The sequence below is a fragment of the Coptis chinensis genome, chromosome 4, assembly GCF_015680905.1.
Source record: "Coptis chinensis isolate HL-2020 chromosome 4, ASM1568090v1, whole genome shotgun sequence".
In the NCBI taxonomy this organism is placed as follows: Eukaryota; Viridiplantae; Streptophyta; class Magnoliopsida; order Ranunculales; family Ranunculaceae; genus Coptis; species Coptis chinensis.
In genome coordinates, this window is record NC_141459.1 from 18241628 (window position 1) to 18313716 (window position 72089).

General features: G+C 39.1%; 5 protein-coding genes, 1 long non-coding RNA gene and 1 other non-coding gene across 9 annotated transcripts; 2 read left to right on the forward strand and 5 right to left on the reverse strand.

Moving 5' to 3' along the window:
* Positions 1-16006: 16006 nt before the first annotated feature.
* On the forward strand, positions 16007-22066 carry PNSL4 (FK506-binding protein 16-2). Of its 3 annotated transcripts, none has more exons than XM_086607175.1 (6): positions 16007-16419; positions 16549-16641; positions 17166-17226; positions 17339-17407; positions 17930-18067; positions 21885-22066. In XM_086607175.1, the coding sequence occupies exons 1-5, from the start codon at positions 16057-16059 to the stop codon at positions 17995-17997; spliced, it is 654 nt and encodes a 217-aa protein (XP_086463301.1). In that variant the 5' UTR covers positions 16007-16056; the 3' UTR covers positions 17998-18067; positions 21885-22066. The 3 variants fall into 3 exon arrangements, with proteins under 3 accessions (XP_086463301.1, XP_086463300.1, XP_086463302.1); XM_086607174.1 differs by lacking the exon at positions 21885-22066 and adding an exon at positions 19684-20275; XM_086607176.1 differs by lacking the exon at positions 21885-22066 and adding an exon at positions 19906-20275.
* LOC147502331 (heavy metal-associated isoprenylated plant protein 23-like) lies at positions 18497-19583 on the reverse strand. The gene is made up of 2 exons (XM_086607178.1): positions 19043-19583; positions 18497-18945 (listed from the first exon to the last, which is right to left on the reverse strand). The coding sequence occupies exons 1-2, from the start codon at positions 19203-19205 to the stop codon at positions 18650-18652; spliced, it is 459 nt and encodes a 152-aa protein (XP_086463304.1). The 5' UTR covers positions 19206-19583; the 3' UTR covers positions 18497-18649.
* Positions 22067-22069: 3 nt separating the features above from the next.
* LOC147502332 (heavy metal-associated isoprenylated plant protein 23-like) lies at positions 22070-23220 on the reverse strand. Its single transcript, XM_086607177.1, has 2 exons — positions 22851-23220; positions 22070-22732 (listed from the first exon to the last, which is right to left on the reverse strand). Exons 1-2 carry the CDS (start codon positions 23008-23010, stop codon positions 22437-22439), a joined length of 456 nt encoding a protein of 151 aa, XP_086463303.1. The 5' UTR covers positions 23011-23220; the 3' UTR covers positions 22070-22436.
* Positions 23221-31725: 8505 nt separating this feature from the next.
* Positions 31726-32238, forward strand: LOC147502333 (uncharacterized). The gene has a single exon (XM_086604509.1). The coding sequence runs from the start codon at positions 31726-31728 to the stop codon at positions 32236-32238; it is 513 nt and encodes a 170-aa protein (XP_086460635.1).
* Positions 32239-46792: 14554 nt separating this feature from the next.
* On the reverse strand, positions 46793-47692 carry LOC147502334 (uncharacterized). Its single transcript, XM_086604510.1, has one exon. It carries the CDS (start codon positions 47690-47692, stop codon positions 46793-46795), a length of 900 nt encoding a protein of 299 aa, XP_086460636.1.
* Positions 47693-57086: 9394 nt separating this feature from the next.
* On the reverse strand, positions 57087-57563 carry LOC147502335 (uncharacterized). The gene is made up of 3 exons (XR_015219975.1): positions 57511-57563; positions 57339-57428; positions 57087-57266 (listed from the first exon to the last, which is right to left on the reverse strand). It is a non-coding gene; the product is annotated as an uncharacterized LOC147502335 (long non-coding RNA).
* A 6423-nt stretch (positions 57564-63986) lies between these two features.
* LOC147502336 (small nucleolar RNA Z103) lies at positions 63987-64088 on the reverse strand. Its single transcript, XR_015194119.1, has one exon. It is a non-coding gene; the product is annotated as a small nucleolar RNA Z103 (small nucleolar RNA).
* Between the last annotated feature and the right edge of the window lie 8001 nt (positions 64089-72089).

The following is a 72089-nucleotide window of genomic DNA, read 5'->3' on the forward strand; positions in this document are numbered from 1 at the left end:
GTATTTCAATGCCTCGACTGACATCCCACCGTCAGATGGCCCTACAATATTAATGGGTATGATTACTGTGTGTTGTAAATATGCAGATCAAATTTGAGGAAGATCTATATGTGGTCATCATTCATCTATGCCTAAATGTATGACTGCGCAGTGCAGTTTTCTGGCGTAGTATACTCTACGACTAGTCATGCTTATGCGTGCCTCGACAGAAACGCCACCGTTGGATCTGTCTAATATTTATATATGTCAGATTTCAATGTATCAGGTAACTAAGGATTAAATTTGAAAAACATCGAGTAAAGGAAGATCGCCATCTAAACAGAATTAAAAGACTGCGCAGACAAGTTTTCTAAAATGATGTTTACTATTAACTGTTCATCTTCTTCACAAAACTCTATATAGTTCATTAATGGCTTTATACTCCCAATATACAATCCATATGATCACACATAACAAACAAAATATCCTATTTCTATGGAAACAAATATATATATATATATATATTAAATCTATAAGATGTAAATAACTATGAATATCAATAGTGCGGTGGCCCAATACTTTGCATTCCTCTTTTCTCTTTTTTTTCTTCTCTTTTATTTTCTTCTTCTTCTTCAGTAGGGGTTTTCTTTTGTTTTGAAAACGTGGGAGAGAAAGAAAAAGTTAGCTACGTGAGTTATCCTTCATAACTATCCCACATTTCTCTCCTAGTTTTGCTAAACCAAGATTTTTATTTTCTATATTTTCAAAATTTCCAAAAAATTATATCAATAAATAATAATACCACAATTAATTAGATAAATAAAAACGGGGTTTTACATCTTACCTCAATACAAATAGCAAACACGTCCGTAAACGCTATAAAATAATAAAGACCAACATTGCACAAACAAATTATACTCTAAGATTACCCATACCTATAACTTGTCAAGCATATAACAACCTATAGCATCTCTGGGAAGATCTTGTGCATTAGAAAAAATCTCATGACATCATGACAATCCGTACTAGTTGCAAACCTAGCTAAAGCATCTGCGACGCAGTTGCCCTCTCTGAAGACATGAATAAATGAAGCATTCAAAAAACTCACCAATTGAAGAACCGCTAACCATGATTTTCTTAGAAAACAAGGGGGGCCTTTCCCTCCATAGAACCAACCCAAAATTATTTGAGAATCTACCTCACTCCACTATTAGTAGTCTAAAGTTTCGTTGTAGACAAATCTTCAAACCCTCCAACACAGCAAAAATCTTAGCCTTTGTATTAGAACCATGTCCAAAAGAAAAACCAAAAGCTTCACAAAATAAACCAATATGATCCCTTATTATTCCCCCTCCACATCTACCAAGATTATTGTCATGAGATGACCTATCAGAATTGAGTTAAAAAAACTAATCGGTGGTTTTTCCCAAGTAATAAGAGTAGGACATTTACCCTCACCAATCTATCTTCCACCCCCCAAAGCTTGCAAAGTAATTTTTTCAGTAAAAGAAGAAGGTGTTTCATGATCAGAAAAATAAGAGAGTTTTCTCAACCAGTTGCAAGTTTTCTTAATCACCATCGGACAAGAAATAGGAACATTCTCATACTTCTTATTGTTGCGAGCCAACCATATTTCCCAAACAATTAGAGGAGGTGTTCTCTTCTTTAAGAAACAACTCAAAGAAGTTTTTTTGCAGTGCCCATATATACCATTGAGACATAGCTTCTTTCACAGCAACAACTCCGCTAAGATTAACTCCAAACACAAATGCAAAATAATTCCAAACCCTAGATCACTAGTTAAAAATAAATAATCAAACCCTTCTTAGCATGCATTTAAGCAACAATAAGACTTTGAAACCAATGGAATATGTATAGATTGTATTACTTCATCTACTTGCACCACTTCTTTCCAAAGTTTCCAAGCAAACACACTAATTTTTGTCAACCATATAAACTTGAAAATGCTTGATTATTGTATGCTTGACTTCTGAATGCTATTCCATGCTGATTTCGTAGTGAAAATTCCATCAAGTGATAGAGACCAAGTTCTAACATCTTGTTCGTTAGAAAGAACATAATACAACAATTCTATTTGTTTTTTCAAACCCTCCGAAATAGGAATATACAATAAACCCCAGTACCATCTTCCTCCAATGCAAACATCTCTAATAAGAATATTTTGGTTTGTATTAATATATATCCTCCATCTCCTTAATGGTACTCGAACCAACCCATTTTGTTGACAAAAAATCTGCCACTTCACCTCTACCAACAAACCAAGAAGAGTGTTGCTCCACAATATCTATCATAAACAATACTTGTTTCCAAAATTTAGAAGCAAAATATGGATTTGATCAAGGAAAGTTATCTATAAAATACTTCTCTCTGAAGTACTTGATTGGCCCATATAGAGTCCTTGGTGAGAACATTCCATGTTTTCTTCATGAAGAACACCTTTTTAACATCATCTAATGATCTCAAACCCAAACCCCCTTTAGTAGTAGGAACAACTAAAGATCCCACGCCACCCACTTGCGTTTATTTTTTCCTTCGCTTTCTCCCCAAAGAAACTCAACAAATTTTTTTTCAGCCTTTGCAAAACAACTTTCGGAACCACCAAAGACGAGATAAGGGTGAATTAGCATTGATTGTATACATGTCTAATTAAAATTAGACGTCTACCTTGAGACAACTGTTTATGCTTCCAGCCTGCTAATTTCTTCTGAACTCGCTCAATGAGCTTGTCAAAGTAACAAATCTTAAGCTTACCATATGAAATCGGCACTCCAAGATACGTAAAAGGCAGGTTACATATCGGGATTCCATAAGCAGAATTTATAATAGCTAAACAACCACTTTTGTTTTTACTAAGCAACTGGCTAGAGCACTTCTCATACTCCCCCATGAATTGCATCAAACTATCAACCGAAGACTTTGAGCCATTTACAAATACAACAAGATCATATGCATATAGTAAGTGAGTGATTCCAGTGCATCCTCTTCTAGTTTGGAACCACCCAATTTTTCCAGACCCGAAAAAATCATTGATGAAGTTAGGATAATACAATAGATATTTAAGGATGAAGTTAGCCACTATTTCTATATTGAACAAGTAAGGTTTTATATGGCTTGGTTGAAATTCCATCATAGTTTGAGCTCATTGGCTAAAATATTTTATACTGTTTAATATATTTCAAGGTCTAAATCTGTAGTGTTTTACTGTTACGCTCTTTTTGTCACCTTGTACTACTCTAAATGGATCAATGCCTAGACCATTATAAATATCTTTCCGAGCTAGTTGTTTTGATATAAAATGGGCCTCAATCAAAGCTCTGAGTCCAAAGATATGCCCGTTTGAAGTTCTGTTGACTTTTCAGCAGTTTTCCATCCGAGTTGACTTTCACTTGACTCCTTTGACTTAGGGTTTTTTAGGGCATTTTCTTTATAAATCTTAGCCTTTATCCATGATTTTCACCTAACAATCAATTTAGCTTCTTTTTACGCATAATTAACATCATTTCCTTATTTATTCAACTCCAAAACCTGAAATACTAAAAAACAAATAAATAGTGATAAACTCACATTATTAATAACATAATTGGCCTAAATAAAATGTTATTAAAAGATTTAAACTACAAGTTTTTGTACTTATCAATAAGAAACACTAGTAGTTGTTCCAACTTCCAAGTTTAATGAAAGTTTGGAAATGAGGAATACCCTATAGAAAGATTAGCAGGAAATTGGAAATCTAAATAACTATCAATTTCCAGAATTCCAAATGAACAAAAAAGCTCAAAAAACATGTGAATCTAGCAATCACTCAAAAGCACTTAAATGTAAAATCCAAAACTAAACGTCTGCTGGTGAATATTGAATGGTTTGAAATCTATGTTACTGAAACTTCCACCAAATGACAAAATCTAGCGTTAGCAATAATATTGAACTTTAGCTCATGGTAAATTTCAAACTCATCGAGCGTGCCCAAAAGGCTAGTATGTATAGTTATGGTTGTTGAGCAAGTTTTCAAAAGAGCCAGTGCGTATGCACGGACCTACTTTCTAATATATATATATTAAAGCTCCCACAAGGGGTATTTTTCGAGCTCTATTAAAATTCCACCTCATCTCCTATTAAAATAGAAATTTTTCTCCTATTTGAAAAACGGAAATCTTGTTTTACAACGGGAATTCCTCTCCTACTATAACAGGAATTATTCTCCTATTAAAACAAAGTCTATCACTTCTAATTAAAGCGGGAATCATTCTCCTATTAAAACAGAATCCCTCTCCCAATTAAAAAAATAAGTTTTTAAAACTTAATTAAAACTTTATTAAAAACAATTTGTTAGAAAATTAAAACGGGTTAGCGACTAAAATGGTAGTCCCAATTTTCTGAAAAAAATCTAAATGTTTTCAAAAGAGTCGGTGTGTATGCACGGGCCTACAAGCTAGTTAATATTAAAGCTCCCACAAGGAGTATTTTTCTAGCTCTCTTAAAATTCCACGTCATAAACTCCTATTAAAATGGGAATTCCTTTCCTATTGAAAAGACAAATTCTAACACTTCTAATTAAAATGGAAATCCTTCTTTTATTATAATGGGAATTTCTCCCCTATTGAAAAAGAAACATCTATCACTTCTAATAATTAAAACGATAATTTTTTTCCAATTAAAAATGGGATCCCTCCCCCAATTAAAAAATGGGTTTTTAAAACTTTATTAAAAAAATTTGTTGAGAAACTAAAACATATTTTTAACACTTGATTAAAACAATTTGTTAGGAAATTAAAATGGATTAGCAACGAAAACAGAAATCATGATTTGTTAGAAAATTTCTATAATTACTTGGTATTTTATCTAAGGGTAATTCGGTCATTTTATATGTTAGTTCGGGGTTACTATAGAATATTTTGTAGATTGATCTAGGTGACGGGTGTTGGTATCTAATTTTGTAAGTAATCTAGTAATTACAGTTTTAGGTAGGGGTGTTTGACACGGTAATTTCCAAAATTCATGCGAATTTATTGTTTGTAACTATTAATTGAACCCGGCTAATTACGTACTAATTGACGGGTTTAACGTGTATCATTGGCAGGGTGTTAACGTTTATTATTAGGGGGGGCTTTTCTATTATATTGGGTTGCTACACCTTTTAATTTATTGGGCCACTTCTTAAGTGTGGTTCCATATTGGGAAGTGTGGTTCCATATCGAGCTGTTATATTATTTGGGCATGTTCTATTAAACCAAGTTTGAGTTTGTTTTTATTGGGCCTCTTTTATAATTGTTAGTGGGCCTGTTAAATTATTAGACCTGCTATTATATTGGACCTATTAGATTATTGGGTATGTTTTATATGTTTGGGGCCGTATTATTAGATAGCCACGCATAGCTTATGGGGGATAAGGATGAGAAGGGGAAACACTTCCTGCTTCGGGAAAAGAGGATGCGTTGGTCACCTCTTATTGAAGATTTTGGGGATGACTCTCTCTGTCGCTCTCTGGAATAGGGGATCTTTTGGGGAAAACAGAGAAAAAGAAAATGGACGCCTCACCTTTAAAACAAATTTTTTTACCCATTACCACTTTATAGCTCAACTATCAAAATCAACACTAGCTACTAAGAGAAGGGACGTCCAGTAGTAATTAAAGGGTTGATTGTTTCTTGGTTTCACATGGGTAATTAAGTGATTAAGGACAAAGGAGGGAGAACCATTCCACTACATCCGGAATTTTTCCAGCTCCTGACGTTGGGTATCATTTAACTTCCCTTCTATCTATTTGATTATATTTTCATATGCAAATCATGACATCATATCTTTTACTTTTTGTCACAGCCCGAATTTCTAAACAATAACAAAGTGAATATTTGAAATATAAATATCTCAAACATCACTAGGTTCACTTGTTTAAAAACCCAGACTATGACGGAGGATACTACACATACAAACCCTAATAGCCATGTCCTAAAAGAAACAACTTAAAATAACATAATCCCGATAATTATCCGCAACTTCTTTATTAAGATAACATCCTTCCAAATAAAATATCAAACAAACTCTCAGAATAAAATTCCTCACTACCATGTTCTCATGCCATGAAAAAGATAAACTACGTTATTACATTCTCCCAATAAAGAATCAGACCTAAACGAAAACTAACGGACTGCTCCAAGCACGAATCCAATCACACGCCGCGGTTCCACTGCCTTCCACCTATGTTCCCAAGAACACACCCACGTTAAGCCAAACAAAAGCAAACATGGGTCAAAAAATTGAATTTGCTGGTATGAGTAGACTAAATACATATAAACATTTCAAACTTTACTTAGCCAACTAACACTTTAAATCTATCATAACCTAATCATTCTCAGCTTGGAAGACAGATAGTTCCGTCATCTCAACCGGCATAGTTTCTTCCCAAGCAAAACTTTCATTTTATTAACTTTCATTTTATTAACTCATTCTAATAACTCCTTTTAATATCTAAATAATTGAATTACACTTACCGATGTCCGCCGCTATATAAGGATAGGACCGCGTCCCTGCACAAAATATTATTAAGTCCTACCCTCCTGCAAAAGAAAGTTAGAACTTGTATATATAACATATGTAGATATTCTATATGTATTCAAAGGTAAACTCAAGCACACTCCTATAAACAAATCAATTTCTCTTGTCAATTACTCAATTACTTTTCTTATACACCCACCCTTTAGTACCTACTCCACGATTTGCACTCCACACATTTGCCAAATCACACATTCCTGTGTGCCTCTCTCCCCAATCGAATACCACAACATCATAGCCATCTCTCGGCTTTCATACACATATTTCACGTCTGCCTCTTTGGGCACAAAAACTCGTGTCATTCATGGCACATTCAATGAATATCTTAGGTCATTCCCGCCACATTCAAGGAATACCTATCATATCACTAACGGGTCATTCATGGCATATTCAATGAATGCCCCGGTCATTCCCTGCCACATTCAAGGAATACCCAATCCTACATTCTCGTTACACTCAAGGAATACAACTAACCCGCAAAGGCTAATACCTTAGTTCCTCTTTAGGGCCAATCCACCTAAATCCGGTCATTCATGGCACATTCAATGAATACCCGGGTCATTCATGGCACATTCAATGAATACCCTTATATAATACTAACGGGCCATTTATGGCACATTCAATAAATGCCCACCTAACATATGACTTCATCAGTCATAAATTCAATTCCAAAACTTGAGGCGTGGAGAGTTCTAAAAGGGTGCGGTAAGTTTTGTTTACGATTTATTGTACTTTATTGCATAGATTATTTCGAGAAACGTAGGAATATCTTGATTCAATTATTTTTGGTTTACGCTATTATTTATTTCATGAATGTATAAGTGTCATAACGTTGTGTATCGCAAAAGATCGAAAAATCACAAAGCAAGAAATACACGTACACAAGTATATTTATAAAGGTCCTAGCCTAAGTCAAACATGCTAATAGTCCTAGACTTATCCTAATAGACCGAATCATAATTTTTTTTAAAAGTCAAATTTTGGGTCAACTGGTCAAAGTCAACCCTGGTCAAAGTCAACAGTCAATAAATAACATTAGTCAACCCGGCCTAAACTCCAAAAACCCAAAAGCCCAAATCCTAAGGCCCATAGTCTAATCTTAAAAGTCAAATTTTTAAAATCAAAAACTAAAAAGATATTAGCCCACGATTTTGGCCCAAGCCCAAAATCGTTTTTGCTACTGTTCATCTCCTTCACTCCTTCATTCTCCAGCCACCACCGACCACCACAACGGCCACCACCGGCCATCCATGACAGAAAAACCAGCGGTTTTGATCCTCACAAAAACCCCCACCTACCTATACCATCAAATCATGATTCTGTTATACTGAAGAAAATTCGAACGACGCCATTAAAGGTTTATCCAAGCTTCAATCACCCTCTCTCCAGCCCCCACTCCACCGCAACACATCCACCACAACCCAACAACACTTTCCCAACAAAAACCCAAACAACAACACCAATTCAAACAAGAAAACGCAGATCGGTTTGATTAGGTTTGGTCGCCATTGAAGCTCCTCCGGAGCTTCAGCAGCCCACCTCGCGACACCAACACTCATCTATCACCAACACATCCTAACAGTTCCCCTCACAACCACAATAGTCCAGCTCACAAAAAAAACATATAATCATAATGATTTCTTGATTTAACTTAAGCCGCCATTGATGCTATGTTCCGAGTTCCGGCAGATTCAATTTAGAGTTTAGTTATTAACCAATTCCCTATGCTAACATATATCCAAATTCCATAGCTACACAAGAGGAGAGAAAGATAGAATAGCGGCAGAAAAACGAAACTATATCAAAACACAGTATAAACACTGCCCCTTTTTTTTGTATCTAACAAATAACGAGAAATTTATATAAAAAACGAAAAGTATCTACTCACTGTTATAAACCGAACAGCCCGAACAGCTCCCCGAAATCGAAACCCCGAAAGCCCGACGTCTACTGTCACGCAAAAGATAATCTTCCTCGTTCAAAACTTTTTCAGTAAAACTTTCCCCTTTTTTTTTTATAAACCCTCACTGTGTTTTTTTACTAAAACTCTCGTTTTGTTTTTCCCTAAAAACTCTACGTGAGAAACCCCTATTTTCTAGTTTTTAAAACCTCCCCGAAAAACAAGGGTTTTAAACCTATCTACTTACTTACGGGCTTTTATCCAAAAACTACTGGATATTTATCTCTGTTATTTATTTACATTATTATTATTATTAATAATATTAATATTATTATAGGAAAAGCCAATAAAAGACGGGGTGTTATACTTTTGGTCATTTTTTTTACTAGTAGAATTCATGATGTAATTTGCTGATCTTTGGATCACACTAAATGCCTTGTAAACATTTACCCTTTTTGTGTGTTAAATGGTCATTTCTATGCAAAGTTATCATATATTCACAAGCCAAGCCACGCGTAATTTATTGTTTATTTTTCTCGCGTAATTATATTTTGGCTAGTTTAAATAAAAATAAGTTAATATTCTTTTATTGGTATTGAGAGTTGTTTGTTTGATTGAGTATTTGGGAAACCTTGAAAGATTAGAAAGTGACGTACATATACACTGATTCAAGGTTGAGAATCGGTTAGTGGATGTTATATGATTAGAATTGGAGTGAGGAGCCCATACCGCCTTCCTCATCGGAATGGCTTAATCCAATCCCATAGATCATGTCACAGCCCGAATTTCTAAACAATTAAAAAAATGAATATTTGAAATATAAATATCTCAAACATCACTTGGTTCAATTGTCTAAAAACCCAGGCTATGATGGGGTGGATACAACACATGTCAAAACCTAAAACCCACATCATAAAAGAATCTTAACAACAAAAATAATCTCCAAAATTCTCTTTATTTCTTTAAAAAAAAAATCTATCTTCCGTCCAAATAAACATCAAACCACTCTAAGAATAACAGGTCTTCAACATCGTATTTTCATGTCATATGAAAATGTAAACTACGTTATTACATCCTTCCAATAAGAATCAGACCTAAAAGAAAACTAACGGACTGCTCCAGGCAAGAATCCCAAATCAAACGCCATGGTTCCACTGCCTTCCACCTATGTTCCCAAGAACACACCCACGTTGCCAAAACAAAGCAAACATGGGTCAGCAAAATGGAATTTGCTGGTATGAGTAGACTAATCACATATAACATTATCATACTTTAATTATCCAAACAATCACGTTATATCTTCCCATAACTTAATCATTCTCAGCTTGGAAGACAAGTAGTTCCGTCATTTCAACCGGCATAGTTTCTTCCCAAGCAAAACTTCCATTTTATTAACTCATTCTAATAACTCGTTTTAATATCCAAACCATTGAATTAAAACTTACCGATATCCACTGCTGTATAAGGATAGGACCGCGTCCCTGCACAAAATGTTATTAAGTCCTACCCTCCTGCAAAAGAAAGTTAGAACTTCTATATAACATATGTAGATATTATATTAGGTATTCAAAAGTAAACCCAAATACTCGCATAATCAAAGAATACAACTAACCCGCTAGGCGAATACCTTAGTTCCTCTCTAGGGTCAAACAAAACAATTCATGGCACATTCAATGAATGACACATTCATGGCACATTCAATCAATACCCATATATAACGCTAACGGGCCATTTATGACACATTCAATAAATGCCCACCTAACATATGACATCAACAGTCATAAAACTAAATTCCAAAACTTGAGGCGTGGAGAGTTCTAAAAGAGTGCGGTAAATTGTTTACGCATTATTGCACTTTATTACATATATTATTTCAGAGAACGAAGGAATATCTTGATTTATGTATTTTTGGTTACGCGTTATTAATATACCAATGTCTAAGTGTCATAGCGTTGTATAACATAAAAATTGAAATATCACATAGTAGTTAATACACATACACACGTATATTTAAAGGTCTTAGCCTAAAGCCAAGCATGCTCATAGCCCTAGACCTATCCTAATAGCCCAAATCATAATCCGAGTTAAAATGTCAAAATTGGGTTAACTGGTCAAAGTCAACCATAGTCAAAAGTCAACTCTGGTCAAAGTCAAAGTCAACCTACCAAGGGTCAACAGCAGTCAACCAACCCCAAACTCCTCTAACCCAAAAGCCCAAAGTCAAAGGCCCAAAGTCTAATACAAAAATCCAAATTTGAAAATCTAAACTAAAGCCCATAACTGAGTTCGGCCCAAGCCCAACTACAAACCAAAAACGCACTGTTCATCTCCTTCCTCCCTCACAGCCTCCACCACCACCAAAACGCGCCGGCCACCACCATCTCCCTTCTCCCTCATATCGGTTTGACTTCTTTTGAAAAACCAAACCACTTTAATAAACGCCAAAACCTCAACTCTTGAATTTAACATCTCGCCCAAAACTAGATCTGAGACAGAATTCCCGCCACCATTAATGCCATTTCCAAGCTTTTCTTAAGCTTTAATAGCACCTATTAACAGCACCCATCCCAATCACAGTTTGATAATTCAATAGCATACACCACACAACAACAAAAAGCGTTCGAATAGTTTCTTCGAGGATGGGCGTGCGCCCATTAATGGTCGCTTGGAGCTTTCCACGGCTCACTCAAACCTCCCCACAAATCTACACTCAATCCTCGCGACAAATCAATTCAAGATACAACCCAAAACAACTACCATACAAATTCAATACCACAATAAAAGAGTTCAAACGAAATCCTAGATCGATTTCTGGCTGTTGGGCATACTTCTATTAATGAAGACACAAAAACTTACCAATACCATTTCATAGTCTCGCAAATCAATATGATTAACATGTTTATCAATTCGACAGAAAACAACAACGGAAGAATATACAGAACAAAAATACTAAGTGGAAAACTAAGTTTTTCTTCGTACCATAAAACTGTAAAACTCAAGGTGAGGTGAAATAGAAAAAAAATATGACTACTCACAGTTATAAACCGAACAGCTTTCCTTAAGCAGAAAACCCCCAAAGATCAAAGTCGACCATCATCATGGCTTAAACCGGACGATCTTTCTTGTTCAAACCTCCCTTTTTTTTCTCTCAGTAAAACTCTCCTTTTTTTTTTCTCAAACTCTCGTTTTGTTTTTCCCTAAAAACTCTACGTGAGAAACCCCTATTTTCTAGTTTTTATTTAACTTCTCAAAAAAATAAGGATAACTCTTATCTAGTTATTTACGGGCTTTTATCCATAACTACTAGATATCCTATCTCTATTTTATCTATTACATTATTATTATTATTATTATTATTATCTTTATTATTATTAGGAAAAATAAAATAAAAGACGGGGTGTTATAGATCATTACCCCAATAGGAGAACTAAGATTGGCTTGATCCCTTTATGGGTACATAGGCAGCCACCCAGCTCAGCCGCTTCCATAGGAAAACCCCCACCCCTTGTAGTAAGGAAATCGGTTGCTCAAGTTATTTTATTATATTACTGGTTAATTCTAGTACAATTTAAGTACATACATGTTAAGCATGAGATAAATATTTTGATTATTGATTAATATTGAATACTAACATTTTTCTTGAGATTATGTTAATCGATGCACGTACGAGGATTTAATAAGAAAACGGTAAGTTTTATTAAGCAACTAAAGGTACGTGTTAACCTTGTCTTTTGTATTTAATTTCATTTCAAGTTGATTATTATATCTTGACTACGTATCCAACGTTGAGTGTTGGAGTATTTTCACAGGGATGAACAGGTGCTCCCATAAGACAAGAAAAGGCGTACGTGCAAGTTAAGAATCTGCAGGTGCCGACTAGCAAAGTCGGTGTAAAATCTTTGGGTGATGATACCAAAGGTCTGGGGCTCGAACCCCGCTAGCATCAAAGAGTTACTGATCTCATTTAAAACAAGCTTGCCAATAAAAAAAATAAAATAAAAACAATTTAACGTGAATGAAGCACACTCTGATTGATACAATGGTTACTTTACCTATTCATTTTATTTTCAAATTGATTCATTTTAAGTTGTTTTGTAATAATTTAGTTATAATGTGATTGTTTTTAATTATGAATCCATATTAGAGTGCATCAATTAATTAGAAATTATAAAGTTAATTAGTGTCCCAAGTGTGAAAGACCAATCTAGGGTAAAACATCGGTTTCGGGGTGCTACAACTACTTGATTTAACTGGCATTTGTTGAAATGGTTAAGTAGCTGATTCCACGATTCAATATATCTTTTAGTAGTTGTGTTTACGGCTAAGATTTTATTATATTAAATGGAAGCATATTATTTGATTTTCAGGTTATGACATGTTTTAAATTTATGAAATGTTGGAAATATAGAGGAATTTTGCCGATTTTTTTTTAGAGTGCGATGTTCAGAGGTTGTTTTATATTTTAGTTCTAGTTTGGACTCGTGTGAGTCAACCCCGCTCACGTCTTGGTTTTTTAGATTGTTGAATATTTGGATCAAACTCTTTTATCTGAATATTCAATTGTCTGAAAAATTAGGGCGCTACAATTTCTATATATATAGTTATGATTGTTGAACAAGTTTTTAAAAGAGTCGGTATGCATGGGTCTACTTTATATTATTAATATTAAAGCTCCTACAAATGATATTTTTCTAGCTCTCTTAAAATTTCACGTCATCAACTCCTATTAAAAGATAAATTCCTCTCCTATTGAAAAAAGAAATTATATCACTTGTAATTAAAACGAAATCATTCTCCTATTATAATGAGAATTTCTCTCCTATTGAAAATGAAAAATCTACCACTTCTAATTAAAATGGGAATATTTCTCCTATTAAAAACGGGAATCACACTTCTAAATTAAAACGGATCCCTCTCCCAATTAAAAAATGGGTTTTTAAAACTTAATTAAAATAATTTGTTGAGAAATTAAAACGGGTTTTTAAGACTTGATTAAAACAATTTGTTATGAAATTAAAATGGGTTAGCGACAAAAATAGGAATAATCATGATTTGTTAGAAAATTTCTATATGTATAGTTATGATTGGTGAGTAAGTTTTTAAAAGAGTCAGTGTGTATGCACGGGTCTACTTTCTAGTCTTAATATTAAAGCTCGCACAAAGAGTATTTTTCGAGCTCTATTAAAATTCCATGTTATATCCTATTAAAACGGAAATTCCTCCCCTATTAAAAAAAGAAATTATAGTCACTTCTAATTAAAATGGAAATCCTTCTTCTATTAAAATGGGAATTCCTCTCCTATTGAAAAGGAAAAATCTAGCATATATAATTAAACGAGAATATTTCTCCTATTAAAATGGGAATCACACTTTTAAATTAAATCAACTATTAAAACGGGATTCCTCTCCTAATTAAAAAACGGATTTTTAAAACTTAATTAAAACATTTTGTTAGTAAATTAAAACGGGTTAGTGACGAAAACAGGAATCACAATTTGTTAGAAGGTGCACTTTCTAGTCTTTATTATTATCATTATTATTATTATAAAAAATAGATGAAAAAAAATAAATTAAATAAAATTTGTTGAGTTACCCAAAATATTGCATAATGTTATGGACACAATGTGATGGACTGCAGGGTGTAGGGTCGCCCCTGGGCCTATGTTGTCTAAGCATATGTATAGGGCCCCAAATATAAACTGAAATTAAAGCCCCATTCTACGTAAAACAACCCACTATAATGACTAAAAACCCAACAAACATCCATTGCTAAAGCCCTTTCAGAGTTTCAATAACAAATAGGCCTATTTTTAGAGAAATTGAATAGGGCCGAAGGAAAGTCAAGGTTGTCCTTGTGCAGGCGCTAATGAATTTGATATTATAAGGAGATAGGGTTTGCTATTTAAAAGAGACTAGCGGCATAAAATATATTGCGCTTTCCGCTCTTCTCTGTAAAATATATATATATATATATATCAATAAAAAATTATATGGAATGGGGTATGCTACCAGTCTACCAAGCTGTTTTAAGTATAGTTAAAAAAAATTAATGTGCTTAAACAATATTACGAAAATTGGAGTGATAAAAATATGTACTTAAGTTTACACCTCCTACCTACCCTCCACATTTGAGCCACTAGGGTTTTACACTGTCACCTAGTGGTCACCTGAGAAAGTTTACGAATTCGATTTTTAAGTACATGATCATAAAACAAGAAGTATTTTCGCATTAAAACAATTCTAGAGGTTGCGGTTTTTTAGAAATTACTCACAAAACCAAATCCCACGTTTTAATAACCTACATACCCAATGTTTTAATTAAAATCAGGGCCCAAAATATCGCCGAGATATCCGATATCTCGCCGATATATCTCGGTAAATTGGTACACCGATATCGATTTTTCCGAGATATATCCACCGAATATTGAACCCCTTTTTTTCGAGATATATCGAATTTCCGATATGAAAGTTTATATCGCCGAGATAATCGATATTTCCATATCGGTTGACTTTTGACCAATTGTTAATAATTTAATATTGAAATTTCCGAAATATCCTATATATCCGGGATATATCGGCGAGAGATCCGAGATATCCGAGATATATCGGGGTGAGATATCCGATATTTTAGAAACTTTAGAAACCAAAAGAAACATGTTAATATCCGATATATCCGATATATCTCGAATAACAAATATATTAACCGATATCGAAATTTTGGGCCTTGATTAAAATAACCCTCCGACAAAATAAGTTGGCCCAACCATTTTTTATTTTTTGAAAATCCCCCTTCTCTATAAAAAAAACAAAAGATAAAGTAGAGTTCGGCGAGTTCTCTCTTTGAGAAAATAAGTTCTCTTCAAGACAAAGCAAAAGTAGCGCTATTTTTGCTTCTTGTATTCATAGCTTTCGTGTGAGCTTCCAAAGCTAAAGGTTCAGAGTTCAAACCAACTGATTAGTAATGAGTGTAGATTATCAGATTATCTACATGCAATCCTAGGCTTATTTATTCTCGCACTTCATTTTAATGGTGCTCGTGTTGCTAAGTCAGTCGATCAGTATGTGAATTGGGAGAAACAATAATTCACCATTACTTTTAAAATTGTTTAGACAAATTCTTTTGTACATTGAGTAGGATTTGGGAATGCAGGTGGTGTGATCGTAATCATTCAATTATTAATTCTTATGAGACCACAAACTTGATTCTACCAAATTATGTTCCAACTCGTTACTTCAGAATTTAGAAGCGGAAGCAATCAGGTTGAATTCTTTACATTGGCTGTATGCCTGTATCAACATCAATTTTACCAATTAAAAGTATTTACATTCAATTCGTCATTAGTACCAAAAAAAATTAAAATCTTAGAACTTCATGGAGAACTTTTATTCTGAGAAGTAAACTTTCCTCGAAATTAAATAGGAGCCTTATTTTTTCTTCTCAGTTTTATTTGGCGGTTATTTCAAAAATCAAAATGACTAGGCCAAGCCCAACCCAAGTCAACAGTCAAAATTAGTCCACTCAATTCCCACCTCCTTCAAATAAACCCACCACAAATCCAAGATAGCAAAAAAAAAATCCACTTCCATTTTTATCATAATCAATAAAAATGGTGGCGCTTCCATTTCCAACACTAACAGTTTCCACTACAAAGCCAAATCTTCTTCCTCAAACCATAAAGTCCAAACCATCTTCTTCATTTTCCTTCAAACCCATTTCTTCTCTAACTCCAACGTCCTCAAATGCACCATCAAATTCTGGTAATAAAATGAAGTTTAATGAGTTTGGCATTGGGCTACTAGCTGCTTCTTTAGTGTTTGTTATGCCTTTAGAAGCAAATGCAACTAGAATTGAGTATTATGCAACTGTTAGTGAAAAGTCTTGTGAACTTAACTTTGTTAAAACTGGACTTGGCTATTGTGATGTTGGCGTTGGTACTGGTAAAGAAGCTACTCGTGGTGAACTAATTAATGTGAGTTTCAATTTTAACACTGACTCATTTTTTTTGTTCTTTGTAATGCACAAGGCCGCAGAGCGACTTTGGTTCACTATATTAGTAGCATTTATATAAAGTTTATTTATTTATCTTCATGATATGCAGGTTCACTACACTGCAAGGTTTGCGGATGGCACGGTCTTTGACAGCAGTTATAAACGAGGAAGACCGCTCACTATGCGCATTGGTGTTGGCAAGGTATTATGAATTGTTTCTACTTGCGAAGTTGGTTTATTGTCCGTCCTTTCTGTAAATAATACTTATTTATCTATTGATGTCATTAAAAAGAAAGAGTCCTCATTATTAGTTTATTATATTATTACATATTTACATCACAATGGTGATTGTTAGATGATGAAAAAATAAATATGTTAATTATGTGTGTATATCGCATCTAGTCATGCGGAAAACAACATGGAGAGTAGCCAGACTGCCAAAGTATATGAACTTATTGCAGACCCTTTTGAAAACGATGATGTCAACCTTTGATAAGCCAACCTTCAAGGTGATATAGGAAAGAATTAGATACAGGTCCAGAATCTTTAATTAGTGATTTGGTCACTTAGTCATGGTTGAAGTTACTTAACTTTGTATCGATCTCCACTTCTCATTGTGCATCAACCATTTCAAAATGCTCCACTGGCACTGATATGATATACTATCCTTGAAACCATTTTCTCTTATTTTATTTTATGATTGAGTCAATTGTATCCCCTGTACAGGTCACTAAAGGATTGGATCAAGGGATTGGAGGGGGAGAAGGCGTACCTCCAATGCTTGTTGGTATATTTTGAGAACCAACAATAGCTGTTTTTTTTTTAATTGACGTACTTCCTACTTGCCTAATTTTTCATCTTAAATCTGGAAATTATGTCAAATGTCGTATACTATGCAGGGGGGAAACGGAAACTTCAGATTCCTCCAGAGTTAGCATATGGACCAGAACCCGCAGGCTGCTTTCGAGGTAAAGCTCCAATAAGTTCAGTTCTAAATTCTAGATCCCTCTATAATAATTCTATCGTTTCTCTAGTAAGTCTCACTTTGAACATATAGCCTTCATTACTACTACAATCCTCTATTGGGCTTATCCAATATGATATAGAGATTTATTGATAGATCGCTCGACTTCAATCACTGTCTCATTTTGCAATGAACCATTTGAGACACAATATATCTGATTGTTGTTTATGCACCATTAAAGTGCTGAAATTGGAAGTTTTTCTTAAACTTGGAAGTTGTTTAGTTTTGTTTTCATAATGCAACTATTCTAAATATATACAGGTTGATTATACCATGTACGACATTATTAAATTATACATCTAAGATCCAATGATATTCACCCTTTTCATAATTTATCTTCTTCTTAGGTAATTTTCCAAGAACTTGACCATTCTCATTTCTTTTGCTTTTCTTCCCAGGAAATGTCAAAATACTTTTTTTATCAATATTCCAATATTGTAATTTGTAACATACTTCTTTGATATAGGTGACTGCAACATTCCTGCCAATGCGACTCTTCTCTATGACATTAGCTTTGTTAGTATTTACAAGTGAAGTGCCAACTGGACTAGGACGTATGTGCACGATATTGAGTAGCTGAGAAGGCCATGAAATTTATGGAACTGTGAGCTTTCTTTTACCCTACTATTTTATTCTGGTAATATTTTATATTGTTCTAAGGATCAACATTTTTTCATGCTTTCATTAGAGTCTAAGGTCCATTAGAAATTCTCATAATGTTTTTTTTTTTTTTTTTTTTTTTTTTTCGATAATATAAATTCTCATAATGTTATACATATGCGTATTATCCCAGGACATGACAATATGAGATTATATATGCAAGATAGTGGTATTTCATATTCAGATGTATGGGCTGGTACAGTTTAGACAAACCAAATGCCATCAATAAATACACTAGGAAAGGAAAAGAAATGTAATAACTGCTAACTGTCTCGTACGAACCCACACTATTTGAATTAATATATGAGGGTCCTATGTTAACAAGTCCACAATCCCTGTGAATGGGAAACTACAAAAGCTCTGACCAACCCTATTATCATCTAAAACTCTTCCATTAGAAAAACTAGAACGTTAGATGAAATTTTTACAATGCTGGGAGAAGGCTATATATATACTATATAGTATATCAGCCGAGAAAAACAAATGTATAAATAGTAAACCTTTCTGCTCTGATAGTCGGCCATGTTTACATTATAAAGCAAGAATTTGGGTTTTCATCACTGAACAGAGTAATATAGGGATCTTCCTGGTTGATCATTGTGCTGGTGCCAGTGGTTTCAACATTCCTGACATAACCAGGTGGTGCCTTCTTGTCATAAACTTGAGCCATGTAAGGATGCACCACAAGATTGTAAGGGACATATGGCCAAATCTCAGCTTTTTTCCCTGTTGACTTTACCTTCTTTAGCACTTTATTTGCATCGATGTACCCGTTTATAGTCACCTTCTGCTGTTTCCTGTTTATGTGCACAGCTTTAACTCCTGCAGAAGACAAATAACATCTCAAATTATTAGATTTCATCAACGTATTACTATATTCTCAGTAACCAAATTGAGTGAAAGAAGTTGAGCCATATACCTTTCATAGAAGAGAGGGCTTTCTTAACTCTAAGTTCACACCCATCACAATCCATCCTAACCTTGAGCTCCACAGTCTGAAAGAATCTATTTCTCTTGGTTTTACTTTTATGACTATTGTGTAGTAAAGCAGAAAAATATTCCATGGTTCTGCCAATTCCCATCTTGTGTTTCTTCTAATTATACTGCATAGAAGATAATTCGCAGAAGCTTTTCTAGTTGAGAAAGCCACAAGGTGACCTTATTTAAAGTTGAGAGTTATGTACTGAACAAACAAAATCCCCAAACTAGGACTATATGGTATGAAGGATTACAAAGAAAGACTACAGCGGAAATGAGAATGAAAAAAAATGTAGCAGTTATGAGTAATAACAAGGGAAGGACTGACAATAGAAGAGCTACTTTGGATGAATAATTATGAAGAAGATCAATAATAAGAGTAGTGACACAAAGCAGTGAGTTGGGTAGGAAAATGCAAAATTTCTGAGGTACTTTATATAGAAACCCTGCAGCTGCAAGAAGCTTCTTTCTTTGCTTTGGATTCCTTTCTTGCCTCCAAAACAGAAAGCTTTAAACACCAGTAACTTCACCTTTACTTGCTCTCTAGTTTTCCTTAAAAAGAAACGTTTTCTATATGTGCAGATTGTGGAACTTTAGAGTTTAAACTTTGAAGTGACAAAGTAAAAGTGGAAAGAGAAAAGGTGGTGGCCAACCATAAAGCAGAAAAGAGAGCTATTTATATATGATTCATGCCATGAACCTTGTTCAAAAGGTCCCAAAAGAGAATTTGGTATCTATAATTTGCTTGTTAAAGAAAGAAAAGCAATGCAAGTATGTTTGATGTTTCTATGCGTTAACATGCAGAAAAGCTAGTTAAACAGTAATGTGTTAGCATTACTGCTTGTCAAAGAGACTTCAGTTGAAAGTAAAAAAGCAAAGGGTTGTCATCCAATATAATGGAATCAATTTGATTATTCGTAAGTTAAATTAGGATGGCATCAGCGGCAACCACGTTGCAGACTTGCAGTTAATAGGAGTAAAGAGGCGACGTATAATGAGCTGAAAGATACATGTTAGAAGAGGTTATACATACAACTGGTTTGTTGGCTTCTTATTTAGTTTGAAGGGTGTGGGGCAGTGGGGGGTTCCATAACCTATAGAGTCCAACGTGGTGCAATTGCTTGTATTTACATACATTATTTTTAAGAGGGATATAACACTCATTACTTCTTTAGTTCTTCATTGTATATGGCAATCCATCTTCTTCTTATTATTATTTTTCTATTTTTTTTTTCGCTGAACCACACACAAGCAACCCATCTTCTGGAATTCAAGCTGCTTGAAATTTTTGATATTATATTCTTCTTGCTCGAGAATCGAGATTACCATGTATGACGAGAAGTTTGGAGAAAACTTCATTTTTTTCATTGCTGATTTAGTCATTGTATATAAAACTTCTAGTGAACTTCCCAGATACAAGTGCCAACAAGGGAGTGCAGCTAAACAAAAGGTCAAAACAATAGTAGAATCATAAACCGTCGTTATTCCTAAAAAAAATAGAAAATCCAGAATTAACTTACTATAGGTTCATCTCCTAGTGTAATCGAGTCTATCATATACAACTTTACAAGTCACTCAAAACATATTTCTTTTGTTCCCTTGTAACACTATTTTTAATTAGGGAGGGGTTCTAGGGACATATTTTATCTTAACACTTAAACAAATTCAAAATTGTTAGGGTATTTACAAGTTTTGGATTAGCCTAATTTGTTATAGATATGATATCCTAATTATTCTAAACATTGTCACAAATAATAAAAAAAAATCAAAAAATTCCAAACAATGTAGTTAACAATTTACAAAATTTGGCTAATTGTAGACCGTTCATTTTCACCATTTTTGATATTATATTTGGTAAATTTAGAATTTTTTTTATTTTTTTGATTATTTGTGACAATGTTTAGAATAGTTAGGAAATCATATCTACAAAAAATTAGCCTAATCCAAAACTTAGAAATGCCCTAACGATTTTGAGTTTGTTTACAGATAAGATATGTCCCTAACCCTTTTAATTAATATAAAATCACCTTTAGAAGAAAAAAATATATATAAAATTTCATTGGAAGTTTTTTTTCAATTTTAAACGTTTTATCTTATTAAGTAGAGATTAGAAAATTAGAGCTGAAGTCGACCATTTAAAACTTCCAAAGAATGTGAAAATTCACTGCTTAAATCCTGCCACATGTTCAAGTAAAAAAATAATTTTCCAAGTGTGTCAAACCTTGCTGATCAATAGAATGTCTTGTGGGGCACTAGGGATTGAGTTGACGGTGGTTTTGTGGAAAGCAAAAACACATTCAAAGAAAGAATTTTACGAGCTAGATACGACAGATTAGCTTCTATGACAGGTAGTGAAAAGATGGTTGAGGAGGTTCTTATGAAGTCTCCATGTTAAGTTTGAATCGTCATTTAAAAAAAAGTCTTTCAAAGTTGCTTTCGAATTCTTGGATACCTACTTAAAAAGTGTGACTTCTAAAAGATACGCACAAAGTGGATGTGGGTACTGTACTACTACAACTATGGGGAAAGGATACTTGAGAAGCAAGCCTTTTGGAAAGTTGCAAAATCAGTGTCAACCCCATTTTGAAGAGATCGGATCACCTGATGTAATCTCAGTCTTGGATTTTTTTTTTTTTTGGTGGTAAGCAGTTTTGGTAATTTATTCACAAGTCACAACACATCTCCTTCATCTTTATGGTCCAGAAAATTGTACATGCATCTTAAAAACAGTTGGATTGTAAAATTATTATTAGTATCTCATTTTATTTTTCCTTTTCTTTTAGGTGTAGAAACACATGAAAATATTGATTCTTCGGTAATCGATGTATGGGCTGATGGGCGGGGTGCGCGTAGGGGATACCAGCACAGATGAAACCGTTCCAGAAAGCATTGTATACATAAAACTGTTGATATCAGTTTCGTGACCACCTACATCTTCCAATATATTATAAGAGCCTATTCTGGAGCCTAATGTCCACAACTCCACATCCACTAAAAGTTTTGTTATAACGCTGTACACAAATAAGAAAACAGCACTGACCAACCACAAAAGTAAACCAGATGTTATCGATATTACAATTATTACAGGGGGCAAATAAAATCATCTACATGATAGAGCAGCAGGAATTCGGGTTGTCATCACTAAACATGGCGATGTAAGGGTCTTCATGATTCATCATGGTACTGGTACCAGTGGTTTCAATTTTCCTAACATAACCAGGTGGTGCTTTCTAACACAAATAAGAAAACAGCACTGACCAACCACAGAAGTAAACCAGATGTTATTGATATTACAATTATTAATTATTACTACAAAGGGGAACAAATAAAATCATCTACATGATAGAGCAGGAATTCGGGTTGTCATCACTAAACATGGCGATGTAAGGGTCTTCATGATTCATCATGGTACTGCTACCAGTGGTTTCAATTTTCCTAACATAACCAGGTGGTGCTTTCTTGTCATAAACTTGAGCAACATAAGGTTGAACTACAAGGTTGTAAGGGACATAAGGCCATATCTCAGATTTCTTTCCTGTTGACTGTGCCTTTTTTAGGACTCTCTTTGCATCAACATACCCAGTTACAGTCACCTTCTGTTGTTTTCTGTTTATGTCCACAGATTTAACTCCTGCACAATACAAGAACATTATGATCATTTCTAGCACACTAAGAATAAATGACTTTATATATGTAGAAGTAATAGACACTAACCAAATACATTTTAAGGGGTTAAGTAGTAGAGATACCTTTCAGTGAAGAGAGGGTTTTCTTAACTTTAAGCTCACACCCATCACAGTCCATACTGACCTTAAGTTCCACAGTCTGCAATAGTTTATTTTTCTTGCTCTTTTTATGGTTACTGCTTAGCAAACTAGAAAGATACTCCAAAGTTCCTGCAACACCCATATGTACGTTGTCTTTCTTCTAAAGAAGCTTTGATCAGAGAGCAATTATATGACTGGCAAAAATTACAAGGTTGGCCTAAGATTTGATGTTTTTGAACTGAAATTCAACGACTAGTACAAGACTACTTATTACAAATAGTACACCAAGCCTTTTTTTCCTAACAAAGAACGAAGAGAACGAAAAGAGCGAGAGAAAGCGTGATGGGCTGACAAGATTTATATATGGTCTAGGGATGTATTTATAGGAACAACTGAGGAGAGGCCAGAAATGAGCAAAATTGAATAGTTAACAGTCTTAACACCTTCTGTATAGTTGTAAATCAAATAAATAGAATTAGACCTAATAGTGAACATGCACCACAAAATCCAATAATCGAGGTATGAAAAATATCTGGGTGCAGTTTAAATAACCTATATATGCATGAGTTCACCTAGAAACAAATGCGACCAGTTTATTTCTCTACAGTGGGTGTTCTTTAGTTGCCTCCAAAACAAAAAACTGTAAAGGTTATCATACACCCTCCATTGAGACCTACTTTACAAATTAAATTTTTATATGTTTGCCTTTATTAGTTTAAATTATCAAAATAAATGAAAAGGTATTGCCGACCATAAAAAGCAGTAGAAAACAATGCCACGCAAATCTAATTCAATTATCATACGAACCACCTACACAAAATCCAAAACAAAGTATGTTTTTAAAACGTATCTAGTTTGTTTGTTAAACACAGAATACCTTGAGCAATACTAGTTTTGGAGACTCGTTGAAAATTGAAAGAAGATGTCACCCAATGGTGTTATGAATCATATTATATTATGGTGAATTAGTGATGTCATGGGCAAATATCGTCAAATGATATTTCAGGTTTTAATTTTGTTTTAAACATTGAGATATCCGCATAAGGGCCGATATCTCTTTATAAGTTGAGCGGGAAATAAGAAAAGGAAATGGAGGAAAAAGAAGAATGGACACGTGGCATGAGTTGATTGGCTCAGCGCTATTTGAAAAGACTATACAAAGACTGAAAGAGAAGAAGATCATTCATTATCTGATTCCCACAAAAAGATTGTAAACTGGAAAAAGAAAGAGAGAAACAGATAGAGTTCTTGTAACCACATTCCATAATCAATTATAAACCGATCTTTAATACAATTGCTTCAATCTTTCAATCGTCTCTTATAGACCATTTGTTCATTGATCATTGCTAATCATTAGAAACCATTTAATCATCTTTCATATATCATCATCCATAGATCATACTTTCAGTGATCATAGCGGATAACTACATTGGCGCCGTCTGTGATTCAAGGATCAGGAAAGAATTCTAGTGTTGTTTTTGTTGGAGTTATCCCTCACATGAGGAGAGAAAACAGAGTTGGAGAGAAACGGGGCGAATTCGGCATCGTGCATGTCGATGTCGAAAGCGCAAGCGCTCGGATAGAGGCGCACTCACTACCGCGAGTTCCAATGGGCTAGGCACGACCCGCTCGAGACTCGATGCGTTGGCCGCGCCAAAAAGAGGCGGCGCCCGCGCCCAGGTCTAATTTCGTGGGCCTTTGCTACAGTACCCGCGAAATTTGGTTTTTGGAGATAAAAACCAAAATCAAGGTTTTGGAAAAACTAACCTGAACAAGTCAGAAGGATTGGAATCCAGACTAAAACAAAGAGAGAGAACCTTTACAGAGATACAACCTTGTAAAGAGATAAGAGTGATCTAGTAAGGTGAGAGACTGAAAGGAGAGATTATAATCTTCCTTCCCACTTTATAAAGAACCGGCTCTTGTGGAAGTATGCATCATTAAATTCAACCACGGTAAATCTTTGTGTTGTGGTTTTGCTTTTCTTTTGCGTTACATTATTATCCGTTGTTAATAGTTGTTTTTAGCGAGTTGGGCATGTTAGTATAGGTTGTAGTTGATATTTAGATTTTGTCCGGAGTTGAATTGTGTTCAAATACAAGTTATCCGTGTAGTGGGGAATCGATTGGTATTGGTATAATCCCCAAAAGTGGTATCGAGCCGGTTGGAATAGCCTGGGGTGTTATCCGAATCTTGGTCGGAATGTGTTTGTGAAATTCCCCGAGAAGATTTGAGGTTAAATAAAGTAGAGATGGACCATTCCGTGAACACTTGTATGATGAGTCCGAATAGGAAGAACTACACCATCCGGAAAGCCAAGATGGAAGACTTGCTATATTGCAAGGACTTGGCACTTCCCATGAGAATGAGGGAGTAAAACCGAAAAAAGGCGATGAAATTTGAGTGGAAAAAGCTTGACGAAAGCGATTGGATACATTCGACAGTGGATTGACGGCGGTGTCTTTCACCATGTGTCCCCGAGACTACGACCTTCACCGTGGAAGAAACTTCGAAGACACGTATGAAAGGAAGTCGGGTGGAAACAAAGTGCTAGTCGTTTAGAAGTTTGCGCACACGAAGTACCAAGAAGGTTCTTCATATGTCCGAAAGCATCTTAATGAAGTCTGAGAATATCATCAATCGGATGCATTTGATGAAGATCAATTTGGGAGGCGAAGTTGAGGCTTTGTTTCTATTAGGCTCTCTACCCGAAAGTTGGGAGACATTAGCAGTTTCCCTACATGGAGCAGCCAAGGATGGAATTGTTACCATGGAAATGGCTACCATGTCTTTGTTGAATGAGGAGACTAGAAGGAGTGGAAGAAGCGGCTCCTCTCTCACTCGGAGATCCTTTCACGCGAGAAATGGGGAGAGGTCGAAACGAAAAACCATCTCGTTCTAGAGGTGATGACGAAAGTAAATCTAGGGGTGAAGCTAGAACTCCTAAGGCGAGAGGCAATGTTACTATTGTGCCACCAAAGGCCACTTCGATATATGAGTCGAGAACGAAGAGGGATGAGAAGAATAACCGTGTACATGAAGACATGGTGCGCAGGAACGGAAACACAAAGAGAGATACTACCGCGACTAGTCGATGACCTGGTGGGAATTGTGTCGGTTGTGGTGTGTCTTTGCCTTAGTACCTCATGTCGATACATAGTGGGTGATAGATACTGAGGAGCATCCTATCCGTCCACACATCCTATGGGGATTCTTCACTACCTACAAACGTGGTGAATATGGTGAAGTAAGGATGGGTAACAGTGGAGTCTCAAAGATTATAGGCATTGGAGATGTTCATATAGAAACCAATGTCGGCTACACCTTGACACTTCGAGGATGTAAGACATGTCCCCGACATACGGCTAAGCCTAATTTCGGCCGGGAAATTAGATGACGATAACTTGTAAACTCGTTTGGTAACGGGGTATGGAAACCGAAAGCGAGAGGTTCCATTGTAGCGGCCGGAGGAAAGAAAAAACTTGCTCTCTTTACAAAACACGGGGCTAGTTTGTGTAAAGCGTGAAGCGAATCTTGCGAAGAAGAAACTTCATCCGAACGTGGCACAAGAGGCGTGTCACATGGGCATAAAAGGGATGGAAGTTCTTGCTAAGCAAAAGGTCGTGCCGAACATTAAAGGTACACATTTAAATACATGTACTCATTGTTTGGTAGGAAAGCAACACGAGGTGTCTTTCCAAAGATTCCCGTCTCACAAAAGGACATCGTCCTTGAACTAGTCCACACCTGACTTTATGTGGTCCTATGAGAGTGAAGTCCCACCGGGGGAGCTTCAGTACTTCTTGACATTCATTGATGATCGTCAAGAAAGATATGGGCCTATAGTCGAAGACCAAGGATGAAGTACTTGGCGTGTTTGAGAAATTCCACAAAGATGGTGGAAAGAGAGACCGCGAAGTTGTTGAAGTGTATTATTTCGGATAATGGGGGTGAGTACATTGGGCCATTTGAAGAGTATTGCCGAGTCATGGGATTCGTCATGAAAGCGGACCGTTCCCAAGACACCGCAAATGAATGGAATAGCGAGAGAATGAACCGTACCATTGTAGAGGATGAGATGCATGCTATCTCACTCTAAGCTACCTAGAAACTCTTGGGTAGAAGCAATGCGCGTCTGACCATGCATGTGATCAACCTATCGCCGGCAAAGCCTCGAATAGTGATTATCCGGAGAGTATGTATGGTCGGCGAGAGATGTTGATTATGGATACTTGAGGGTATTTGGGTGCGGGGGCATTTGTACATATTCGAATGATGAGAGATCCAAGCTTGATGACAAAGCTAAGCGGTGCATTTTTCTGGTTATGGAGATGAAAAGTTTGGTTACAAACTCTATGATCCGATTAACAAGAAGGTAATCCGAAGTCGAGATGTTGTGTTCTTAGAAGACCAAACCATAGCAGACTTTGAGGAGGGTGAGAAGCTGAGGCTTTCACCAATGATCTTGTTGATTGAGAACCGAAGTTCCTACCGTGGAACGTCGCGAAGGCATTGAGAATGCAGAAACCATGAGTTTGAAGCTCATGATGAGAATCCTATTGCTCATGATGGGATAGAACCTATTGGTATAGAAGATGCAGATGAGATGCATGAACCACCACCGAGCAAGCGAAGTGCAACCTCACGAGGCACCGGCCAGATGGGGCAAGGAGGTCCGAGAGGGGGAGACTAGCTTCAACCGGTATCCACCACATAATGCATACATGCTACTATCGGATGGTGGAGAACCTATGTACTATCAAGAGGCACTTGAAGGTATAGACAAAGAAAAGTGGTTGAAGGCCATGCATGACGAGATGGATTCTTTGCATAAGAATCACACTTATGAGTTAGTTGAGAAACCCACAGGGAGAAAAGTTCTCAAGAATAAGTGGATATACAAAGTCAAGCATGAGGAGAACAATCCTCACCCAAGGCACAAAGCTTCGCCTTGTTGTGAAGGGATTCGGTCAAAGGAAAGGGGATTGACTTTGATGAGATTTTCTCTCCGTGAGTGAAGATGACTTCTATCCGGGTGGTATTGGGTATGGCCGCAAGTATGAACCTAGAGGTTGAAAGCGGTAGATGTTAAGACGACTTTTCTTCATGGAGACCTTGAAGAAGATGTCTACATGGACCAGACCGCAGGGGTTTGAGGTCAAAGGCAAGGAGCACCTAATATGCAAGGTGATAAAGAGCTTGTATGGGTTGAAGCAAGCAAGCCGAGACAGGTGGTACATAAAGTTTGACTCCTTTATGACGAAGCAAGGATACAAGAAGTCCGCTTCCGATCATTGTCGCGTTTGTTCGAGATTTCCGGATAGGGATTTCATAATGCTTATTCTTTGTATGTGGATGATATGTGATTGATAGTTGGCCCAAACATCAACAAGATATCCAAGTTTGAAGAAAGACTTGAGTAAGTCCTTTGAGATGAAGGATTTGGGTCAAGCAAAAGCGGATACTTGGATCGCGGATCACTCGTGACGAAAAAGAGTGGGAAGTTATGGCTTTCTCGAAAAGCTACATTGAAAGGTGTTGAAGAGATTCAACATGGATCAAAGCGAAGTCGGTCGGTTGTCCGCTTGGTGGCGGTTCCGCATGACCAAAGAGATGTGTCCTAAGGGTGAGCATGAGCGAGTCATATGGAAAAAGATTCCTTATGCATCCGCGATGGGCGGTTTGATGTATGCCATGGTGTGTACTAGACCGGATATTGCTTTTCGCCGTTGGGGTTGTAAGCGATTTACATCAAATCCGGGTAAAGAACATTGGGAAGGTGTTAAGTGGATATTGAGATATCTCCAAGGCACTTCCAAATCATGTTTGTGTTTTGGTGGAAGTAAGCCTTTACTTGAAGGCTACACTGATCTGCATACATGGGAGGTGATGTTGACTTGATGAAGTCCACCTCCGGTTATCCGGTTACTTTGCGGGGAGCGGTTTCTTGGCAATCTAAGTTGCAAAAAGTGTGTTGCCCTCTCCACTACTGAAGCCGAGTATATTGCGATCGAAAGTGTTGCAAAGAGATGCTATGGATGAAGAGGTTCTTCGACGAACTAGGGCTAAAGCGAAAACAGTTTGTAGTTAAATGTGACGGTCGAGGCGCCATCCACTTGAGCAAGAATCCGAAGTTTTCATTCTAGATCCAAGCACATACATGTGCGTTATCATTGATTAGAGAAGTACTTTCGAAGACAAGCATTTGTGTATCGAGAAGATCCATACCGACAAGAACGGGTCGGATATGATGACCAAAGTCTTACCGAAAGGTAAGTTTGATAGTTGTTGTTTACCGGAATGGTAGCGAACTCCTCTGTTGATTTGGCAATTGCATGGAGGTATCCCCCCTCACTGTTCGGGAGGGGGAGATTGTTGGAGTTATCCCTCACATGAGGAGAGAAAACAGAGTTGGAGAGAAACGGGGCGAATTCGGCATCGTGCATGTCGAGCGCCTGGCGCTCGGATAGGCGCACTCAAGGCCGAGTTCCAATGAAGGCTAGCGCGCGACCAGCGCTGAAGGGACTCCAAGATTTAAAGCGCCACTCAAAGAGGCCGCCAAGAGAGCGCTGGCGCCGCCAGGTCTAATTTCGTGGGCCTTTGCTACAGTACCCGCGAAATTTGGTTTTTGGAGATAAAAACCAAAATCAAGGTTTTGGAAAAACTAACCTGAACAAGTCAGAAGGATTGGAATCCAGACTAAAACAAAGAGAGAGAACCTTTACAGAGATACAACCACAGAAAGAGATAAAGAGTGATCTAGTAAGGTGAGAGGCGAAAGAAAGGAGATTGTAATCTTCCTTCCCACTTTATAAAGAACTGGCTCTTGTGGAAGTATGCATCATTGGCCGAACCACGGTAAATCTTTGTGTTGTGGTTTGCTTTTACTGCGTTACATTATTATCTGTTGTTAATAGTTGTTTAGCGAGTTGGGCATGTTAGTATAGGTTATAGTTGATATTTAGATTTTGTCCGGAGTTGAATTGTGTTCAAATACAAGTTATCTGTGTAGTGGGGAATCGATTGGTATTGGTATAATCCCCAACAGTTTTCTTTTCTTCTCTTTGAAAGATCGAACCCGTGAGAAGGGTAGAAGAAGATTTCTGGTAAAGAGTAGAATTTGCTCTTCATTCTTAACCATTTAAAAGTTCTTGAATCTGTGAGTAGTGAATCTTCTTTTCACAATGCCTCCAAAGCGTGCTAAGGAAACATTAACAAATGGAGAAAGTACTTCTCAAATAGCATCCAAAAATGAAGAAAGACGAACAAGACGTTCGACAAGTAGAGTGCTAGATGAAGTGGAGGGATGTCTTTGAGAGTCTTGCTAAAGAAGTTTAAGGAATTAGAAAAGCAAAATAAGAAGTTTAAGGAATTAGAAAAGCAAAATAAGGCTCTGATAGCAGAGAATAAAGCAATAAGGGAGGATAAGGAAAGACGGGAGGTTGAAGAGTTGTATGAGAAATATGGGGCTGAGTCAAGCTCAGGCCAAAAAGAGTCATATCAAGGAAGTCAGGAAAAGCTATCTTGAAGAGGTACAATCGATAAGGAGAATGACACTGAGGGTGGTAAGAGAGGAAGAAACAATACAAGTACCCCAGCTGATCATGAAGGAGATGATGCAGAGGCAATTTTGTGATCAATTGTTGGAAAAGGTATCGGCATCGGTGCGTAAGCTGGCGGACGATGTAGGTCAAAATCCTTTGAAAAAAGAGATAGAGAGAGTGCCATTGCCCCTAAAATTCAAAAATCCTAAATTCACCCAATATGACAAGACTACAGACCCAATGGACCATCTTTTCTGCTATCGACATCAGTTCTCAATATATCATGGAATTGAATATTGGGATATATTCTATCCTATGTCGATCTTTTTCTTCTAGTTTGAAGGCTAAGGCATTGAAATGGTTCTACTCGATACCTGAGGGGACCATCTCATGTTTTCACAAGATTGAGGAAAGATTAACTATGGTCATCAAAGGATAAAACCGAAGCAAGTATCGATTTTGTTCCAGCTGAAGCAAGGAAAGAAGGAGTATTTAAAAGATTTTCTAGCCAGATTCAAAGCAGAAACTCAATCGGTGGAGAGGCTTGACGAGTCCGAGATGACGGTTGTCATGGCTTTTCAAACTGGTGTGATACCGGGTCTGACATGCACAAATATCTCTTGTGTAAGGAAGTTAAAAGTCTACAAGAGCTGTATGACAAAGCAGATAGAGATATTCGCGTGGAAGAAGGGATACAAGCAGCAACGATGCAAAATGTGTTGCAAGTATAAGAGTCAGAAAAGAAAGAAAGAGATAGTGGAGATCGACATGAGAGTCGAGAATCCTCGAGGTCAGATAACAAAAGACCTCAGGAAAATTATACAAATAGGGATAATCAACCTCAGCAAAAGAGGAAATATGAAAGAACTCTAAAAGAAGAGTTGGATCCCAAAAAATTTATCGCCATCAATACCACCCCTGAAGATATATTAAGAAGGGTGGGGAAAGAAGCTTTTTTGGTATGGCCGAAATATGCACTCAGGGAAATAAAGGGTAAGCCTTATTGCAACTTTCATAAGGTCGAAAATCATGAGACGAACACATGTTTACAACTATTGAAGAAAATTGATAGGCTAATGAAAGAGGGGAAGTTGCGAGAATTTAGGGCTGATGTAAGACCAGCAAAAACAGCAACTATACAGGAAAAGCCCCTGGGGGTAATAAATATGATTTACAAGGGCGAGATACCTCAAAAGAAGATAATTTGAGACAAGATAAGGAAGATCTCGACGGTTAAGGAGGTTCTCGAGGTCAATATCGAGCCTATACCTATAAGCCAAAATCTTGTATCGAGGAGCATTCTAGGAGCAATAATGTTTGTACCTGATGATTTGTCAAAGGTAATGTTGCCTCATGACAACGCATTGTTAATTACTTTGCGTATCTCGGGATATGACGTACAGAAAATATTAGTGGATTGTGGTAGCTCTGTGAACATTTTGTTCTGGAAAGCATTTACAGGTATCGGTCTCGATGAGACGCATCTAAAAGCTCTACAATTCAGTTTGAATGGTTTTAATGGAAGCTCCACCAAGCCTGCTGGGGAGATTAAGTTGCCTATTCGGGCGGGACCACAAACAGTGATGACCAAATCTGTAGTCATCAAACATCATTCTGATCATAATGCGATACTTGGTAGGAAATGGATTCATGATATGAGAGCAGTTCCAAGCACATTCTACCAAGTAATTCGATTCCCAACGGCTTATGGGTTACATGAGATAAGAGGGGACCAGTCTAAGTCAGAAAAGTGCAATTTTGTCACAGTAAAGGGTATGATGAAGGAAAAGAGGCAAGACACTGGGGGGCGTCTTGGAAAGCTCTAGTTAGTAGTTAAAGGGAGCTTTACCTACCGATACCAATATGCAAAAAATACAGGAGAAAGTAGAGTTCACACAAGAGCTAAACCCAAATGAAGAAATATGGGAAAGAAAAACAATAGAAACAGTGGAGAATGTGAATATCGGCACAGGAGAGAATGATCGACATACATTCATTGAAACTGAAATGCCTGTATGTGTTAAAGATGATTTGATGGGGTTTTTGAAAGAAAATCAGGATGTCTTTGCATTGTTGATGTCGGATCTCACTAGTATCAACCCAGATATTTGTTCACACAAGCTGAATATGGAAGAAAACGCAACTCCTATCCGTCAAAAATATCGAAAGGTTAGACCAATGTATGAAGATGCGGTGCAAGCTGAAATACAAAAAATTCTAGATAATGGCATAATTAAATAAGTGGATCATTCATAATGGATTGCTAACATAGTGGTAGTGCCAAAGAAAGATGGGAGAGTGCGAATATGTGTCGATTTCGTAGATGTCAATAAAAGATGTCCTAAAGATCATTATCCGATGTCAAGGATAGATGAGCTGGTTGATCGAACAGCTGGTTTCGAATTAATCAGTTTCTGGGATGGATATCCGAGATATTTCCAGATTTTAATGGCAATCATAAATCAAATCAAGATAGGGTTCGTGGTGAATGGAGGGATATACTGTTTCATCAGAATGCCATTTGGATTGAAAAAATGTAGGCGCTACTTATCAAAGGTTAGTGGAGAAAATATTTAAAAAGATCATTAAAAGGATTGTCGAGGTGTATATCGACGATATGGCTATAAAATCCATGAGAACTGAAGACCATGTCAAATACCTCGATACCGTGTTCCGGATATTAAGAGAGTTTAACATGAAGCTTAACCCAGAGAAGTGTACTTTTGGCGTGAGTTCTAGAAAATTCTTGGGTTACATCGTTACCAAGAGAGGTATCAACGCTAATCCAGATTAGATACGAGCGATTCAACAAATGCCATCACCAACGACAAGAAAGCAGATACAAAGGTTTACTAGAAGAATAGCTGCTCTTAACAGATTCATTTCCAAAACTTCTGATCGTTGTAAGCCTCTTTTCAAGTTGCTTAAAAAGAATGTTACATTTTGTTGAAATGGAGAATGCGAAGAGGCATTTTCTGAGTTAAAAAAGTATCTACAAGAGATGGCAATACTTACACAACCAGATGAGGAGGAAAGTTTGCTCCTCTAGTTGGCTGTATCAGAATTTGCCATAAGTTTAGTATTGGTAAAAGTTGAGAATGGTGTCGAAAGGCCAGTATATTTTGAAAGCAAAACAATGCTCGATGTGGAGACACTGTATTTGACACTGGAGAAATATGTGTTGGCACTTTTATTCTCATCTCAAAGATTGAAGCCATATTTTCAATCACATTCTGTGATTGTTATGATGAATCTTCCATTAAAGCAAACTCTTGCGAAAACTTCGAAATCAGGAAGGATGTCGATGTGATCGGTATTAATAAATGAATTTGGTGTTGAGTATCGAAACAAGTGTCGGAAAAAATTCAAGTACTGGCCGATTTCCTGGCTGATTTTCCATGTGAGGACACTAGTTGGTGCATGGAAAATGAAGAATTCTCAACATTGCAAGAGCTTGAAGATATTATCGATACAAAATGATCCATGGGCTGGAACAAATGGTTGGAGGTTATTTGTGGATGGATCATCTGGAAGTAAGGGTTGTGGTATCAGGATAGTGTTGGTCACACCCGAAAATCAAAGGCTTGAAACAGCAGTGACATTACGATTCCATGCATCTAACAACGAGGCGGAGTACGAAGCTTTAATTGCAGGTCTCGAGATGGCCAAATCTCTTAAAATCAAAGAATTATCAATTTTCAGTGATTCAATGCTGGTGGTCAGTCAAATCAATGGTGGATATTCAGCAAGATGTGAAAACATGGTGGATTATTTGAGTTTTATAAAAGCAAAGTTGAAAGACTTTACTAAAATAAGGCTTCAACACCTCAATAGAAATGAAAACAGGCATGTTGACGCCCCTAGCATATGTAGTAGCAATGTTGGAAAACACTGAGGGACGTACTTTGAATATTGGTATTCAGCAAAGGCCTAGCATCGATATCGATGAATTGGAGGTCATGGAGATTGGCACACTGGGGGTATCATGGATGGAAGCATATATCTCATACTTATCTAATGATAAATTACCAGAGGATATAAAAATGAAGCCAGAAGGATTAAGTCTGGAGCGCAAAGATATGTATTGCTCGAGGATGAGTTATATCAAAAAAATCATGAAGGTCTACATTTGAAATGTGTATCATCAGAGGATGCACATCTAATTATTGCAAAGCTCCACAAAAGAGAATGTGGAAATCACTCAACAGGAAAGTCATTGGAAAATAAAATAACAAGGCAATGATATTTTTGGCCTCAAATGCGAAGAGATTGTCTTTGATACGCCAAAAAGTGTATTTAATGCCAAATACATGGAAAGGCAATACATATCCTAGCTGAGGACTTACATTGCATTTCGAATCCATGGCTTTTTGTGTTATAAGGCATGGATATTGTGGGTCCTCTAATGCCTGGAATAGGTAAAAGACGGTTTATGCTTGCTGTCATGGATTACTCCACCAAGTGGGTAGAAGCTATAGCACTACATCACATAAAGGAGAAGGATGTGATAAATTTTATATTTGAAGGTAATATGCCGATATGGGTTTCCTTATGCCATCATATCAGATAATGGGCCACAGTTCGTTGGAGGAAAAGTAAAAGCTTTCTTTGAGTCATACATGGTAAAACATTTTACATCGGCACCATATTATGCTCAAGGTAATGGACAAGTAGAGGCAACGAATAAAACCATTATGGATAATATAAAGAAAAAGCTAGAAGACAAGAAAGATCTCTGAGTGGATGAGTTAAATAGCGTTCTATGGGCTTATAGAACTACACCTCGAACTGCCACTGGTGAGTCTCCTTTCACGTTAGTTTATGACAACATGGAAGCAGTGACTCCATCACAAATGGTGGTTTCGACATCCAGAACCAAAGTCTTAATGAATTGCTAAAATAATGAAGTAATGGCAGTATAAGTCCTCAATCTAGAGGGTATAAGAGATCGAGCAAGATTAAGGCTCAATACTTACCATCGGCAGCTCAAGAAAACTTTCAATAAGAAAGTAAGAGAGAGGCGTTTTCAGGAAGGTGATTTGGTACTGAAAATGGTCACTTAAGCAACTAAAGAAAAAAGGGCAGGCAAATTAGCGGCAAGCTGGGAAGGGCCTTATATCATTCATAAGGTAGTGATTAATGGTGCTTATTACCTGAAAGACGCAGAAGGTGAAATATTAACAAAACCACAAAATGTAAGCAATTTGAAAGCATTTTATCAATAAAGTTTATTTTGAGTATCTTGATTGATGTTCAAGGTTATGCATTCAATAAAGATATTGAAACTTCCAATTGCAATATTAATATAAATATCATAAATCCTGGTATCCATAGAATCATATATCGATAACAGGTCAAAGAAAAAATCCTGGTGATCTGTAGGTCCGTACCTCGATACCAGGTCAAAGAAAAAATCCTGGTGATCTGTAGGTCCTCACCTCGATACCAGGTCAAAGAAAAAATCCTGGTGATCTGTAAGTCCGCACCTCGATACCAGGTCAAAGGAATAATCCTGGTAATCTGTAGGTCCGCACCTCGATACCAGGTCAAAGAAAAAATCATGGTGATCTGTAGGTCCGCACCTCGATACCAGGTCAAAGATAAAATCATGGTGATTTGTAGGTCCGCACCTTGATACCAAGTCAATGAAAATCCTGTTCTTTGCAGTAATTTCGAGTTCAGGTAAAAAAATTCTATTCTTGGCAGCAATGTCGAGTTCAGGTAAAAAAATAATGTTCTTAGCAGCAATGTCGAGTTCAGGTCAAAAAATCATGTTCTGTGCAGCAATATCGAGTTCAGGTCAAAGAAAATCCTGCTATTGGCAGCAATGTTCAAGTGCAGGTCAGGGAAATGCAAAGGAGGAGAAGCCAATCAGGAAAGGGATGTAAATAAATATGCTCTTCAATATTAAATAAAAACAATCAAAGGTATGTTTATCAATTGATACTGCTTTTGAGTGTGGTAGTATCAAAAATATGAAGTTCCTTTTAATTTTGTTCTAAGTATCAATTGATACTGCTGTTGAGTGGGGTAGTATCAAAAATATGAATTTTCTTTTTAATTTTGTTATAAATATCAATTGATACTGCTTTTGGGGTAGTATAAAAAATATGAATTTTCTTTTAATTTTGTCCTAAGTATCACATCAATTGATACTGCTTTTGAAGGAGGTAGTATAAAAAATATGAATTTCTTTTTAATGTTGTTCTAAGTATCAATTGATACTGCTTTTGAATGAGGTAGTATCAAAAATATGAATTTTCTTTCAATTTTGTCCTAAGTATCATTTGATACTGTTTTTGAATGAGGTAGTATAAAAATATGAATTTCTTTTTAATTTTGTTATAAGTATCAATTGATACTGATGTTGAATGAGGTAGTATAAAAAATATGAATTTCTTTTTAAATGTTGTTCTAAGTATCAATTGATACTGCTTTTGAATGAGGTAGTATCAAAAATATGAATTTCTTTTTAATTTTGTTCTAAGTATCAATTGATACTGCTTTTGAGTGGGGTAGTGTCGAAAATATGAATTTCTTTTTAATTTTGTTTCTAAGTATCAAGTGATATTGCTGTTGAGTGAGGTAGTATCGAAAGTATCAATTTCTCTTTTAAATTTCGTTCTAAGTGTCGATTGATAAGAGAAGTACGATTGGTACTATGTTTAAGTGGAGTGGTATCGAATTTTTTTGATTTTTTTGGAAAACCTTTTGCTAAGTATAAATTGGTAATATTGTTGTGAAGAAGGATATCGAAGAAGAAATGAGTAGAGCAAGCATAGTGTAAGTATCGGTGAAGAACATAAAGCAATTATGTATAAACACTTCATAAAAATTCTAAGTTACTTAATTCAAAAGAGAAAAATGTATTGTATCAATATCACAATGGATAACAAAGGTTAACAAATGTTTAAAAAGAGCTTTGGCTGCAACTGGAACCATGAGCTTGATCTACGACACTTGATTTGCCTCCAAGAATAAGGGTGATCTCAGGATCGGTACTGATTCCCTTTAGACAATTCGGGGTCAGGATCAGAGGATCAGTGTCGAGAGTGTCAACGGTTTCTTTCTCATGAATATCATTGCCAGCAGCGGCCAGTGGTTGGGCAGGTTCAATAGGAGCTTCATCACCATCTCCAAGCCATCTCCAAGATTGTATTGGTCGATGATGTGTTGGGGTAGATAAGTTCTGAAGCTCCTCATTGTTGTGACGCAGTAGTCCATGTTTGAATATGCCTCAGCCAACTCGGCATCAGCTTGGGCAACTTGGGAATTAGCTCTGTGGCCTCGGCGCACTTATTTGCATACTTGTCATTCAAAGGTTGGTATGACAGTTGCATGTACGTTATTCTGCAGCTGCATATTCTCCTCAACAAACTTCTTCAGGTCATGGATAGCAGTCTTTTTTGCTTTCTCTGAAGAGTCCAGTTTGCTGAGGGCAGCGTCCAGCTTTGTGAGGGTAGCAGAGTGCTTTGTTTTCTCCTCTTCAAAAGACTGGTGCAGTTGCTTTCTATCTCGCCTCAGTTGTTCATTTTCTTCCCTCAGACGGTGGAAGGAAGCCATATCAGCCTCAAACTGGCTCACAGCAGCCACCTTGAGTTGATATCGAAAGTGCAAAAGAAAAGTTAGTTACTAAACAAAGGTAAAAAGTAATAAAAATAAGGAAAGATAAAGGGTAGATGCATACTGTATGAACCAAAACTCTCCACTTACAATAACTCACTCTCTCCTCTTTCACTTTTCTCTTTTCCTCCTTCTTTTTCTCCTCTCCCTCTTCCTTTTTATCCTTCTCTTCATTTTCTCTTCTCTCACTACACCATATCTGTTGAAAAAAGACACTTTTGGATGTCGTTTTTTAAAAAAAAAAGACACTTTTGGGTGTCGTAAGGTGACCCGTTTTTTTTGCAGTCTTTTTTTTTCTACAACACTTGAGAAGTGTCTTTTTTTTTTTTTTTCATTTATTTTTTAAAAAAGGCTGAATCAAGGCCAAAAAATGCCCCTATAGTTCCGTAGCATTAATAGCATCAGTAATAAACAGATACTTGCGCCTTTTGAAGTGTGCGATTACGTAATAGACAAAGCCCAAGTCCTCATCCATCATCAAATGGCTAATAGAAACAATTTTATAGCCTACTTTCGTCTCGATAGCTAATAGCAACGATTAAAGGTTCCCATCAAGAAGTTACTCAGCTCCTACTAACAAACCATCGCAGCTTTGTATACTCAATTATTACAACCTACAAGATTATCTCTCTCTATCTCTTACTCTTCTCTCTGGTTTTTTCTTTTCTCCACCCCTCTATCCCTCTCCTTCTTTCCTCTATATATATCCCATAACCGTCCTTTTTCTCCAACCGCTCCATCTTCTTTAACCGCACTCCATGATCTTTTTCGTGTCCCACGTCTGCCCCCATTGTCTAACCGTCTCTCTAAGTATAATGTCTGGCTACTGTGCTCCACCAACCTTTCCCTTAATCCACATCCATTTAGGCCCCTGATACTTCACTGAATCTTATGCCTTACTAGGTTCCGCGATATATCACTGTTCCGCGGCTTGATCCGTCGCTCCCACTCCTTCTCGGCCGTCATAGTGTAGCTCTCGGCAATTGTATTGCCGCGGACATGATCCGTTACACTAGGTTTCTTCCTCGCTATTCGGCATACGACCCACTTGCCACTTACAACCCCACGTGTCATGAATCCCTATATCTGGATTCCCCTCGGTCCCGTTTGATGCTCCGCGATATCGTTTTAAGTCCGCGGATAAACTTCTGAGACCGAGAAAAATCTTCCCCTTTCTTTTTACCTCGTGGCGCGTGCACCCATAGCGCGTCGCTTTATTATTGTATCTCGATGTCCGATCCGCCGCGTGCATCGAGCACATCATTCGGCGCCGCGCACCTCGAGCCTGCTTTTCCATTCTTCAAGGCCCCACGTGTCCCTTGTTCTTTGGTACTTTTCCCAAATGAAATCACTCTTTTGCCCTTGTCGATCAATATCCCGCCCAAGCCTCTCTCTTCCTTCAAAACCCCAAAACTCATCTCTAACCTTTTCCTTTTCCTACTCCAGTTTCTTCCCCGTTTCTTCCTGCTCTTCATCTTCAGTGGGTCTTTGATTTGGCAAGATTCGAACTTCCCTCTTGTTGCTAATTGCCGCTTTGCTCCTCAGGTTTGTCTTCCCCCCTTAGTTCTTGTCATTGTTCCGATTTCTCTTCCTCCATAGCCTATTTTCACTACTGTTCTTCAGTTTAGGGCTTCTTCGTTGTTTAATTTGGTCATGTCTGAGTCCGAATCGGCGAGTTCCTCAACTACCCGACACGAGGGATCGGAGTCCTCCGCTCCGGATCTAAGCGTCACCCGTGTGAACATATCGACTCCGCGGCGGCCTCTCGATAGCCTGCGCGGAACCTTCCACCTCGGGAAGGAAAGCCACTCTGCCTCTCCCCATCCTACGGCTGTAGGCTGACTTAGGCGCAGATTAAAGGCTGCTTATGGTATCCCCGCCAGCGTGATCCTTGAGCCGCGTGCACGGCGTTCCCATTTCCCACATCTAGTCCCACCGCGGTGCAGGCGTCTCATTGCAATTTGTTGGTCGGATAGCGGCGGATTAAGATTTCCCCTAACTCTCCTTGATGTCGAGTATGTAACCATTTCAACATCCCACCTGTCAAGGCATTGGTAACTATTGGCGTATCTTATATGCCGCGGATCATTACAACAAAACCCATTCTCCCAAAAATCCAACTCTGCGATATAATGGCTCACTACTATATAAAGAAGAGTACCAAATTTGGTAGTGTAGGATATCGATCTTTTCGTACCGTCCAGCGAAAGAAATCCTTTATCCTCCACCTTTGACTAACTCGATAAAGTGTGGCATCATTATCCGTTATATGTGTCCGGTAGTTTTACGTCGCGGATCTTCCATCGGCGTTTCTCTAAGGCATCTCGGTTTCCTTTCTGGTGGTGCGTCAAACTTTTTATTAAGCGTGCTTTCGTTCCTAACTTTCTTTTTAACTTGTCTTTCTTTTGTATCCCGGTTGGAGACCCGTTAAGCGATCAAACTTTACAACGGTGTCTACTCGGCTATTTTTTTCAAAAACTCCACGACTTGGGAAGTGAGCGAGTGAAGTCCTCGGCATAGATCGAAAAGGGCCATCCTCTTCTCCTTGATCCCGTTGAAAAATATTGGTCCGTATCAAGGTCCACTTTATCGCCCGACCCTCCCAAAGAGACTCCCCAAACCCTCTCCTGCCCAAAAGAAAAGCCCTACAAATCTTTTAAGTATACCAACAAGATATCGCATTCGAGCCGTAGCCCAACGTTTTTGCGGCTGCATCAAGGCCTGACCCCTGCTCCATATACGGCCCCCTCTTCCTACTCTGCCGTAGCGGATTGGGAAGACGACTTAGATCAACCTTCCTCCCCAGATCAAGAAGCTGCCATGGCCTCTGCTAATCTCAAATTGTGGGATAGTGACTCCGAGGGGGATGAACCCGTTGAAGTTACTGCTAAGAGCCTCTCTAAAAAAGGCTAGGGACTGCGGCCCAATCCCAATCTTCTTCTGCTTTGTTTTGCCGCGACCTCCTATTCGCCGCCCGTCCCACTATAAATTCCCAACCATCTGGATCAGTGTCACCTGGCGTACCTGATATATGGCGACCTCAGTTCAGGGCTAGAGATCGCGAAGTCACTATACGCGACTCGGCCCTGGACAATCCCTCTGTCGCTGCGTCACTTTTCTTCAGCTCTCACCTGCCCAAAGATCAAGCATCACGGTGATTAAAGCGACTTTGCATCTCATAGAACATCCATATACCATGGTTGGGAAAAGGTACTATTCTGTTTCTTGCATCTTCTTAGTCTTTTTGACACTTTGATAACCCGTTACCCCTTTCAGCTGAGCTTGGATATTGGTTATATGATCCGTGGTCTCACCAACACGCTGGAATCTGTGGAGACCATGAAGCAAGAGATTGAAGGACGTGACGGCTGGAAGGCCAAACATGCTGCATTGGAAAAAGATCGCGATGCTCTTCGTATTGTGGCCGTGAAGGCCCAAAAGGCGCTTCAAGTGTCCGAAGATCAGCACCGTGACTACGTTTCAGGTGTTTCATCCAAGCTGGAGAGCCAGAAAGAGGCAGCTAAGGTCGCCACTCAGATCGCCGTAGATAAAGCTGTCCAGGATGCCGCAGACCGTTTTCGTAGCCTTGCGGAGAAGAAGATTAACCCTTGACTTAAACATCAGCTCGAGGAACTTTCCGCGGCCGGACGCCTACTTCCTGTTCAGAGTGCCGATCCTTCAACAGCGCGCCCTCCAACCATTGCATCGACTTCAGCTCCTTCCTCGGTCCCATGTGCAACTGAAGCCGTTAATTCCGAGAAGCCTGCCCCCATGGTCGTGGATATTCCCGCTCCTTCTGCCGGTGATGTGGAATCAGTGCTTGCTCCCCAGAATGTGGGCGAAGGGCCTCAGTAATTTCTAGGAATTCCTCTTGATGTTTTGTTCATGAAATGTACTTCCTTGTACTTTTGAGATTTTGCGTTTCTCATTTTGACAGCGTTTGAATGTACCATCTATTTCACCTGGTTTCTGGGCATGGCCAGCAGGTCTTCAATGTTAATCACTTTGCAGTCTAGATTTTTTCTCTTTACCATTGTATTTATTATATTCCCAATTGAGTTGTACTCAAAATTTGCAATAAGTGCCTCAATATGAGTGTAAGTGTTAAATGGTGATGCCTGATGGGACACTTATTCGTACAATCTCGTTGATTTGGATGATAGTCCGCAAAGGGTTTCTTCCCTCTTGTTTCTCTGGCGGCTGTGAAGCCTATAGGGGCAATTCCGCTTGCCCCCAGTCTATTCGGACATGTAATCCGCGAAGGGATCCTCCCCACCCTTTCTCAAACGGCTGTGAAGCCTGGAGGGGCAACTCAGCTTGCCCCCAAGTTGATTCGGACTTGTAGTCCGCGAATGGCTCCTCCCCGCTTTCCGGCGGCGGCCATGAAGCTGGAGGGCAACTTCGGCTGCCCCAAGTTGATTCGGACATGTAGTCCGCGAAGGGCTCCTCCCCCCCCGCTTTCTCCGACGGCTGTGAAGCCTGGAGGGGCAACTCAGCTTGCCCCCAAGTTGATTCGGACTTGTAGTCCGAAGGGCTCCCCGCTTTCACCGGACATGGCTCGCGAAGGCCTTTCTCCGGAGGGCAACTCCGCTCGCTTGCCCCAAGTTGATTCGGACTTGTAGTCCGCGAAGGGGCTCCTCCCCCCGCTTTCTCCGACGGGCTGTGAAGCCTGGAGGGCAACTCAGCTTGCCCCAAGTTGATTCGGACATGTAGTCCTCGAAGGGCTCCTCCCCGCTTTCTCCGACGGCTGTGAAGCCTGGAGGGGCAACTCAGCTTGCCCCCAAGTTGATTCGGACTTGTAGTCCGCGAAGGGCTCCTCCCCCGCTTTCTCCGGCGGTGTGAGCACGGAGGGGCAACTCCGCTTGCCCCAAAGTTGATTCGGACATGTAGTCCGCGAAGGGCTCCTCCCCCCTTTCTCCGGCGGGCCGTGAAGCTGGAGGGGCAACTTCGGCTTGCCCCAAGTTGATTTGGACTTGTAGTCCTCCCCGCGAAGGGCTCCTCCCCCCTTTCTCCGGCGGCCTCCCCGCTTTCTCCGGCGGTAGGCGAAGCTGGAGGGTAACTTCGGTTGCCCCCAACTTGATTTGAGATGCGATATCAAACTCCCATCTGCTTTCCATACCAACGATCTGATAGAAGGACTTCTTTTATTCATGGATAAAAATATAGTGTACCAGTGTTACACTCCAACTCACACATCTCATTAGTAAACTAAACAAGGCTTTCACTACGGTAAATTTTCAACATTCTTACATTCCACGGTTTATGAATCTTTTCCCCTGCTGAAGTCCGTAGCCTATAAGTCCCAGAAGTTCCCTTTTCCGTCACGACATATGGTCCCTCCCAGTTAGGTCCCAGTTTGTCGTCATTCTCCTTCCTGGTGGCCGGCGTAACCCGTCTCAGCACCTGATCCCCAACATTGAAAGTTCGCGGCTTCATCTTTTTATCATACTGTCTCTGTAGCTTCCGATGATATTCTTCCAGACGAATGCGCGCCAATTCTCTTTTCTCCTCTATGAAGTTCAACTCCGTGGTCAGAATCCCCTCATTTTTGCCTGACTCCACTGCGCTGGTTCTTGTTGATTTCTCTATCATTTCCACCGGAATCACGGCTTCTACTCCATACGCCATCGTGAATGGTGATTCATTTGTAGATGTCCGCGGTGTCGTGCGGTAAGCCCATAGCACATGATGCAACTGGTCAGCCCATGCTCCCTTCCGCTCCTCCAGCTTCTTCTTAAGAATATCCATTATGATTTTGTTTGAAGCCTCTGCCTGTCCATTTCCCTCTGGGTTGTATGGGGCGGAGAACCCCTGCTTCACCTTAAACGCCTGAAGAAACTTTCGTACCTTTCCCCCAGTAAATTGAGTTCCATTATCCGCGATGATTGTATGTGGCAATCCAAACCTACAAATAATATTTTCCCACAGAAATTTGTTCACATTTTCTTCCTTGACTTGTTGCAGTGCCACTCCTTCCACCCACTTTGTAAAATAATCGGTTGCTGCCAACATAAATCTCCTCTTGCCGCTTGCCGTTGGCAGGGGCCCTACTATATCCATCGCCCACATGGCGAATGGCCACGGACTAAAAACACTGTGCAATGGCTCCGCTGGAGCATGTATCAGCGGTGCGAATTTCTGACATTTTTCACACCCCTTTGCATATCCTACTGCATCCCTTTTCATATGTGGCCAAAAATACCCCTGTGAGATCAATCGGTGTGTGGTCGTGCGTCCTGCAGAATGACTTCCGCAGTCTCCTTCATGCACCTCAGCCAGAACTTCTTGAATCTGCAGCGGGCCAATGCATTTTAACATTGGTCCGCCAAAACTTCTCTATCTGATCCCCATCGAGTAAAAGTGTATCTCTGGCTCCTGTTCCATTCTGCGTCTTTCTGTTTGTTTTCTAACTCAACTCCCATCAAAAAGCCTTGATGGGTGTTATCAAACCGACTCCATATCGGCTACAAAGGCGGACCTCTTCCTCTTCCGTGGTACTAGGTTTGCTCAACACCACTTACTTCAATTGATCTTCCCTCTCGTCCTGGTAGTGCTGCGGCGACATCGCCAATGCATCGGCATGTCTATTTTCACCGCGGTTCAAATGAGCAAACTTAATATTCTTGAACTCCGCGTGCTTTTCTCTGCAAGACTTCCAAGTATCTCGCCATCCTTGGGCGGCGAGCCATGAATCCTCCATTCACTTGACACACCACCGGGTTAGAATCGAGTAAGCGGCGGACGGTTAAACAACTCCTAAATCTCGGGCCATACCCAAACCTGCTATCACTGCTTCGTACTCAGATTCATTGTTGGAAGCCGCAAATCCCAGTTTCATCGACAATTCCAGCCTATTGTTCTCAGGAGTCACCAGGACGACGCCAATTCCGTTCCCTGTATCCGTAGCCGATCCGTCCGCGAAAACTCTCCAACCATTCCGCGCATCCCATGGATCCAATGGGTCGTGGTTAAGCTCTCCTTCGCGATCCATGACCATTTCTTCTCCCCACGTTGGATCCTCAGCTGGGAATTCTGCTAACACCTCCGCCATGGCTTGTTTTCCCTTTTCAGCGATTACGATCAGATGCGTATTTAAGTAACCGAGTATTACTGCCCACTTTAGCATTCTTCCTGACTTCTCCGCCCTCAACGCCTGCTTTAGAGGCAGGTTCGTTATCACCACCACGGAATGAGCTTCGAAATAAGGCTTCAATTTGATCTTTGAGAATACCGATTACCAAAGCGTATTTCGATTCTAACGTATCGGGTTTTACGCATCCAAAGATGGTCTTACTCTGAAAGTAAACGGGTTTTTCTATCCTTTCAACGATCCGCACCAATACCGAGCTCACCGCGTGATTACGAAACCCCGGATACAAATCAGTTTTTCCCTGTTCGGCCGCGCGATAAAAGTGGTGCTTTACCTAAATAACTCTTCAACTCTGGAAGGCTCCTCGCATTCAGCGGTCCATTGGAAGTCTGTGTTTTCCTCAGCCGATCGATCTGGTGATGCGACATTTGTCCGACGATTTAGAAATAAACCGATTTAATGCCGCGACTCTTCCCGCTAAACTTTGTACCTCCTTCACATTTTGCGGGGACGGCATTTCTATCAATGATCTAATTTGTTCTGGATTTGCTTCTATACCACGGTGTGTTACTATGTAACCCAAAAACTTCCCAGACGCTACTCCAAAGGTGCACTTCTCTGGGTTAAGCTTCAGCTGGTACCTCCGTAGTATGCGAAAAGTTTCCTGAAGACCCTCCAAGTGTTCGTCTTCTGACATGCTCTTTTCCACCATATCATCAATATATATCTCCATCCCCTTCCGAATCTTCCCTTGGAACATTTTTTCTCCTACTCGTTGAAATGTTGCCCCAGCATTTTTTAACCCGAAGGGCATCCACAGTGTAACGATAATGCCCCCTCTACCACGAACGTGGTCTTTTCCTGATCCGGGCCGTACATGGCGATCTGATTATATCCCATGGAGGCGTCCATGAAAGAGAACACCTTGAATCCGGCCGTTCTATCCACTAGTTCATCCACCCGCGGCATAGGGTAACAATCCTTCGGACACTCCTTGTTCACGTCCGTAAAGTCCACGCACATTCTGACTTTGCCATTCTTTTTAGTAACCGCGACCACATTGGACAACCATTCTGTGTATTCTACCTCCCTTATTATCCCGCCCCGCCGGTCGGATAACCTCCTCCGCGAATCGGCGTCCAGCGTGCCGGACGTATGACTCTCATCTTTTGGCGAACTGGCTTTGCACCCTCATTCATGTGCAGATGATGACATGCAAACTCTGGATCTAAACCCGTTATATCCTCTATCACCCACGCGAACACGTCTGAATTTTCCGTTAAGAACTGTACGAGTTTATTTTTCCATTCTCCTTGCAAGTCTGTTCCTACAGATGTAAATTTCTCTTCGTTTCCTATCCCCAGGTTAACTACTTCAACTGCATCCAACGTTTTCGGACACAATGGCGGCTCGGATCCGATTGTCTCTGCCCCTTCCTGTAATTGCTACGCCACTCCTTGCTCATTAGACACCCCCACTCCTTCGATTCCGCGGACCAAGCTCTTTGCAGTTACCTGCTGTATACTCTGCGCGGCAGCCACCTGATCCCCCTTGATTTCATATGTTCCACCCTTCGTGGGAAAGCGAATCACTTGGTATCGTTGATGGAATGGCCTTCATTTCATGAATCCATTTTCTCCCTAAAATCGCATTATATTGCAATCCGATTAATCCACCACCATGAACCTAGTGAATACGATCGTTGGTCCCTGCTGTCCGCGGGGCGTTAACTCCCCAACGGGCTCTGTCATGCTGCCGTTGAACCCATCTGATTGGTTTTGCGGGCCTTCAAACTCGCTTACGCCGATGTTCATCTCTTCCATGGCCCCTTTGAACAACAAATCCACTGAACTGCCGCAGTCTATCAACACCCTTCGAACCAGGTAATTTCCCATCGCTATGGTAATTACCAAGGCATCCTCATGCGGCGAAACTACCGACTCTAAATCCTTCGGGGTGAACATTATGCTTCCGTCTATGATCGCGGCACCACTTACTAACCGCGGTATGCTCACCACCTCACACACCTGTCGTAGACTTGCTGCCCTTCTCATCTTATCCCTGTGTGTATTCCTACCCAGCGTCTCTCCACTGAAAATGACATTGATGGTACCCAAGATTCTAGCCGGGGCTGGCACTCTCTCAGCCTGGTGAACTTCTGCAACAAACTCTCTGAGCATCCCCTTTTCTATCATCCTTTCCACTAACCATTTCAAGGCATAACACTCATTCGTAGCATGGTTTCTGACTTGATGATACTCGCAAAATGGTTTCCCTTCTATCTCCCTCGGGACACTTCGCGGCCCCTCATAATACTGGTTCCCTTTGATTAGAGGCAAGATTTCCTCTAAAGGTCTGCTAAGAGGCGTCTGTTCTAGCTCGCGGTACGGCTTCCTTTCTCGTATGTCCCTCCTACCCCGGTCTCCTGTCCTCTCCGGACCTCGGCTCTCTCCTTTGTAAGATCCCCTATCCTTGTCCTCTGTCTTTCTTTTACCCTTTCGATCTTCTCTCTCAACCTCTTGTACTGCCTTTCCCGATTTCTTCTGTTCCTTCGCCGTTCTCTGCATTATATCCTCATACCGTATGTATTTTTCTACTTTCGGGTATAGTGCGTGCAAAGTAGTAATTTCGATTTTAGAGACCGACTCATGGACCCTCGTTCCTGATCTCAATCCGTGCTGGAAAGCTATGACCGCCGTATGCTCCTCCAAATTTTCCACTCTTAGCGTCTCTTCCTTGAACCTACATAGAAACTCCCTTAATGATTCTGCGGACCTTTGTTTAATATTGAATAAAGCTGCGATGTCGACCACCCTTCTCTTCTGGTGAATGAAGTGGTCGATAAATGCGCGCTCCAATTCTTCAAAAACTTTGATGCTCATGAAACCAACCGGTAATACCAATCGAAGCACCTCCGCTTAAGGCTAGCGAACAACATCATCTGTGGAGCCCATCATACTTACTCTCTCGCCATAACGGCATTTGCTGCCGAAAATGGTGCAAATGATCGGTTGGGTCTCCTTTCCCATCGTACCGTTCAAATCTGGGCTGGGAGAACCTCTTAGGTACTTCGGAATTCCATATTGAATCTGCCAACGGATTTTTACTGAGGCTCGCTACCTCTTTCTGAGCCGCACTCTGATTCACTTTTTTTGCCACACGATTCACTTCCCTATCTTTCTCGATCATGGCCTGAACTACCTCCAAGGTGATACCCGCCGTTGGTTCGACGTCCGGTGGCGGGTACTCCACGTTCTCCCCCTCTACTTCACTGCCCCTAGGATCCCCCAGCTCTGTTTCCCTCTGGGTAGTCTCCCTGTCCTTCCTCAACTCGTCATTTTCATTTCTCAGCCTAACTACCTCTTCCTGCAGAAGTCTGGTGGCGTCAGCCGCCACATCTGATAATTCTTCCACTCCTACCCCTTCCAACCCAGCACTCTCAACTTCCTCAACGTCTTCTCTCACTGCTCCTTTCTTAGGTCTTCCTACACCTCTTTTCGCTATAGTGGCCATTTTCTCCTACAAGTTCCCCACAGACGGCGCCAAAATGTATACTCAATTATTACAACCTACAAGATTATCTCTCTCTATCTCTTACTCTTCTCTCTGGTTTTTCTTTTCTCCACCCCTCTATCCCTCTCCTTCTTTCCTCTATATATATCCCATAACCGTCCTTTTCTCCAACCGCTCCATCTTCTTTAACCGCACTCCATGATCTTTTTCGTGTCCCACGTCTGCCCCCATTGTCTAACCGTCTCTCTAAGTATAATGTCTGGCTACTGTGCTCCACCAACCTTTCCCTTAATCCACATCCATTTAGGCCCCTGATACTTCATTGAATCTTATGCCTTACTAGGTTCCGCGATATATCCCTGTTCCGCGGCTTGATCCGTCGCTCCCACTCCTTCTCGGCCGTCATAGTGTAGCTCTCGGCAATTGTATTGCCGCGGACATGATCCGTTACACTAGGTTTCTTCCTCGCTATTCGGCATACGACCCACTTGCCACTTACAACCCCACGTGTCATGAATACGCCCTATACAAGCTTCTTTTAGTACTTTTACAACCCACTAACACTACCACTGATTCTCATAACATATTCAAGTTGAGGATATTCCAAACTTTATCCAAACTTTAGCAAGGGTAAACGAGATTCCCAGTTTAGCAAAAGCTTTCACACATGCTAGCTTGACAGTTATAGAAGTTTTTGAAGAGGACACCATGTTGATAAGCACCTCCAAAAAGATATATGCAAAATCCACGCAAACTTCGAAAAGCACCGCAAAGAAAATTGATGCTTTTACCTTATAGACATCAAATAGATTAAGAAAAGTTCTTAGTCAATATTGTGCAGTGATCAAGGACTTGTCAAATACTTCTAATAACCATAATGAATTTCAGCTCAACTAAAAGTAGATTACTCTAATGCAGATACCATTGATGAATACAGAAGAGTAGAATCAACAAATTCGAACGAAATAGCGCACCAAGATGTATTTCTCAGTATTATGCATCTTGTAATTTACTTATATTTGAAACAGAATATGCAAACTCAGCGTTTTTTACTTTACGACATATTTTATTCTCTTCGTTTAGTGTTAACGTCTCTACTCTAAAAAGCCATAAATCTCTTGCATGAGATAGTAACAATACCTCCAAAACATGGCACGATCCTAAACTTGACAAGACCATGTGGCGTATTTCAAAGATCGTCTTTTTGCAAAATCAGACCAACAACCAAGGAAGCATAAAGTAATTGCTCTGGATTCAACATCCCCTCTGTCGAAAACTATCTTCACTCTTTTAAGAAGTTGTTCATAATTTGCAATCCTCTCCTTAGCCAGAAGACCTACATATTTCTTACGTTGCCTTGTCTCTAAAAGAAAAGGTTTTAGGATACATAGCCGGGTATGTTTGTCTCCAGACTTAAATGCATCTGCAAGACGAAGAAGAACCGCATTTGCAAACAGCCTGTCCTCCCCCGGAATGAGACCATAAATGTTCGATATTCTCATAACACTACCACTGATTCTCAGATAAATATCCAAACTTTATCAAACCCCAAGTCTTAAAACTAAAAAATCTCACTGCCCAAACTCTAATTTCTTGAAAAAAAAACTAAGTTCCCACAACTGTGCACTGTTTAGTACCAAATGTGAGGTATTTGTTAGTAGAATTGAGCTTAGAAAGTATGGTTTTTTGCTGAGAAAGAAACCATCATTACATCTCTTGTACCGCCTTCACTATCATTAGGTGTAATTTGAACAGTAACCCCACAACCTAAGACTTCCAGAGTTTCAGCAGCGTTTTGGGTATCAAGACCAACATCACACATGTCCAATGAATTCTTGCGAATCCCAGTTGCTTTAAAATGCCTAGGCACAATGTCTCACATTCAAATCATACATTTGACGTCGCTGATGAATCTGCAACGATCCTTCTATGTGATTGCTGACCTGCCACTTCTTCTCTTGTCTCTAGCAAGATCTTGGTGAGGGTGACCATTTGTCGCTCCAAACTTCAAAACGCTCTTGAGCATTGAGTGTTGTTGCTTTTGTTGGCAAAGCCGCTCTTTAGCGAGAGCTGATGATGCAAGGGCTGTCTTTGATATGCCAACACTCATACCCAGCACTCGACCAAATTTATCAGGGCCACACACTTGAGCAACTGGATCATGGTCTAGGTCCAAGTTTACGCTAGCAGGGTCATCCTCAATTATAGCCTTGATTCTTTCCTATCATGACGACATATTAGACATTTAATAAATTTCAGAAGCAGTATATAAAAGAGAACAGAAAATAGGCGGTGGTCAGATTCATCATTCATGAAAATAGGCAGTCAAACTCACCATCCTTTCTGACGCAATAAAAGAGCCATCCTTATGAGTATGGATAGCCATATATGAATCCGTTCTAGTCACTTTAACATTCGGATTTTTCGATTTCTACAAAACATTACCAACTCTGTTAGAAGTAAATATGGTGTTACGAATAAAATTAACAATTGAAAAGGTAGATTAGTACCATATCATGGACTGTCTTTGCTGCTCCCTTTCTACCTGATGTATGTAAAGCCTTCACAGCTTCTCTAGCCACCTTGCCCTTTGTCCGCATGAGTTTTCTCAAAGGTTTAGATTCATTATCCACTAATTTTTCCCATTCTTCCAATTTCACTCCTATTGGGCAACTCTGATAAGGATTTTCATTCGTTTTTCATTAACCCGATCAATTTTCATTCGTTTTCCAGCAAAGATATCTAATGGCCTCTTCATTAGGAAAGAAGACTAAGCTACAGAAATAGTAATTACTGAAAATTCTCCTAGCTGTCACAAATGAGGAAATGGTGCTCCATGGATTACTAATTTGTGACAAATCAAGCGCCCTTTTTATAATTACCTTAGTCCATGGCCTGTCAGAGCTAAGAATGCCTAAATAATGAAAGCTCTTTAATAACCGCCCACTCGCTAATATCACATTTCATTCTCATATGCAAATTCTTTGAACTTCGTGTACTTTACATTGTGAGTTTTACATGGATCCCGGTTGAAGAGTTCCATTTCTAGTTCCGCCAAATCTTTGGTAGAAAAAACGAAAAACAAATCCAAGTTGTTCATGACCTCCTAAGATCCAAGTTGTAATTGAATTAGTTCAATATGCAAGATTGACATATTTCACCGAGAACAAGATAACAAAACCAATTTTACGCAGCAATTTTCAGCCAATTAAAAAGCTATGTAGGCCCCGGCCGAGATCATACATAAGAACAATACAAATAAGAACATAAATCAGTTGTTCATTTAGGTTTAACATCATTGAAATCAATGACACCAATAATGGCTTCAGGAATTAGTATATCATGCCATATGGTACCATACTTATTCCATGTAATGAAAGTTATAGTAGAATATATATATATATATATATATATATATATATAAAGTAAAATACCTCAATCAATGTCTTGTCAAAGGCAAGAGTTTCAAGATTAGGGAAGCTCTCTAACAACTTAGCCGCTGCACCAATATCGCGCGCCTTTTGTTTTCTTACCCCATTTGCTCAACTTCAGGTACTTTACATTGTCAAAATTAATTTCATTCTGATTCCAAATGTCCAGTACAATCTCTGGCCAAAAATTTTGCTGGGAAAAAAAAACAATCAAAGTAATTTCGAATCACTAATTTCCATTTACCAAAAACAATCTATGTCAATATTAAACATTATTCTAGACGATTCCTACATTTCACATGTAATATAAAAAATTACACTAACAAGTAACAAATGTTGTACATTAATCAATACATGACACTAATCATCACCACCATTGTCTACACAAATACTAATTCCTAAGCTAACTAATACCATATACAATTCCAATTACAGTAAAATCATAATTGATGGATCAGAGTCCTAGCACTACAACAGAATTGTAGGGGAAAGACACATTCTGGTGTGTCTTTTCTCATAAAGAACGACACAGGCAAAGTGTCGGATTGTGACCCGTTTATTGGGCTGTCTTTTATTTTAAAAGACGCATACAAAAGTGTCGTCTGGCTCACCAAATTGCCTTGTAAAATGACGCTTCATTGTGTGTCTTTTTATAGTTTTGGGTTTTTTTTAAAAAAATAACACAAAAAACTTGATTGTTCGAGCTCACTAGAGATTTCACAATCCAATAACCCTGCAAGAACCTTCCAAATAAACACTAAAATATTATATGAATATCAAAATGAGCATTCCGAACATTTGTTTTGTATGTAGTTCAATCACCTAGTATTGAGCTAATTGAATCACCTATTACAAGAATAAAAAATGTTATTTTCCTACTAAGTTTAAACTTTGCTAGTTGCTTCGATCTAAATCCTCCACACTCACTAAATGCACAAATCCTCCACAACTTGCTAATTGCACGCGATTGCCATTTTCTTCACCTGATTCACAAGCAACATTTTAGATTAATAACTTCAACACCAAATCCAAGTTACTTCATCAAATAAGTTTATGATCTATAGGAGTGACCAGAATTTAAAGGACAATCAATTTTCTTGATTTCTGTCTTCTACATACTCAATCTTAAGTACATCATACTACGCAAAGGACTTGCAGAGATGCAGCTCTTGGTCTTCAGAAGAAACTTTGGCAACTCCCCTGTCAAGCTATTACCAAACATGTTCAAACTTTTTAGGTTGTGGAGGTAACCAATGGAGCTAGGAATTCCACCTTCAATGTCGTTAAAAAACAAATCGAGATTAACAAGTGAGGTCATATTTCCAACTGAACTAGGAAACATCCCATATATACTATTTGCAGCTAAGTTGAGTACCACAATCTTTGGCCAGCTTCCTTGTAATAGTTCTGAACAGTCAGCAGTAAGATTCTCATTTCCAGCCAGACACAAATGTCGCATATTTGGAAGCTCAGAGATACCATAAGGAATGTGTCCATTGTAAACCACTTGAGCTCAAGTCCAAATATACTAGACTACTCGTGGATTGACAATTGACCGAAAACGTTGAATCAAAGTTATTAGAACTGAGATCAACAACAGCAAGTGATGTCAAATTACTAGGTCGAAGAGAAGGAGCGAAACCTGATAAGCTACAACCCGAGAAATGCAACTCGGTCAAGAAAGAAAGCCTATTTAGCACTCGTAGAGAATTTACACTTAACATCGACATATCCACTTGATTCATCCCAAGGTACCTCAAAGAAGCAAGACTACCTAACCACCGAAGAGTATCAACTCTCAAAGCTGAGAACTCTGAAGGCACATCAAGATATTGCAATCCAGAAATATTTCCAAGGCTGTGAGGGACCAGTCCTCAAAACCCAGCTTTCGACAGTTTAGGTAGTGCAATTCTCTTAACGAACCAAAGAATTCAGGTATAGAGATGCCTTGAAAAGAATTCAAACTCTGAAACTCAAATCTAAATGCCTCAAGGATTTGAGTCCTAGCAAAGCAGGACCAATGATCCCAGTCAAGTACATGGTATTGGGATAGGGGTTGTGGAGATCAATACCATTAATTTAGTCTCTATCATGTCTATTCAAAAGATATATATTAATGATGAGCTTCTGGTGATACATACCAGTATTTATCCCTTCATATAAGTAATCTACAATCATCTTCAAAACTCAAAACGATATTTCCTCTGCAATATCATCAAGAGTGTCGATCATAGTGCAAGCTAGCTAATTTCTTCACTAACTTGATTATGAATTACCATTTTGAGTTCCAAAGAAGGGAAGTATATAGAAGTTACCGACTTGATCGAAAGTAAAATGTTTTCATGCACTAACACAACATTGAAATCCTAAGAAAGTAATAAAAAGGAGATGAAACACCAAGAACATACTAACTGTCAAAGATATTGCATTATATAGGAGTAAAGATAATAAACAACGTCATACCTAAATAAAAGCGAGTAAAATGGCTGGCCATTTGACTTTTTTGAGAAAATTTAGCTCTCCAAATGTCTTTTTGACCCAAACAATCTCACCATTGCGAGGACAAGAGAAATTTGGACATTGTACATTTCGGGGAGGAATCGACATTCATATCAAGAAAAACATTCGCTTTTGTTGCTTTCGTCCCTTTGCAACCACTTCCCTATGCATGTTCAACAATTCACACAACTGCATACCATGTGAATAGTTTCCACGATTGTGTATTTGCTTTGGTTCCCCGCATCCTACAAAACAAATATACATTAGCAAAGAATATCAAACTAAGCAAAAAGCACTTACGAAATCCAGCCAATATAAGTTAAGTAGAGTACACTAGATGTTGATGTATCAGCAGCAACGCTCTTTGTACATTGATCTTTTATTTCCATCAGGATTTGGGTGAGTGTAATCATATGTTTCTCTATAGTCCCAACCCGCTCTTCAACCATAGTGCGTTGTTGAGTCTCTTGGTGAAGCTTCTCTTTGGCAAGACCTGATGCTATGAGAGAAGTTTTTGACACACCAACACCCATACCAAGCACACAACCATATTGATCGGGACCACATACTTGTGCAACTAGATCATTGTCCAAGTCCAAGTCAATGCTAGATGGGTCATCTTCAATTATAGCATTAATTCTAGCCTGTTACAATAGAAAAACACCTGTGAATCTATTGTCTAAAGTTGTATTGAATCAGAAGTTCATAACATATTCCTTACATTCTATACTCATCTCTACTATGAGTTCTATTTGTGCATTGCTATTACAAATATGCCTATAATATCTACGCAAATATATAGCAGGAAAGGAGACATACAACAAAGGAGTAATTAGAACAAGAGAAGGTACAAAACAAGGCAGCATAAGAAAAGAACCATCCTCTCCGGCGCAAGAAAAGAACCATCTTTTTTGTGTATGGATAGCCATGTATGAAAGTGTTCGGGTGATCTTAACATTTGGATTCTTCTTTTTTCTAGAAAAAAAAAGTATATAATAACCGATTTGGAATAGAAACTGGTTTTATGACTTCACATAAACCGAGATGTAAAGGAACATACCAAATTATGGATGGTTCTTGCGCTCCTCTCCTTCCTCGATGTATGTAATGATTTCAAGGCTTTTCTTGAGTTCTTGCCCACCAGCCGCATTCACTTCCTAGAAGGTTTTGCTTCATTATCTACAAACTGTCCCAATCTTCGCTTCACTCCATTTTGGCAAAGGCTCTTCCTTTCATCGTCATTGTCATACTTGTCATAATGTTTAACTTCGAAGCCGATGCTTGTACTCCTCCAAGACTTAGCAAACTTCTTGAGTTGACATTTCTTGTACACTTCAGCAATACCATACTCATCCTGCACAACATAGCATTTACTTGAGAATAACATTTATAAATCCATTCACTTTATCAAGAACAGGGTCCACTCTCTTGCTCCTAATAAAAGCCATGCACCAATGTAGAAAGACAACAAAATTAATATTAAGAACTTAACATCGTAAATTAACCTTAATTTTCTTCCAAATCAATCTCTTAGCCGGAGAAGGCACATCCTTAAAACTTTCATAAAATATAGGACAATGGGTTTTCGCGGTTCCACCAAGTGCACTGGAATAGCTATACGAATCATCTCCAACTGCTTGTCCATCCGCATCAAATTCAATTTTCTTATTTCCTATACAATCACAAAATCCAATCACTTTAAGTAAAGAACCCAAAAATTATTTTCGTTCTTTCCATGAAAAAATGCTATGCGTATGTGATTGAGAGAAAAGTTTATGTACTAGAAGATCATCCATCATCTTTGGCGAAAACTTGGAAAGCACTTGATGACGACCACGAAAAAAGATGAAGTATACCCATTCAAAATTCATTACCAGTAAATTAACTTTAAAGAAAAGGTTAAGCTTGTTTCTCAAAATTCATTACCACCAAGTTGCTCAAAAAATCGTGATATAAACGAAGGCATTGAACCTTGATGGCACATCCTAGCACCTGATCTTGAAATTGAGAATAACTTTAAGCGATCAGGTAATGGTAACTTAGCGAGATTTTTAATCGTAAGATCAGGTAGGTATTTCACATAGTTTTAGACTATATATTGGTCAAGTAAATCAACAAAAGGAAGATGTATGGAGTGGATGATCAATCAAGTAACTCAACAAAAGGAAGATGTATATAATTTAGACTATATATATTGGCCAATTAATTTTCAAGTACCTGTAGCAACAGGATTAGCCAGTGAATCAGACTTGCATGCTCCATTTATCTCACTTCCCCTCTCAACATATAGTGATGCTTTTCCTTTTTCAGCATTTCTTGTACCTTGGTTTGAGCCCTTAACACAAACTGTTAGTAGATAGCATTATTTAATGAAATTTATTGACTTTAGCAATTTAGTAATGAAGATACCTTTGTCGTTGAATCGATAAATTGTACTCCACCATTTTCATTTCTAGTCAACGCAGCATATATTGAAGCCTTTTCTTTTTCAATTCTTTTTAGTCCCCTTGCTTTGAGCTCTTCAAAGTAATATGAGCTTTTAGTAAACGACATTTTCATAAAACTTGTATACCTTTAGTAATGACATTACCTCTCCCCTTGAAGTAGAATTATATATTCTTTGATTCATATCTCCAGCCAAAACATCCTGTTTTGAAGCTTTATCCTTCTTTGCTTTCTTTCTCATTTGTGCCGGGCTCTTTATATAACACAAACCGTTAGTAATCGACATACTTCATAAAACTTATATACTTTTAGTTAATGATATTACCTCTGTCATTTCTTCATTAATATCTCTAGGCATAACAACATGTAATAGAGCTTTTTCTTTCTTAGCCATTTTCCTCTTTTTGCTTGGGCTCTTTACATAAAACAAAACCAATAGTGAATAGCATATTCGTTGACACTTAGTGACTTTCATATATTTAGTTATCAAAATATACCTGTGCGCTCTGAAGGTCTGCCATATCCTAAAGAAATGAAAGAAATTATTCACAAAACTATAAGTCTGTAATAATATAACAAATGAACAGATGTACAACAACAATTGCTCAAGATGTAAGGGAGTATATGATTCAGATTTTAGAGATACAAGCTTAATTAACTTGAATAGCGAAAAACAACTTTTAAATTATATGCAATCTATAAACAAGACTAATACAAAACATTGCCCACTTTCAAAACAATCTAACATTTATCCAACACCAGAAGAAAAAAAATAGTGTACTCAATGGTTCCTACTTTTCAACAAATATAAGAAGAACTGAGAGCAGAGAAATTAAATCAGGTACTTATATTACTAATTACTTATCAAACAATCGATTAAGTATGCAAGGGATTGATAGCAGTTAGATACTTAGATATACACTTGTTTCATCAAATATAAACATATCTAGACAATGTGAGCCCTAACCGATCAAAACTCGATTTCAAAACTAAATCAATTTTCAGATTCAGTACAAAATATGAACAATGACAACAGATTGGAACTACATACACTTGATTTGAATAAAAACAACAAAGCATACAAGAAAATTTGAATTATCACCGTTGCTTGTGAGCTAAAGAAATGAGAAGACGGTGAATTATCACCGTTACAAAAAAATGCAATGAAAGTTATACACCTTAGTCATGAAATTACCTCAACCCTCGAAGTATTTGTAGGCATAACATCATGCATCACAACCTTTTCCTTCTTGGCCTTTTTTAACTTTTTCCTTGAGCTCTTTATAGAACACAAACCATTAGAAAATAGCATATTCAATGAAACTTACACATCTTTAATCACTAAGATATACCTTTGTGTTTTCCTGGTCTGCCATATCCTAAAAAAGCAAACAAATTATTGGCTCAAATATTGTACAATGGAGAAACAAAGTCTAAAATGTCTTAATGACTATACTAGACAAAGTAATGCTAGACAAAGTATCAATCTTATAAATCATCTTATAAATCTTATGACACAACATCTTATAAATCATGCATAAAAGTGTACAATAACAAGTGCTCAAGTGTTCAGAGCAAAGTATCAATCATTGGCTAACGTAAAAATCATTCAAACATCCATAAAGAAAAAACATGTACCAATTTGATGATTATAGGTTACAAATGCATATATTTCTCCTGCCTTTTCCAATGTCATTGGACTAGGTTACAAATGCATATCATTCATTCACCATTTTTTTTTTTTTCAAAAATCACGAGAATTTTTGGTACACAATCTGCACCTATTTCTCCAACATCTTCTAAATGTGATGTATATAAAAATTCTCTAGGCACTCTAGACTCAAAAGTCAAGGGGTCTTCATAAGCATCCATATCTCTAGTTAGTCTCTTTGGAGCATCTAACACCACATTCCAGCCACTCCTTGTTGGATCTTTACAATAAAATACTTGAGAGGCCTGAGATGCTAGGATAAATGGCTCATCTTCAAACTTTGAACTTCTTCGAAACTTGCTAAAATTCACAAAAACTAAATTAATATCGTGGTCAAAGTAACATCCATTCGCTTTATCCTCAATTCAACCCAATCACAAGAAAATACAGTTTGAGTGAAGTCAAAGTAGTTCAACTCGAGAATTTGTCTTATGACCCCATAATAGGTAGCTTCTTCATCGATAAGATTCCTATCTTTAGCACTCGAGCGAAAACTGGTCATCGCGTTCATTTTAACTCCGGAATTCTGAGTTGTCTTGTTAATTTCCCATTCAGCAGTAGAAAACACATATCCACTTGCTTGATAGGAATTATAAGATGTTGCTTGAAAGTGTGGACCATCAGCAAGTCTCTTGATGACAGACATCTCACTATTTTCAAGCTGTCAAAAAACCCAACATATATATGATATTAATTGAACAAAACTACCTAATATTAATTGAACTTTAAATGTTGAATTCGGTGTCAAGATGTTTTACTTGTTGCCTTAACCAAAAAATAAAACTCATCGGACTATTGCTTTTACGTTTGCGACTGCTGGATTTGAATCCATTGACGTATGCTTGGTATTTCCTAAATAGGAAACAAAACTAATACAAGTCAAATATATGCCTCCCCAGCTACGTAGTCACAAATTAAGATAACCTTGACTAGTTATACTTACTTTCTCCATGGAATCGCAACTTTTGAACATTGAAGCACCCATTTTCGCACTTGTTCATATTGGACATTAGTTAGTGTATGTACACCTTTTTGTTAAGGGGTTTTAAACACAAATTCACCATCATCATCAATATATCTCTCCTTGCCTCGCTTGTGGCTTCCCTTTGAGCCATTAGGCATGTGCTCCATCAAGATTACATTATTGATTCTTCAATGACATAACGTTGAAGAATACAACCTTCGGGGTGTGCCGGATTCTTTACATACTTCTTATAAGATCTCAACATCCTAAGACATGTCATCACCAAAATATTATTTATAACCAATAACAAAAATAAGCATGATTTGCTCAAAAGACTTACCGCTCAAAAATGTACATCCACCGACTCCAAACTGGTCCACAAATTTCTGCTTCTTCCGCCAAATGCACAACAAGGTGTGTCATGATAACAAAGAACGAAGGTGGAAAATATTTCTCAAAGACACATAATGCTTCGACTACTCTTTCTTTCACAATACGAAGCTCATCACGGTAAATTACTTTGGAGCAAAGGATTTTAAAGAATGTTGACAATTGCCCAATAGCTACACGCAATGGCTTGTGTTTTTTAAAAGCATGCATTAGCAGTAATGGTAATAATTGTTGCATCAAAATATGATAATCATGTGACTTCAGTCCTTTCAATTCAAAATCTACCCTGCTTGCATGTCGCTTCCAATTAGAGCTATATCCAATAGGTACCTTCAAAGTGGACAAAGTCTCTAAGAAGAGTTTTTTCTCAACCCGGGATAGAGCAAACTCAGCCTTTGGTAATAGTAACTTATCTCCCGATTCTATGGGCCACAAGTGTTGCTTAATTTTCATCTCTTTCAAATCTAGGCGTGCTTTCAACCCATCTTTACTCTTGTCCAATTCCATAATAGTTGCAATGAGATTCTCCGCAACATTCTTTTCTACATGCATCACATCCAAATTGTGAAAAAGACACACAAGTCCCATGCATTATACAAACATTCAAATGACAATGACACATGATAAATCATATTCAAAATATTGTTAAAACATTACTTGCCTCCCAATATGGCAACTTAGTTAGAATTGAGCATTTGGTCCACGCACTAGGACCATTATCTGGTGCCCCCTTTCCATACACCGTTTCAAACCCTTCTACTATGCTCAACACCTGAGTACCGGTCAATCGGGATGGAGCAGTCTCAAGTTCTTCCTTTCCATCAAACGGTTTCTTTTGATGCCTAAAAAGATGATCTTCAGGAAGAAATCTTCTGTGACCCATATATCCAGTCTTAGACCCATGTTTCAATCTAATTGAACACGTATTTTCGGCACAAACAGGACAACCACAAGTTCCACCAATTCTACAACCAGAAAGCATGCCATACGCAGGAAAGTCGTGAATAGCCCATAATAAAACTGCTTTCATGGTAAAAGTAGACCGAGTATAAGAATCATAACATGGAGTGCCCGTGGACCACAACTCTTTCAACTCTGCAATCAAAGGCTGCAAGTAAACATCAATGTTTTTCCCTGGACTACTCTTCCCGGGTATCAACATAGACATCATAACAAATTGCTTATTCATGCAAAGAGATGGAGGTAAGTTATAGGGAACAACCATAACAGGCCAACAAGTATACGAATTGCTCTGATGAGAAAAAGGATTAAACCCATCCGTTGCAAGTCCTAGACGGACATTTCGAGGCTCAAAAGAAAACTCCGGATACTTAGCATCAATTGTACTCCAATTAAGAGAGTCGACTGGATGACGCATTCTATTTTCATCGACAACCGCCCTCGAATGCCATGTCATTTGCTCCGCAATCCAAGGAACACTACGAAAACATAAATATCTTAATTGGCTATGTGTTAAAACCAAATGGAAATGTGTTATAAGTATTTAAACAAGAGGGTTACCTATATAATCTTTGCAACCTCGGTATCAAAGGGAAGTATCCCAATACTTTCGCTGGTACGAGTTTTTTCTTCTCTAAGAGATCATCACCTTTTTCATTCTTCCATCTACTTACACCACATCTTGGACAACATTGTAGACTTTCATCATCTTTCCAATATAATATGTAGTCATTTGGACAAGCATCTATCGTCTCATACTCCATACCTAAGGACTTGATCAATTCTTTGGCTTCGTATGTACTGACTGGTAAGGTATTATCTTCAGGGAGAATTCCTCTTAGAGTGTTGAATAGATCAGTGAAACAGTTGTCTGACAGCTGATGTTTCGTCTTAAGGTTAACCAGCTCAACTGTTACAGATAACTTCGTTTGATTGTTCCTACAAGATGAATAAATAGGCCTCTTCACATCTTCCCATAAATTGTTAAACTTCGTTCCTTCCCTATATCATTTGGATTTTGATGACAGTGGTACTCATTATGAGAATTTGAATCATCGTCCAAGCTCATCTCATCTACATTTCGATCTTCATCTGAAGTACTCCCATCCATGGACTCATCCAAACCATCAAGATGAACATATCCTAACTCTTCACTAACTAAATCAATGTCTCGAGAATAGCCATCTTCATATTGGCTATGGGAGGAAGGACCAACAGTCTCAACATTGATTGCATCTTCTTCAAATGATTCCCCATGAAAATACCATGTCGTATAGGATGGGTCTATTCCAATCTGAATTAAATGGTCAACCACTATTTTGGATCAACCCTTCCACTCACATTACGACACCTCACACATGGACAAGAGCACCAAGTTCCTTTTCCTAATCTATCGGTCATGAACTTTAAAAAGGATTCAAGTCTATCAAAGTATTCATCTCTATTTAATGGTGCTGACATCCAATCTTTGTGTGGTGGTAATAAAGCCATTCCTTTCACACGAAATGGCTTTGGTTTGTGAGATTTATTCCTGCGTGCCTATTGAGGACACAAAAAAGATGTGTTGTAGTGAGGATACAAAAGATGAAACGCAGACCGGACACTCTCAAATTAACAGATAAGTGGACATAATAAATGCAATTATAAACAAATAATATCAAAGGACAACAACGATATCAACAATCATAGTTGTTGGGTATTAAATACAAAAAGGTGGCCATAAGCAGAAAGCTATAATCAAATCAAGTTTATCAATAACAGCCTTCAAACTCAAAAAAACACTAACAAATGTCAAAACAGGGAGACAAACAAAGACTACTAATATGTATGGAAAACTGTGTATCCCCGACTTCCACAGTAGATAGTCCCTCCGACATTTTGCATAAGTAACTAAGTAAGCCTTGCCATATCTTCAAAAATATGAGTTTGTAAGTGTCCCAAATGACAAACCTCGGCTTTTAGTTGACGGATCATGCCTATTTAAGTTGTGCAAGGCCCTCAAACAATTCCTTTTCTCTGTCCTATCTCTTCTATATATGCACTCTTTGTAAACATTAAGCAACAGCTATGTTGTTATGTTGAAAAATACTTGGAAGAAAAGTTATCACTGGGTTCTTGGCAAGTGGATACTCTTGGGCTTAACTCATCCAACTAATAATATTACTATCAGTTCTCCTACAAAATTTCCACAACACAGTCCAATACCAACAAGAGCACTTCACTTCTATGGTATAAAGACAGAAGAAGGAAGCAGCAAAAGTAGTAGAGCAAAAACAAAGTCACTTCACTATTTTGGCAAGAGGACTCGGCCAAGAATATGGTACTAAGGAATCACCCAATTCAATGGGCACTAGTAATAAACATGTCGTCATTGTCATGGACGCCGGCTTAAGGAATTCTCATACGAGACCCTTCAATGGGCCCTCGACCATGTCATTGGCATTGGCATCGATTATTCAAAAATACCTAAAATATTTACAAAAGCATCACTCATTCAAAAATATTTCTCAAATCAATGTTAAAATTCAGGTAAATAAGATAACTAAATCAAAATTATTCAAATCAACAAAATCAATGAATTTAACAATTCGATTTGAGGAGAACAGAAAATATAATGATAAAACTAGGGTTTCTAATTAGATTTGAGGAGAATGAAAAATCACCTTATTGAGTAAAACACCTTTGACAACGAAAGAGAGTGGAATTGCCTTTGAGTAAATCACCTTTGAATCAAATCACCTTTCTCGAGAAATGAAAAAAAAGAAATGAAATGAAAAAAAAAAAAAGAGTCGGTGGTTTTATTTCGTTTTGGGCTGTTTTATATTGGGCTTTTCTTTTTAAGTATTTCAAACAAAAAATAAACGAGACTTTTTGTAATATAAACGGCGCTGGTTACGGGTCCAAAGATTCGGCGCTAATGTTCGCGTCTTTTAACCTGTCTTTTATTAACCAATCTGGTGTAGTGTAGCTTGACAGATCTCTAAAAAGAGAAATATAAACGCATAGTATAATCATTGTCGATAAGCTGGGGAAAGGCTCATCACTTCCATCATACTTTTTTAACGAACTAAACAATACTAACACAATAAAGTCTCAGACATCCAAGGAAGGAATAAAGCAAAGATTAACTCTCAAGCCCGGCAAAGGCTTAAAGCTCTTAGTCGGCAACTGCTGAATGTTTCTGAGAAACAAGCCTTAGATTTATCATCATTTACTCTTGTTTTTCCACAATCAATATTCACAATGGTAATAAGCAATGCACTCAGAATGAAAAGGAATAATAATAAGTTAAAAAAATCACAAATCTTTTGATCTCTTTTTCAATATGATGGAACCTGATTACTAATTAAACAGAATATGAATAACTAATTAAAGCACTAATTTCGAACATGATTACAATACTACTCTGTTTAACTAATTTCGAATCTGATTACATGTTTAAAGATTATATGAATTAATCTTTAAAAATGTTAAAATCTAAACGAAATCGCTTAGATCTGATAAAGAGATTGTAGATTTGATAAAGAAATAATTGAAATTACCTGAAGAGATTTGCTGAAGAGATTGTAGATTTGCTGAAGATAGCGATTTGAGGATCGATCAAATATTATGAAGATTTTGAGAGTGGTTTTTTAGAGTGATTTTGATTATTTTGAGATTTTGAGTGAAAAATAGGTTAGAGAGAATGAAACAAGTTTTTTCTTATTTTGGTGAGAGAGAACGAAACAGGTTATTTTCTATGGGTTGTGATAATGTGATCCGACGCTTAGGGGAGTTCAACGACACGTGGTGGGCGAACTCACAAAAAGACAAAACAAAAGTGTCGGTAGCTTTGTCTTTTTTTTTTTTTTAAAATCTGGTGTAGTGTCTACTCCTGTCCCTCGATCCTCTTTCATCCATCCTCCCCTCTCTCTCCATGTATCGCGGCAGTTATCTTGCAGTTATGATTCCGCTCTCTCTCTCTCCACGTCTCGCAGCAGTTCCAAAGCGGTTGGGATACCGCGGATCTGATCCTATGCAACTTGTTTCCCCATACTATACCGCATCTAGTCCCATTGTCACCACTAACCTCCTAGGTCATGTATACAACCCATACAGATGCCCTCTCTCGGTCTTATTGATGGTCCGAACAACAAATGGGCCGAGAACTAACATTTCTCATCTCATACACATTTCACGATATACTTCTCTTTCCTGACCCTGCCACTCTGTCCCCCTATCTTCTTTCTCCCAGCACGTGTCCCACGTGCTCCCTCTGTATTGACACCTGGAAATACGGCGCACGCGCCTCGTACTTTGCCTCTTCGAAAATCGAGACTCTACGTGTCTCCCTTTCCTTGGTTCTTTTGTTGGTTAATACCCTTTTGCCCCTGCCCCTTCAAATCCCGCTCAAACCTCTCTCTTCTCTCAAAACCCCCAAAACAGCAAACCCTCACCATCTTTTTGCCTTCCTTTTCTTCAAACTCTTCCCACTTCTTCCCCCTGTTATTTCCTCCGGTAGCTCTCCAGCACGGTTCGTGTTCTACGACCTCCGTTGCCTTGGCTCTCTCTTGTTACAGGTTTGTCTTCCCCCTTAATCTGTTTACCTTTCCTCTCATTATTTGTTTTATTCGCTTTTGAGGGTGCTGCTTCCTCACTTTCTTCCTTTCTAAGATTGCATATCTATCTTTTTGTAAACTCCCCTCGTAGCACTGATTCCATCATGTCTGTATCGGAATCGGAGGCTACCTCAGCCACCCAATCCTCCGCCACCAAATCCGATAAATCTGGATCCTCTACCCCTAGATCTAGCCATCACTCCGCGGACCGATCTGAGTCCCCGACTTCTGATTCTACTGAGCCCATCGCTGTTCCATCTACTTCTGGGAGGAAACCTTCTCTGCCTCCCCCGCCATCCTACTACCGCAGACCCAACCTAGATGCCCTTAAAGCCGCTTATGGCATACCTAGTGACATTATTCTAGAACACGTGTCTGGCGTCACCCACTTTCCTCACTTGGTAACACCGGCCCGTTTATCTCCATTAAACTCTTGTAGGGCGGATAAGCGGCTGGTTTGCGTTTTCCCTTGACTCTTTTTGACGTCGAGGTCTATAACCATTTCAACATTCCTCCGTGCCAAGGCATAGGTAACTTCTGGCGTGTTATGTATGCCGCCAACCACTACAATGAGACTCACTCTCCCAAAATCCAACTCCGCGATATCCTTGCTCACTTCTATATAAAGAAAAGCACTAAACTTGGGAGTGTGGGATATCAATCCTTCTGCACTCGTCCACAAAAGAAGTCTTTTATTCTTCACATCACCACTTCTGACAAGGTGTGGCACCAGTATCCATTGTATGTGTCCGGGAGTTTTTTATCCGCGGACCTTCCTTCGGAAGTTTCTCTGAAGCATCTCCATTTCCTAACAAGTGGTAAGTAAGCCATTTTGAGTCGCAGTATTTATGTCTCACTTGTCTTTAATTTGTCTTTATTGTTGGTGATGTAGGTTGGAGACCCGACTCGCGATCCCAGATATACAACGGCGTTTACTCAGAAATTTTCCAATCCCTTTGCGAACTAGGGAGTGCACAGTGCGAAGTCCTCGGCATTGATCCGGAAAAAGCCATTCCTCTCTTACTTGACCCTTCTCTAAAAGACATTGGCAAATACCAAGGCCCCCTCTATCGTCTGCCGCCCCCTAAAGAAAGAAATCCCAAACCATCCCCACCTCAAAAAAGAAAACGTCCGGCTCACAAGTCCTTCAACTATACCACCAAAATCTCTCATTCATGAGTTGTTGCCCAACGTGCCGCTGCTGCTAAAACTAAGACTACTACTGCGGACACCCTTCCTCCTTCGTACTCTCGTGTGGCTGAGTGGGAAGACGATTTTGCCCATACTTCCACTCCCCCTTCTGCTACCGCTATGGATATGAACAAGTACAAGCTTTGGGACAGCGACTCTGATGGAGATGGGCCTGTCGAAGTTTCAAACAAGAGCCCTCCCACCAAAAAGGCCAAACTTACTTCTACTGCTCCTCCTCATACTACTGGCCATAATGAACCTTTCGATGTCGGTATATCTTCAAGCCCCCCAGCATGATTCCTTTTCAGCTGGTCCTTTAACATCTGGCCCTGTCGATGTTTGGCATCCCAAGTTCAGGGCTAGGGATCGCGATGTCACTACGCAAGACTCAGCTTTGGAAATCCAGCTGTTGCCGCCTCTTTGTTTTTCAGCTATCATCTCCCTCGGGATCAAGCCTATGGAGATTCTGGTACCGTCGCTTCCCATAGGGCCTCCATTTACACTGGATGGGAAAAGGTGTGTGTTATTAACTTTACTTGCTCTTTATCCTTTGTACTACCCTTTATACCCAATATGTCTCTGCAGATGAGTCTAGATATTGGCTATGTGCTGCGCGGCCTTACCAGCACCGTGGAGAATTTGGAGGCAGCGAAGCAGGAAATACATGGCCCTGATGGCTGGAAAGCAAAGTATGCCAAGCTGGAGAAGGATAGGAACGATTTGCGGATCATGGCAGTTAAGGCCCACAAGGAGCTCCAGGTGGCTAAGGACAAGCACCGTGACTACATAGCGGGGGTCAATTCTAAACTGGAAAGCCTCAAAGAGACAGAGAAACTTGCCACTCAAGCTGCTGTAGACAAGGCCGTAAAAGAAGCCGCAGAGCGATTCCGGAGTCTCGCTGCAAAGAAAATTGCTCGTGAATTACAACAACAACTCGATCAGCTTAGTGCTGCAGGTCGACTTCTTCCATCGCCTCCTCCCGTTGCAGATACACCATCTGTGGTATCATCGACCGTGCATCTTGAAGCTGTCAAGACCACTACCCCTGATATGACTACTCCCATTACTAATGCTGACCCTTCTCCAGTGGAAATGAACATAGACACCAGCACCGCTGTCGGTGAAGAGGAAAATATTTCTCATGAAGAATTGAATACTGATCCTCAGCAGTAACACATGTCGAATTTCTTTCTTTGCATATTTCTTTGTGATTGTAATTTCGGTGTTGAACAATTATCTTTTGTATGTGTTTGGACAAATGCTTCATCGACACACTACATTTGCGTAGTAGGTGTCAATCAACTTGTGTTGTACTCTTTTTGCACTGTAATTTACTATCTGTCATACTTTTCGATTTTGGCTTTCTTCTGATTCGTTATGCATTGAAGCCATTGATCTATATGGAACTTTGATTCAATATCTTTTTCATCATCTTTCCAGGATCTACCTTGATTTTAACCAAGTTGTTTGCAGCCCTTTCATTTGCAAACTTAGTTAGCTGTGACACTAGCTAGGGTAGCCCCCATGTTGATTCGGACATACAGTCCGCGAAAGGCTCTCCCCTCCCCCCCCCTTGCTCTCTCTTTGTATAGCTGTGAAGCTAGTCTGGGTAGCCCCCAGTTTGATTCGGACTTTCAGTCTACGAAGGGCTCTTCCCTCCGCTCTCTCTTTGTATAGCTGTTAAGCTAGTCAGGGTTGCCCCCAGTTTGATTCGGACTTACAGTCCGCGAAGGGCTCTTCCCCCCCCCCGCTCTCTCTTTTTATTATAGCTGTGAAGCTAGTCAGGGTTGCCCCCAGTTTGATTCGGACATGAAGTTCGCGAAGGGCTCTTCCCCCCCGCTCTCTCTTTGTATAGCTGTGAAGCTAGTCAGGATTGCCCCCATTTTGATTCGGACATGAAGTCCGCGAAGGGCTGTTCCCCCCCGCTCTCTCTTTGAACCGCTGTGAAGCTTGTTGGGGCAACTATATCCGTCCCTTATTTGATTTCTATTATCTACTGCTAACTCGATTGGAAGAAGTGCATGTTTATTTCATAGTCATAATAATATACAATACAAAGAGTGCGCTATCAAATACGAAAAGAGTAAACAAAGGTCCTAGTCATGGAACTTTTTCAACATTCTGATATTCCACGGCCTCTTTATCTTTTCTCCTGTTGTAGTCTGTAATCCATAAGTTCCAGATGTACCCTTCTTACTGATGACATATGGACCTTCCCAGTTTGGCCCCAACTTCCCGTCATTTTCTTTCTTGGTGGTAGGAGTAACTCGTTGTAGCACATAGTCCCCCACCTTGAAACTCCGTGCCTTCACTCGTTTATCATACTGTCTTTGTAGAGTCCGATGGTATTCCTCCAACCGAATACGGGCTATCTCTCTTCTCTCTTCAACAAGATTCAAATCCGCGGCTAATATGTTCTCATTCAGTCCACTTTCCACAGCCTGCGTTCTGGTCATGGATTCTATCATTTCTACTGGAATGACGACCTCTACCCGTACGCCATTGCGAACGGTGATTCATTAGTGGATGTTCTTGGTGTAGTTTGATATGCCCACAGCACATGATGTAACTGTTCAGCCCATGCCCCCTTCCGCTCCTCCAGTTTTTATTAAGGTTATCCATAATGACTTTGTTTGAAGCCTCGGCCTGTCCATTCCCCTCCGGATTGTAGGGGGCTGAGAACCCTTGCTTCACTTTGAACGCTTGAAGGAAATTTCGAACTTTCTTCCCAGTAAACTGTGTCCCATTATCCACGACGATTGTATGTGACAATCCAAACCTGCAAATGATATTCTCCCATAGAAATTTGTTCACATTCTCTTCCTTGACTGTTGTTGCGGCCTCCCCTCCACCCACTTGGCAAAGTAATCTGTTGCCGCTAACATAAACCTCCTTTTACCACTTGCCATGGGCAACAGTCCAACTATATCCATTGCCCACATGGCGAACGGCCACGGGCTGAGCACACTGTGTAATGGCTCAGCGGGTGCATGTATCAGCGGTGCAAACCTCTGGCATTTTTCACATCTTTTGGCATATTCTATGGCATCTCTCTTCATGTGTGGCCAAAAGTACCCCTGCGAAATCAAACGGTGTGTGGTTGTTCGCCCCGCTGAATGACTTCCACAATCCCTTTCGTGCACTTCGGCCAACACTTCCTGAACATGCGGCGGCCCTATGCATTTTAACATTGGTCCACCGAAACTTCTTCTATATAGATTCCTGTCTAGTAAAGTGTATCTTTGGCTCACATGTTCCATTCTACGCCTCTCCTGTATGTTTTCAATCTCTACCCCCATCAGGAAAGTATTGATGGGAGCTATCCAACCAGGATCAATCTCCGTGGTAAGACAAACATTCTCTACTTCCGAGGTACTAGGCTTGTTCAACACCCTTATTTCAATAGATTGCCCCTCCGCCCCTGGTAATACCGCCGTGACATAAGCCAATGCGTCGGCATGTCTATTTTCTCTGCGATTCAAATGGGTAAACTTAATCTTACTGAATTTGCTCGATTTCCTTTGTAGGACCTCCAAGTATCTTGCCATCCTTGGCGGCCAGCCACAAATCCCCATTCACTTGGCACACCACCGGGTTAGAATCGGAATAAATGATAATTAAGCTCACGCCCAGATCTTGTGCCAAATCTAAACCCGCTATTACTGCTTCATACTCTGATTCATTATTTGAAGCCGCGAATCCCAGTTTCATTGATAACTCCAGCCTAGTATTCTCAGGAGTTACCAGGACTACGCCTATTCCGTTCCCTGTATCTGTAGCAGAGCCATCCGCGAAAACTTTCCACCCATTCCGTGCATCCCAGGGGTCCAATGGGTCGCGGTTAGGCTCTCCTTCGTGGTCCATTACCATCTCCTCTCCCCACGTTGGGTCCTTGGCTGGGAACTCTGCCAATACCTCCACCATTGCTTATGCTTTTTCTGCGGTTCTGATTTGGTAATCTTGAATTTCATAGCAAACGAAATTATTACGCCCATTTTAGCATTCTTCCTCGACTTTTCGCCCTCAACGCTTTTGAGAGGCAGATTTTATTACTACCACTGAATATCGCCTCGAAATAAGGTTTCAACTTTAGGCGGCGAAAAATACCAAAGCCAAAGCGTATTTCTCAATTCGGTATGATCGGTCTCTCGCTTCTAACATGGTCTTGCTTTGAAAGTACACTGGCTTTTCTACTTTGTCAATGACTCGCACCAAGACCGAACTCACCGCGTACTCCGAAACCCCCAAATACAAATGCAGTTTCTCCCCCTGTTCTGGTCGCGACAATAAAGGCGCCTTCCCTAGATAATTCTTCAATTCTTGGAAGGCTTCTTCACATTCCGTGGTCCATTTGAAGTCTTATGTTTTCCTCAATAATCGATACAGTGGTCGACATTTATCCGATGACTTTGAAATAAAATGATTAAGTGCCACGACTCTCCCTGCAAAACTTTGCACCTCCTTCACATTTTGAGGGGACGGCATTTCTATCAGCGATCTGATTTGTTCAGGATTCGCCTCTATACCGCGGTGTGTAACTATGTAACCCAAGAACTTTCCAGAAGTTACCCCAAAAGTATATTTCTCGGGGTTGAGTTTCAGTTTATGCGCCTGCAGTATATGGAAAGTCTCCTGAAGACCTTCCAAGTGTTCCTCCTCCGACATGCTCTTTTCCACCATATCATCAATATATATCTCCATCCCCTTTCGAATCTTCCCTTGAAACATTTTTTCTCCTAATCGTTGGAATGTCACTCCAGCATTTTTCAAACCAAAGGGCATCCTGGTGTAACAGTATATGTCACCCTCCACCACGAACGTGGTCTTTTCCTGATCTGGGCCGTGCATAGCGACCTGATTATACCCCATGGACGCGTCCATGAAAGAGAACACTTTGAATCTTGCAGTTCTGTCCACTAACTCATCCACCCGCAGCATTGGGTAACAATCTTTTGGGCACTCCTTGTTCACGTCCGTGAAGTCAACACACATCCTGACCTTGCCGTTCTTTTTCGTGACCGCGACTACATTGGACAACCATTCTGTGTACTCTACCTCCCTTATTATCCCCGCCCCTTTCAATCGTACAACCTCCTCGCGAATAGCCTCTGCATATTTGGGACGTAAGCTTCTCATTTTTTGTCTAACCGGCTTAGCACTTTCATTCATGTGCAAATGATAACATGCAAACTCTGGGTCTAAACCCGCGATATCTTCAATCGCCCATGTGAACACACTTGAATTTTCTATCAAGAATCGCAC

Coding starts and splice junctions, on each gene's coding strand:
- PNSL4 (XM_086607175.1), top strand. CDS start 16,057: ATGGTGGCGCTTCCATTTCCAACACTAACAGTTTCCACTACAAAGCCA. Junction 16,642..17,165: donor TGCGCATTGGTGTTGGCAAG/GTATTATGAATT, acceptor TCCCCTGTACAG/GTCACTAAAGGATTGGATCA. Junction 17,408..17,929: donor ACCCGCAGGCTGCTTTCGAG/GTAAAGCTCCAA, acceptor TCTTTGATATAG/GTGACTGCAACATTCCTGCC.
- LOC147502331 (XM_086607178.1), bottom strand. CDS start 19,205: ATGGGAATTGGCAGAACCATGGAATATTTTTCTGCTTTACTACACAAT. Junction 18,946..19,042: donor AGCCCTCTCTTCTATGAAAG/GTATATGGCTCA, acceptor TGTCTTCTGCAG/GAGTTAAAGCTGTGCACATA.
- LOC147502332 (XM_086607177.1), bottom strand. CDS start 23,010: ATGGGTGTTGCAGGAACTTTGGAGTATCTTTCTAGTTTGCTAAGCAGT. Junction 22,733..22,850: donor AACCCTCTCTTCACTGAAAG/GTATCTCTACTA, acceptor TGTATTGTGCAG/GAGTTAAATCTGTGGACATA.
- LOC147502333 (XM_086604509.1), top strand. CDS start 31,726: ATGTTTGTACCTGATGATTTGTCAAAGGTAATGTTGCCTCATGACAAC.
- LOC147502334 (XM_086604510.1), bottom strand. CDS start 47,692: ATGCAGAGAACGGCGAAGGAACAGAAGAAATCGGGAAAGGCAGTACAA.